Below are 72,089 nucleotides of genomic sequence, written 5' to 3'. Positions count from 1 at the left end.
GAAGTCGTCCTCTCAGGCACATCAATGACCCTGCTTCTATCAGTGCACTTCTGCCCTTCAGCAGTTCCAGGATCGTGACTTGAAATATGGAGCTGGCATACGACGCTTTGCTTTCTTTTGAAGTGCAAATGCTTGTTTAATTTGTTCACTCGCTATTGAGTCCGTAGTGCCCGGGGGCCTGGTCCTGTAGCACTCCTGCTGACACCCGCCTGCCCCAGTCACTGCTACAGAGAGAAAGTCACACGCTGCCCCAGAATGCAGCAGAGCTTCCCCGTGGGCTATTGGGATCTCACAGGCTCGGATTCACGATTTGGGCCACGGCGGAGTGGCGGTCCGAGGTAGAGTGCGCTGCCCTCTGTGTCTCCTGTGAATGAGGCGGCCTTGCACGGATCCGTGGCACAGACGTTGGAGCTCCCGTGATGCACTGTTCTCCATCTGCACCCGGGAGCGATTGCGGCTTAACGAAATTGGACACTTGACTGGTGCGGGTGACGAGTAAGGGCTGGGAGCAGGGCTTTCAACAGCGAGCCGACGTACCTGCAGCCCCCTTCTCCCCGGGTCTCAATGTGTACTATCCCCCACTTCCTTCCACCCCATGCCCAGCCCTTCCAAGAGAACTAGGAAGCGCGGAGGTAGCGGAGCCAGGTGCGCCCCACCAGTGCCTTGAAGCCTCTCCCCTCTCAGGGCTCTAGGAACCGTGGGGACAGAGCAGCGCTGCAGCAGCACCCCCCCCCCCCCTGCAAGGGACCTAAGAAGCGAGAGATAAGCGGAGCCACCCCTCATCCCCACCCCGCAAAGGACACCAGGAACACAGGGACATATTCAGCTGTTGGGGGCACCAGGAGGCAGGGGTATATATATTCCACCTCTCAGGGCACCCCGAGGCTCGGACCTATGTTTCTGAGGCGCCCGGAGCCAAAGGTGGTCTATGGTATCGGGGAGTGGAGCGCCGTCCCTTTGCAGATACAGGTGCTTGCTGCTTAGTTTTTGAAGTACTGACATATAGTTGTGCTTGTTGCTAATGAATGAGCACATGGGAATAATCTTCTAGTGTAGCTCCCACCACAGCACCACTGCGCCATCCTTCCACAGCACCACTGCGCCATCCTTCCACAGCACCACTGCGCCATCCTTCCACAGCACACTGCGCCATCCTTCCACAGCACAACTGCGCTATCCTTCCACAGCACGACTGCGCCATCCTTCCACAGCACCACTGTGCCATCCTTCCACAGCACCACTGCGCCATCCTTCCACAGCACCGCTGCGCCATCCTTCCACAGCACTGCTGCACCATCCTTCCACTGCACCGCTGCGCCATCCTTCCACAGCGATATCCTTCCACAGCACCACTGCGCCGTCCTTCCACAGCAACACTGCGCCGTCCTTCCACAGCACCACTGCGCCGTCCTTCCACAGTATCACTGCGCCATCCTTCCACAGCACCACTGCACCATCCTTCCACAGCACCATTGCGCCGTCCTTCCACAGCACCACTGCGATATCCTTCCACAGCACCACTGCGCCATCCTTCCACAGCACCACTGCGCCATCCTTCCACTGCGCCATCCTTCCACAGCACCACTGCGCCATCCTTCCACAGCACCACTGCGCCATCCTTACACAGCACCCCTGCGCCATCCTTCCATAGCACCACTGTGCCATCCTTCCACAGCACCACGGCACCACCCTTCCACAGCACCACTGCGCCATCCTTCCACAGCACCACTGCGCCATCCTTCCACAGCACCACTGCGCCATCCTTCCACAGCACCACTGCGCCATCCTTTCACAGCACCACTGCGCCATCCTTTCACAGCACCACTGCACCATCCTTCCACAGCGCCATCCTTCCACAGCACCACTGCGCCATCCTTACACAGCACCACTGCGCCATCCTTCCACAGCACCACTGCGCCATCCTTCCACTGCGCCATCCTTCGACAGCACCATTGCGCCACCCTTCCACAGCACCACTGCGCCATCCTTCCACTGCGCCATCATTCTACAGCACCACCGCGCCATCCTTCTACAGCACCACTGCGCCATCCTTCCACAGCACCACTGCGCCATCCTTCCACAGCACCACTGCGCCATCCTTCCACAGCACCACTGCGCCATCCTTCCACAGCACCACTGCGCCATCCTTCCACAGCACCACTGCGCCATCCTTCCACTGCGCCATCCTTCTACAGCACCACCGCGCCATCCTTCTACAGCACCACCGTGCCATCCTTCTACAGCACCACCGCGCCCTCCTTCCACAGCACCACTGCGCCCTCCTTCCACAGCACCACTGCGCCCTCCTTCCACAGCACCACTGCTACCTCCTTCCACAGCACCACTGCGCCATCCTTCCACAGCACCACTGCGCCATCCTTCCACAGCACCACTCCACAGCACCACTGCGCCATCCTTCCACCCTACCAAAAGTCTGTGTGTGTGCGTGGCTCTGTCTGTGTGCGTGGCTCTATCTGTGTGCGTGGCTCTGTCTGTGTGTGTGGCTCTGTCTGTGTGCGTGGCTCTGTGTGTGTGTGTGTGCGTGGCTCTCTGTGTGTGTGTGCGTGGCACTCTGTGTGTGTTTGCGTGGCTCTGTGTGTGTGTGTGTGTGGCTCTCTGTGTGTGTGGCTCTCTGTGTGTGTGTGGCTCTGTCTGGGTGTGTGCGTGGCTCTGTCTGGGTGTGTGCGTGGCTCTATCTGGGTGTGTGCGTGGCTCTGTCTGGGTGTGTGTGTGGCTCTGCCTGTGTGTGTGGCTCTGTCTGTGTGCACGGCTCTGTCTGTGTGCGCGGCTCTGTCTGTGTGCGCGGCTCTGTCTGTGTGCGCGGCTCTGTCTGTGGCTCTGTGTGGGTGGCTCTGTATGTGTGTGGGTGACTTTGTTGGGTGGCTCTGTGTGGGTGTAAATGCAATAGGTCATGAATTTGCGAGCGATTAAGCTATTGGCATTGTAAATGACAATGCCATTTATTTAACTATTAAGCTATTGGCAATGTAAATGACAATGCCATTTATTTAACTATTAAGCTATTGGCAATGTAAATGACAATGCCATTTATTTATGATTTAAAAAAAAAAAATCATGAGCAATGCCAATAGCTCTACCTTTAATAATGCCGAGACCATTGCATTGTAAATGCTTGTTGTTAAAGCTCTAATTGTCTTCCAGGCCTCTATCGTGTCTTCTATGTTTTTATTTACAGACTCGCAAGGCCAAGCATTGATCGCGTTTATGGCAGAGTCTACCTTTGGATATATAGAGGGATAGTAATTGTGTCCTTATTTTCTATGCTTCCCTTAGACTTTATCATCCTCTTGTGGCGCTTATCACATGCACTGAGCCGGTCAGTTGTCTGACCCGGTCTGACCTTGGGAGCAATCCGGGATACAGATTTCGTCTGTTTTCCAAACTCTATTTTAAAGTTACCTGGGGCTCCGCATATATTTTGTTAGCTGGAAACATTATTTAATTTGATTCGTTGGTGGTAGCAAAAATTTCATTATCCACACATCCAAGAGAGTCTTTAATCCTCCAGCCCTTACCCCAGCATTTTAAAATGACATTCCCATCACTGGTAGAAAACCCACTATTTTGTCTCTGCTTTTCCTTGGGGTCTCACTCCTTTGACCTAGTAGTGTCTGATCCATATTATGCTTAGCAATGGATATACACTTCATTAGGTCTGGCTTCAGAGTGCGTTGCGTGACATTATGTGACTACTAGAAAAAGAGCTTTACGAAGTAGCAGTAATCAATCAATGCACTTGTAGAGTGTGCCACTTACCCGTGGGGGTCCCTAGGCGCTGAGGGGAGTGGGGGGGGTGCTGCTACCGCTCGAAGAGCCAGGTCTTGAGGAGTCTTCTGAAGGTGAGTAGATCTTGAATCTGCCGTATGCGGGTGGGTAGGGTGTTCCAGGTCTTGGCGGCGAGATAGGAGAAGGATCTGCCGCCGGAGATCGTTCGTTGGATGCTGGGGACAGCGGCGAGGGCGAGGCTGGTGGGTGGGGGTGTGGAAGCTGAGTCTGCTGTTCTGGTAGGCTGGTCCGGCATTGTGCAGTGCTTTGTGTGCGTGGGTGAGGAGCTTGAAGGTGAACCTCTTGTTGATGGGGAGCCAGTGCAGGTTTCTTAGGTGGGCGGTGATGTGGCTGCGATGAGGGATGTTGAGGATCAGGTGGGCGGAGGCATTTTGGATGCGTTGTAATCGTCGTAGGTGTTTGGCTGGGATCCCTGCGTAGAGTGTGCTTCCGTAGCCCAATCTGCTGCTGACGAGGGCCTGTGTCACCGTTCTTATTTCGGTCGGGATCCACTTGCAGATCCTGCGGAGCATGCGGAGGGTGTTGTAGCAGGAGGAGGAGACGGCGCTGACCTGCTTAGACATGGAGAGGGAGCAGTCGAGGATGAATCCTAGATTGCGTGCATGGTCGGTAGGTGTGGGTGCTGTTCCCAGTGTGGTCGGCCACCAGGAGTTGTCCCAGGCTGAGGGGGTGGATCCGATGATGAGGACCTCCGTCTTGTCTGAGTTCAGCTTCAGATGGCTGCTCCTCATCCAGTCTGCGACGGCCTTCATTCCCTCGTGGAGGATGGTTTTGGCGGTGTGTGGGTCCTTGGTGAGGGAGAGGATGAGCTGGGTGTCGTCTGCGTATGAAATGATTTTGAGGTCGTGATGGAGGGCCACTAGTGCGAGGGGAGCCATGTAGACGTTGAACAACGTTGGGCTGTGGGATGAGCCCTGGGGGACACCGCAGATGATTTTGGTGGCTTCGGAACGGAAGGGTGGGAGGCGGATGCTCTGGGTTCTGCCGGTGAGGAAGGACGTGGTCCAGTCGAGGGCCATCTCTTGGATTCCGGCTTCTAGGAGGCATGTCTTTAGAGTGCGATGGCAGACCATGTCGAAGGCGGCTGACAGGTCCAGGAGGATGAGGGCTGATATTTCGCCGTTGTCTAGTTGGCGCCTGATGTCGTCTGTGGCGGCGATGAGGGCTGTCTCGGTGCTGTGGTTTCGTCTGAATCCGGAATGGGACGGATCCAAGATGTTGTTGTCTTCCAGGTGGCGGGTCAGTTGCATGTTGACGATTTTCTCGATGACCTTTGCCAGGAACGGGAGCAGGGAGATGGGCCGGAAGTTCTTGAGTTCCTTGGGGTCTGCTTTGGGCTTCTTGAGGAGGGCGTTAATTTCGGCATGCTTCCAGCTTTCCGGGAATGTTGCTGTTTCAAAGGAGATATTGATGACCTTCCATAGTTGGGGTGCGATGGATGGGTCTGCTTTGTTGAATATGTGGTGTGGGCACGGGTCAGACGGAGATCCTGAGTGGATGGAGTTCATGAGCTTGCGTATCTCGTCGTCGTTGACGTTGGACCAGGAGGTCAGGCGGTTGGCGCTGGTGGTGTTCACAGGGGGAGGTGGAATCAGGCGTAGTCGGGGCAGTCGTGGTGTTGAAGCTGTTGTGGATGTGAGCGATCTTGCGGTGGAAGATGGATAGTGAGTCGCACAGTTCTTGTGAGGGCGGGATGTCGTTGGCGTTGGCACGGGGGTTGGAGAGTACCTTTACGATGCTAAAGAGCTCTTTGCTGTTGTGCGCGTTGTTGTCCAAACGGTCTTTGAAGGAGGATCTCTTGGCTAGTCTGATGAGGTGGTGGTGTCTGCGGGTGTTGTCCTTGTGGGCTGTGTGGTTGTACGGTGTGCGTTCATGTAGCCATGTCTTCTAGTTTTCAGCATGCATGTTTGGAGACCTGGAGCTTGTTGGTGAACCATGTGGCTCTCTTGTTGGTGTGGCTGTTGGAGGATTTCTTGAGCGGGGCGAGGGTGTTGGTGCAGTCGTCGATCCACTGTCTGAGGTTGTGGGCTGCGCCGTCAGAGTTGGTGAGGTCGGTGGGTGGGTTTTTGGCGGGGGAGGTGAGCAGCTGGTCTACGGTGACTTTGTTCCAGCAGCGGCGAGGCAGCTGTTGGGTGCGATGGTGCGTGGTTGGTTTTGGCTCTGTCCACATGTTGATCACCTTGAATACATTTCACTGGGCAGAAGCTGTGCACTTTCACTGCAAACGAGTGCTTGTATTGCACTTTTTTACTGGTGGGAAAGCATATGCTAAATAAAGTAGGCCTTTTTTGATTATGGTGACATACTAATGATCCAGGCTGTAAAGCTGAACTAATATAAGGGAAAGTTATGTTAAATGCCGCAGGTCTAACACACATATTGTGAAAATCATATGTTAAAGCCAATAGACTTCGAAGGTTGGATTGAAAATGCACTAGGTTAAGGCCTGGAGATAGTTTTTTTTGTTTCATGAAACTTCACAGATTACCATAGTAGGCAGGTATTTTTATGTTGGTTAACCCCTTTTACAAACTCTCTGGTGAAAGATGTAGACCCTGTTTGGAGGTGTTGCATATTGCACTGCCAACTGTAAATGTGGATATATTTGCAGTTTTATGACTGCACGCAGTGCTTAATTTCAGTTAGTGGTTGCAGATGGCACTTATTTTGGGGCCCAGCACTTATTTTTCCTAAACAGGATCTGATCCAGTTCATGTGAGAGAATAACACAAAACAGGGAAAGAAGGAGGTAAAGAAAGATGGAAGAAAGGTGACAAAGGGCAAAAGCAGGGATGAAAAAGAACCCATAAGAATGAGCTAAAGAAGCAGAGGGTGTCTGGAGGTGGAGTAAAGAAGTATGAGGAGGAATAAGGGCTATGCAGCCAAGATCTTCAGCAAGCTGAACATCGATTGCACCAGCCACGGGCCTCTGTGCAAAAGCTTGGGCCTCAGCACTTATTCCTTTCATATTAAGCAGTCACTATATGCCATGTGGTTAAGCTTGTTTTCCACAGTAGGCGTGTGCTGGAGATGATAAGCCAATCCTAAAGTCTGGAGGATTGATTGGTTCACTGTGAAATGTTATGTGATATGTCATAGGTCTGATCTATTCATATGAGAAGTTACAACAACAGCAACATGCCTGACATTTATTGTGAAAAGCATATGTTACTTCCAATGGGTCTTTAATGATGAATTGGTATTACACTGTTTTAAAACCAGTAGAAAGGCATTTTTCTACATAAAATCTAACAGATTACCATAGTAGTTAAAGGTTTTGGTGTTGGTTACCCCAGTGACAGCTCTAGGGGTAGGTGGTTTTACCTTTGAAAATCCTTGTTAGACTCACTCAGTATGGGTTGTATGTCGTTTTGCGGACTATAAATTTGTACATATTTGAAATTTTATGACGTATAGATGATTATGATTGCCTTTCGCTTTTTAGAAAGATTATGCTCAATACAGTAGGTCTTCGGGGGTAGATTATTACCAAACTGTGTTTAAGCATGTAGAAGGTACTGTGTTACATGTGATCTCATAGATCACTGTATGAGGCAAGGGTTTTGGTGTCTGTGACCCTCCCGAAAAACTGCAGGGATAGCTCTCTTCTAAAAAAAACAAGAGGGTAGAAGACTTTCATTTTGATAATCCTTGTTAACTGTCTTATGAGAGATTGTATGTTGGTTTGCTAGCTGCAGATGTTACGAATTTTTATTTCTTGACTATATCTCTGATGGTTGCCTTGTGAGAAAGCATATTAGCAATAAATTGGGCTTGAGATGGTTGTGGTGACAAGTCAATGATCAAGGCTATTGGTCTGATTAATTGAGAAAAATTATGTCAGACGCTATAGGTTTGATCTGTTTATTATGAAGGTCTCACTTACGTATTGTGAAAAGCCAAGGGTTTTGCTGCTGTTTAGTCCCCCTGACAAACCATAGGGGTAGAAGATTTTCACTCAGGTAATCCTTGTTTGCCTTTTTTAGGAGGGGTTGTATATTGTTTTGCCAACTGTAAATTTGAGTATATCTTTAATTTTAACATTGGATGCTTGGTGATTATCTTGTGGGAAAGCTTAATACAGAAAGCCTGAGATCGTTATAATGACAAGCCAACATTGGTACCTTCTAGAGACCTGGATACATTATTAGGAAATGCTATGTCAGGGTTCATAAGTCTGATCTCTTTATTCAGAAAAGTTACAACAAAGCAGTAGGCCTGACATATTTATTATGGAAGCCTATGTTGAAGCCAATAGGCTTTGAAAGGTAGATTGTTATTACTCTGTGTAACACCTCTACACAGCTATTGTTTACATGTATAACCATAGATTTCATTAGTACAATCATGTATTGTGGTATAATTCATATTGATGAGACCAGTCTACTGTTTGCTCTCACCACCTCAAACATAGGTTGGCATATGAGGGTACAAATAGTATACCTGGTGTTGCACCCTGAATCTGGAGATAATGGGAGTAACACTACATAATGTTGTTTCAAGTTAACACAAACGTAAACATTACATACAGCATCCCAGTGGATTCAAACCATACAAAATATTCAGAAATACATGTTTTAAAACTGCAATCTTGCTCAGTGACTACTTCTGAAGAGAATCCCACTCATGAAATATCTCCACTATGACACAAACTGTGCAGTACGTCGTAATGGCATTTCATGACAATGCTTCTGAGTAATGTGTAGTTTGATCAATAGAAACTAATATGTACTGCTTCACCTCCTCCAAGAAATCTGTTATACTGCTGCTCAGCCTGAGTGTCTGTGTGAGAGAATGCTGGTGAATGGAATGTTCGTGAGTGTGCGTGTCAGTTGGAGATGGGCTGAGCAGCAGTGAGGCTGCTCCTGGCGGGGCTCTCTGTGTACCATCTTGCCTGAATAAAGAAACATGAAGATACCACCTGGAATGTACATTACTTTTATTTACAACATATTTTGGCGACGATCTGGAAAAGAACCTGCGTGTTCCACCTGATGGACTACTAAAATTTACATCATGAATAAACTCCAAGCTAAAGAACTCTTAAACTTCAAGCTACTGATTTAAAGCACACTGGCGCCCCTGAGTGAGCACTACCAGTGACCCCTACACTGGTCCCTCCAACTATTTCGTGCCAGTCCCTGCTTTACTTTCTTGCTCACTCTCCTGCTCCATAGGGTCAGTTGCCCCCCCCCCCCCGCCAGTGTCTCCATAAGGGCAGTTGACCAGAAGAGCATCCAGTTGTTTTCACTGCCTCCTTCTTCAGCTACCTGCCTGCTCTTCTGTGCTGGATCAGCTGTTCCCTGTACTGCTACTTTAGGAGAGTGCCTCCCTTTGCCTACCTGTTGTCATTCTACTTGTCTGCCATGCTGCCTTGGAACAGGAAGAACCTGCCCCGTTGCCCTGAGAAAGTGCTACTGCTAGAGAACAAGAATGTCTTTTTACCTACCTTCCCTGCTGCCTGCCAGTTCCTATACTTTTACTGCTGTCTGCTCACATGGTGTATCTTCTATTCAAATGTCCCAGTTACTAGTGTGTTCCTGTCTCTACATTGGAGAGTGTTCTTCACTACAAGAGTAACGAATTACACACTGCGTGTATTTTCTTGGAATTCTTTTGGCAGTGTGTTGTTCTAGACCTGTGCCCATTTTATCGCTTTTGTGCTTTTCTAATGCCCCGTTTCACATTGGCAGTTTAACGACTTCTCTGTGGTTTAAAACTACTGCGCATGCCAAGACTAGCGTGCACACACACTTCGCACGCAGCCTTACCTTCATTCCTTTACCTTCCGAAGTCACCATGGATTCTCTTCCATTTCCGAGCCTCTCGATGCTCTTTCCTCCTTCAGGACACCCTGCTGCACAGTCGTGCATTAAGCCATCTGGATCATCGTCACCGCGCGTGCCGCCATTTTGGGATTGTCCCAATATCTCTGCCAACCACGTTTCTTCTGCCAACCATGTCTTTTTGTTCCTTCAATGAAGTTATCGTGAGACTGAATAAGCCTCCCATAAGGTCTCTCTCCTATGCCTCCATTTGCATCAACGTTATTCTCCCGACGTGTTTTTAGGTCTTGACTGACGTACACTGCGCAGCAGTGTCGCACAGCTCGAGAAATTTTGTTTTCAAGAGTATGGGGTTTGACCCGCCTCTCTCTTCCATTGGCTAGCTCCATAAATGGAGGCTAGCCATTGGAAGAGAGATGTGGCAATCATTCTCGGAGCAGATTCCTGGGCGTTCCTGTGTTTTTTTTAAAGCTCCGCCCCTTTTTTGACGTCATGCAGCGGTGGGCCATTGTGGGTGTTGTCTATTTTTTTTTCTCACTATGTTTGCAGCCGCCATTTTTTTCATGGAGCTGGGGCGGGTTGGTTATTTCCGTGCTGCTCCCTTCCCTTTGCGCTATCTTCCTCTCATCCTTTCTCTTCCCTTCCTCCATCCTCGTCCCTTCTCTCCTTCTCCTGGTCTCGTTCCTTCCCTCTATTGCCTTCCCCTCGGTCCCTCTCCCCCACCCCTCCTCCCCTGCTTGCGCCCAGCCTCCTCACTTCTCTCCCTGCCTCACGCGGTGAAGATGTCTCGGCTCGCGCTCTGCTCCTGCCTCCACCTCCTCCTGTTCCCTGCCCTGCTAGGCTCCGGCGACAGTGAGTACCTGGGGGCGACTTATCAGATCCTCGCCTAGCTGCTGGCGTGTTCTGGTTGTACGGTATGCTGTACATTTTCATCTGTATTTGCAGCACTCATGTGTGTTATCTTTGCTTGGGTATTTGCTGCATGTGGGAATCTCTCGGCATATACGTTCAACTTGCAGTGGCTGTATTTGCATCCAGGCGTGTTCTGGTTGCACGGTGTTTACTCGCAGAGATGGCGTGTTTTACCAGGCTGTATATTCTGAGCCGTGAAGGGCCGTTGTATTGGTGTTTGTGAGGACTCCATTTTACGATGGAGGAACGCTGTGCACGATGCTGTTGGTGGTTGCCTCTGTTATCAGCATTCACTGCACTCTGGTGTGTTTGTGATGCCTGCCATTCGGGCTGTGGGTGGATTCCTGAGGAGAGATGGAAATGGCTTGTGTCTGTTTCCAGTGATTGTTTGGGTTCCGTTGTTCGTATAATCACAGCGTCTTGGCTTAAGAGTCTCTCAAGACGCAACCAATGAACGAGGTAGCCCAGTCATAGGCAGCAGAGCCATCCCTCGGTTTACACACCATCACTGGCTGATGGTTTACACGCAGGAGTATCATTCTTTCTTTTCTCTCGGTGCCTGGGGTTGATAGTTCGTGCAGTCAGCTAGGAGACAGCTGACTGACAATCAATAACCCACGAGGACCACAAGGGAAGTTCATGGAGGTAAATACAGCTTTAATGGATTCACGTTTCTTACAAACAGTCATCCTTCGCACCGGGTGTGCCAGGAAAGTTAAACCCCCAACTTCCTGTCCACCATTCAGCTAGCACTGAGGCAGTTCGAGCACCTGCATGCGAGGACAGACACTTGATGGATTTTAGCATAGAGTGAGAGCAGTCGCATGTCGAGTTTGTTGGCCGAGGTGGTGTCAGTATAATAAAGCATAGTTTCGGATTGTTAGGTCGGAGAAACATGTAAACATCACAGCAGTCATAAATGACCTAAGTCGTTATTGATTGATTGAAACAAGCTTTATTGCGATATATAACACATATCTTAAAAAGCATTACAAAAGCACATGTATATTTAAAACACAATACAATGTTAAAAAACTTTTCATTTCATTGTTTACATGGAGACGATGTGGTACATAGGTACGGGAAAGACGGCTAGCTATTGGGGTACTGAAGGTAGCTTCAATGTTCGGATCCGCCATGCCCAAGCCAAGAATATAGCAAGGCAGGTAGCAAACAGAAGGCGTGGGTCAGATCTTAAAATTCGTAGAGCTTCGAGAAGGGATCTAGTTCTGAGACTCCTACACAAAGGCTTTAACCAGATGCAGCGAGGGGCAAAATAGGCTGGGCACTCGAAGAGTAGGTGGGGCACAGACTCTATCCTACTACTACAAAAAGGACAAAGAGAAGATGGATGCAACGGTGTCCTCCAGCTGGCAATCAATTTTCCCACTGGCAATAACCCCAACCTAAATTTGATGTATAATCATCTGTCCCAAGGTTTAGTAATCAGATCTAAATATGGTTCACAGTAGGGGACGTCTTTGATCAAGAGAAATTCGACAGAAGTTCTACAGAGTTTAGAATTGCAGTTTCTGTTGGCCATCACCCATGACCAGTAAAGCGACTTTAGTGTCTGTTTGGGCGGGGCAGATCTGTTTGCCCACGCATCCTCAAGGACACATTTAATTTATGTGGAGATTAAGGGCCAGATGTAGGTAGCCCCATACCGGTCTATAACGGCCGAAATTACAGAATTTCGTCCGTTACCGACCGGTATTTAGGGTTTAAGATGTAGGAGGCAGGTTTAAGGATTCGGTAATTTACCGAACGTTAATTTAAGGAATCGGTAAATTACCGAATTCCTAAAACACCGATTTGGTAAATACCGAATCGGTAATACAGAATTTTACCGATTCGGTAAAATTTACCGAATAATTTCCTACATACTATTTACCTATTTACCTATTCTTAAATACCGAATCGGTAAAATTCGGTATTTAAGAATCGGTAAATAGTATTTACCTACATCTGTCCCTAAGTGATTTGCCCAGAATCACAGGATGTTCACAGGATGTTCTCCAGCTCCGAAGATGGCAGCTCTGGCCATTATGCCACTCCCTCTCTTCACTATCATGGGTAGTAGTTGGTTCTATTTTAGTTTGCGCTAACAGGAGAAATGGGCTGGTGCAAGATGCCTCCTGACAAGAGCCCCAGCACTTTTTATATTTTACAAATTAACCACTGCTAGGGCTTGATTTAGAGTTTGGCTGACAGGATACTCTCCTGCAAACATGAATGCCCACATGCATCAAACTGAATTGCATTCGCAAACGGTGCGAATCGCAAAATTCGGCCGTTTGCGAATGCAATTCATTGATTTGGGATGCATTAAGCTTTTTTGCTTTTTTCGCAACTTAAGAAATCACAATTTATTTGCGATTTCTTAAATTGCGATTGCATTTAAGAAATCGTAATTTTGCGATTTCTAAAATGCAATGCAGATTATTTTTAAATTGCTAAATCGCAAATAGGAAGTGGTAAATTAACATGAAGTTAAACTTCATGGTAATTTGCGATAACTTTCAAAAATGCACAAAAGTGCATTTTTGAAAGTTTCATTTTACACACACACATGCCCTTGGGGCATGTGTGTGTGTAAAAAGTACTTAAAGGTACATTTCAGGCGTGCAGGGGGGGGTCTTTGGACCCCCCACTGCACCCTTGAAATTGCATTCTCATTTTGCGATTCCTTAATTGCGAATCGCAAAATGAGAATGCCTTCACATTCATTCCTATGGGCCTAGGCCCATAGGAATCAATGAAAAGGTATTCCTTAATTGCGATTTGCAAATTGTGAATCGCAATTAAGGAAAATTAAGAAATCGCAAAACAAATGTGATTTCTTAATGTATAGCCGTTTGCTAATTCTTAATTGCGATTCCTTAATTTTCGCAATTAAGAATTCGCAAACGGGAACATTGATGCATGTGGCCGGAAGTGCCTAGTCAGTCAAACTCTTGGACTTCCTGCCTCATTTAGAGACAGGTGAACAGAAAACTTTCCATCCACAGTGCCCCAGTTGGCTCCATCAACACAAGTTTTTTACAACAGTCTGACAGAGTAGGTGCATTCAGGTGAAGGGCCTTACTCCACCCACCCTATTTAGGTATAACCTGGCTGTGAGGAACACAAAAACTAATAATGGCCCCCACACCATGGGAGAAAATTCCATAGAGTGGGAGGAATACGTTAATTAAACATTTGGTGACCAGCCGTCATAACTGACGGCAGCTTTTCACCAAACGTTTTTGTACCTTGAAAGGAACTGCCACCATGGTGGTTCCTTTCAAGGTACAAAGATGGCAGCTGGGCTGATGGTCCTCTCCAAATTTGCTAGGCAGTAGTCTTCCGGGGTGATAATGTCCTCCGCTAACCTGATGTGGATGTTGCACTGACCATCAAAGACTAAACCGAGTCATTTACCTGGAATTTTCGCTCTGAGACCTTTCTGCCGCTACAGCCTGTGAGATGTGCAAGTAAACTAGCATACGTAATTAAAGACGTTTTCTACAGGTTTTCCTCTATTTGTACTGTCATCATAACCTTTGGTAATAAGTAAACACTACAGGGGTTAATATTATTTTTCTTATGGCTGTAAAAAAAGGAGCTCCAAAATGCTGAAATCATCCACTGTGGACACACACCTGCACCCTTTTGCCTTCACCTCCTCATGCCATTGATTTAAGAATGAAAAAGCGCTGGCACGTGGATTTAAAACGATTCCAGTTCTTACAGCCCCGTTTTTGTTAAAGCTCTAATTGTCTTCCAGGTCTCTATCGTGTCTTCTATGTTTTTTTTCACAGACTCGCAAGGCCAAGCATTGATGGCAGAGTCTACCTTTGGATATACAGAGAGATAGTAATTGTGTCCTTCTTTTCTATGCTTCCCTTAGACTTTATCATCCTCTTGTGGCGCTTATCACATGCACTGAGCCGGTCAGTTGTCTGACCCGGTCTGACCTTGGGAGCAAACCGGGATACAGATTTCGTCTGTTTTCCAAACTCTATTTTAAAGTTACCTGGGGCTCCGCATATATTTTGTTAGCTGGAAACATTATTTAATTTGATTCGTTGGTGGTAGCAAAATTTCATCATCCACACATCCAAGATAGCCTTTAACCCTCCAGCCCTTACCCCAGTATTTTAAAATGACATTTCCATCACTGGTAGAAAACCCACTGTTTTGTCTCTGCTTTTCCTTAGGGTCTCACTCTTTTGACCTAGTAGTGTCTGATCCATATTATGCGTAGCAATGGATATACACTTCATTAGGTCTGGCTTCAGAGTGCGTTGCGTGACATTATGCGACTACTAGAAAAAGAGCTTTACGAAGTAGCAGTAATCAATCAATCAATCAATCAATGTACTTGTAGAGCACGCTACTTACCCGTGAGGGTCCCAAGGCGCTGAGGGGAGGGGGGGTGCTGCTCCTGCTCGAAGAGCTAGGTCTTGAGGAGTCTTCTGCTGGTGACTAGATCTTGGGTCTGCCGTATGTGGGTAGGGAGGGTGTTCCAGGTCTTGGCAGCGAGGTAGGAGAAGGATATGCCGCCGGAGGTTGTTCGTTGGATGCAGGGGACAGCGGCGAGGGCGAGGCTGGTGGGTGGGGGTGTGGAAGATGAGTCTGCTGTTCAGGTAGGCTGGTCCGGCGTTGTGGAGTGCTTTGTGTGCGTGGGTGAGGAGCTTGAAGGTGATCCTCTTGTTGATGGGGAGCCAGTGCAGGTTTCTTAGGTGGGCGGTGATGTGACTGCGATGAGGGATGTTGAGGATCAGGCGGGCGGAGGCATTTTGGATGCATTGTAGTCGTTGTAGGTGTTTGGCTGGGATTCCTGTGTAGAGTGCCTTGCCGTAGTCTAGTCTGCTGCTGACGAGGGCCTGTGTCACCGTTCTTCTTGTTTCGGTCGGGATCCACTTACAGATCCTGCGGAGCATGCGGAGGGTGTTGTGGCAGGAGGAGGAGACGGCGTTGACCTGCTTAGACATGGAGCGGGAGGAGTCGAGAATGAATCCTAGATTGCGTGCATGGTCGGTGGGTGCTGTTCCCAGTGTGTCCCAGGCTGAGGGGGTGGATCCGAGGAGGAGGACCTCCGTCTTGTCCGAGTTCAGCTTCAGACGGCTGCTCCTCATCCAGTCTGCGACGGCCTTCAGTCCCTCGTGGATGTTGGTGTTGGCGGTGTGTGGGTCCTTGGTGAGGGAGAGGATGAGCTGGGTGTCGTCAGCGTATGAAATGATGTTGAGGTTGTGATGGGGGGCCACTAGTGTGAGGGGGGCCATGTAGACGTTGAACAGTGTCAGACTGAGGGATGAGCCCTAGGGGACACTGCAGATGATGTCGGTGGCTTCGGATCGGAAGGGTGGGAGGCGGACGCTCTGGGTTCTGCTGGTGAGGAAGGACGTGGTCCAGTCGAGGGCCTTCTCTTGGATTCCGGCTTCTAGGAGGCATGTCTTTAGAGTGCGATGGCAGACCGTGTCAAAGGTGGCTGACAGGTCCAGGAGGATGAGGGCTGATGTTTCGCCATTGTCTAGTTGGCACCTGATGTCGTCTGTGGCGGCGATGAGGGCTGTCTCGGTGCTGTGGTTTCATCTGAATCTGGACTGGGACGGGCCCAAGACGTTGTTGTCTTCCAGGGGGCGGGTCAGTTGCATGTTGACGATTTTCTCGATGACCTTTGCCGGGAACGGGAGCAGGGAGATGGGCCGGAACTTCTTGAGTTCCTTGGGGTCTGCTTTGGGCTTCTTGAGGAGGGCGTTGATTTCGGCGTGCTTCCAGCTTTCCGGGAATATCGCTGTTTCAAAGGAGATGTTGATGACCTTGCGTAGTTGGGGTGCGATAGATGCGTCTGCTTTGTTGAATACGTGGTGTGGGCACGGGTCAGACGGAGATCTTGAGTGGATGGAGTTCATGAGCTTGCGTGTCTCGTCGTCGTTGACGTTGGACCAGGAGGTCAGGCGGTTGGCGCTGGTGGTGTTCACAAGGGGGGTGGAATCAGGCGTAGTCGGGGCAGTCGTGGTGTTGAAGCTGTCGTGGATGTCAGCGATCTTGCGGTGAAAGATGGCTAGTGAGTCGCACAGTTCTTGTGAGGCGGGATGTCGTTGGCGTTGGCGCTTGGGTTGGAGAGTTCCTTTACGATGCTGAAGAGCTCTTTGCTGTTGTGCGCGTTGTTGTCCAAGCGGTCTTTGAAGGAGGATCTCTTGGCTGGTCTGATAAGGTGGTGATGTCTGTGGGTGGCGTCCTTGTGGGCTGCGTGGTTGTTCGGTGTGCGTTCGTGTAGCCATGTCTTCTCCAGTTTTCAGCATGCACGTTTGGAGGCCTGGAGCTCGTTGGTGAACCATGTGGCTCTCTTGTTGGTGTATGTGGGACTTGGGCCTTTACCCAGAAATTGTTCGTTTTTTACTCCCTTAATTTAGGATGTCCCCCATTGTAATAAAAGGGTATAGGCCTTATGTAGTGGAGAAAGCCCTGTGTAATGTCAAACTAATGTTAAGGAGCAGGTGCTTTCTTCCCCTAACATGGCTGCCACTGACCCCTGCCACTGCAGCGCGGTCTTTGTGGGCGCATTCTAGTAGCCAGGAGCTGGCTAGAAACCTCAAACAATGTATCCATACTAGCCTGCCCATCGCTAGAATGACCTCCTAGAAGCTCCTGGAACCTTCTGGAACCGGGAAGGTGACACCAACTGCCACTACCAACTGTCAACTGGCACTATAAAAGGAAAGGGAGGGAAACTTTCCTGTCAGATTGAGGGAGCACTGACCTGGGGTAGAACCTATGCAGGAGTTTTAGGCAGTGGGGCCTAGTCGGGGACTTATTATACTGGGAGTGACAGGGCTTAGGTGCTGCCTTCCAAGTGTTGAGGAATCCTGAACTTACCCCCTGATCTAGCCCGGCGGAAGGGGAACCCAGGGACCACTTAAAGGGAATGGCTGAGGAGATTTGATACCAGCCATCAGCTAGTCCCCCCCTTTCATGGAACCAAGAGACTGATATTTACAAGGGCGCAAGAAACATAAAGCGCCAAGAAGAAACCAAACCACCACAGGACTATTGAGGGATCAACCAGGTATTGGCGCTGAGACACCTCCCTGCGCTCCCTGATGCCACCTGGGTCCCTGCGCTAATCAGCCACTGTCGTGTGGCTTGTCCTGTCTGATCTGCTGACAGGCTTCCTTCTAAACTAAACTGCCTGTACTGCTAAGCGCTCCTCCTTCCTAGCGCTAGCATCCTGAATTGCCCATCTGCTTGTCCTGCCTCATCTCCAGTGACAAGTGGCCTGACTTGAGGAAGGTGCCCCCACTGAAGTGACTGCTAAGCGCTATCACTGCCCAGCGCTAGCCTCCAGACGGCCTAAATTACCCCCGCTGTTTGGACTGCCTCATGTGACTAAACTGCCTTTCTAGCGCTTTCCTATTGCGGCCCCTGAGGAGCGCTACATCCCTCAGGTGCCAAGAACTGCTGTGGTGCCTTCAGTGCTGTGCGCGCGACCCCTGTACCTGGAGGGTCTATGATTATTCAACGCCCCCCTGCCTGCTGATGCGCTGTGTGAGGGCCCTGAAGCGCTGGATCCCAGAAGCGCTATATGTGCCGAGCGCTGTGCCACCAAAAGCGCCGCTCGACCTACCTCTGGGCCGGCCTGATCCCTGTTGCAGCCCCGCACCCTGGGAGGCGCCAACATCTGTCCCGGCGGCCCCCGGTACCAGAGGAGGGCCGCCGTTGTCCTGTGTGGGCCGCGCCCGGCCCGACGCTGTGAGGAGGCGCTGTGATCATCACACTAGGCCTGAAGTCTCTCTGCTCGGCTCACGTGACGGGGGGCCGGAAGAGATTCCGCCCCCGCCTCGTTGTGACTGGCCCCGGGCCCTGCCTACAAAGTGCCTTCCTTGCCTGCAAATGGAGGGGAGGCTGTGACGTCCCCGCGGGCCGTGCTGCCATTGGCGGCCACGGGCGCGCTTTCCCTCAGCCTCCCGTGATTGGTTTTGGGACTGTGAAGGGCTGAGAGAGAGGCTGGGCCCGTTCTGCTTTCGTTGCTGCCGCGCTTTGTCCCCGACCTGTCCCGAGGTCGGAGGAGCCAGGACCGGTACCACTGCAGCGCGGGGCGTATCGGAGGGGCTCACAGAGGAGTGAGAGCCCCCTCCACAGCTAACTGAACCTACACAAGGGCTCAAGCGGCCGAAGAGAAAGGTAAATCCCCGGGGATGCCCGGAGATCGCCCTCCCCGAGGGAGACTGCTGTTGGACCCAATTGTCCCTGATTGGCCCTAATTACCCGGCGGGAACTCGAGACTGGGGGTGGAGAAACCTAGAACCCCCGGACTGAGCATTAGCCCTCCTTGGTGAAGGACCCTGGTGACTGGGCCCTGTTGGCCCCCATTCAAGGTAATACGAGCAGACATCCACGCGGGACGTTCGAGACCTTAACACAAGAGGGCCAACACGGAGGAAATCGCCTCGTGTCGGGTCGTGGGTATTCTACTGGAACCTTGAACCCCTGTAATGTCGCAAACCGCTCCATTGAAAGGTGGAAGTCGATATTGACAATAGAATTACCGCGTGCATTGGACGCAGCGATTTTAACGTTTTTCTCCCAGCCATTATGCTGGATGTGTCACCAATACTGAAACTTTGATAAAGGTTTTCGCCACTATTTTTAATCAGAATTCTGTGTATTTAAAGAAGATAATTCGCTGGACGAATATCTCTACCAAACGATTAGGAGGCAGCATACCCCTTATGATACACTGCTAGACCCTTTGCTTGCTCGAGAAGTATTGGGAAACATTTATACACACTGTCCTGATGAAGGCGGGTTTAAATTGAATATACCGCCGAAACGCGTCGATGCCCAAGGAGTAAATCCGGGATGATAAATTAAGGAAAATTCAAAATAACTGCTGTGTGTTTGAGTTTAGTCCTTTCTCCCTGTAGCTCCTTTTTATTGGAATGTTGATTTTATTGATTATTGTTCCGTCCTGTATGTGTTTCCCAATTTTTAGTTTTTAATTTATGTAATGTATGCTAATAAATTGTTTTAAATACTTTATTCTTCCAGAGTGTTTTCACGTGTATTGAAGTTTTCACCTATTTTCATTGCTTCCTTGTTATATGTTGGGTATTGGTCAGTTCACTGCATGTTTGTAAGTACCTATGTATTAATGTTAATTCGCCCAAAGGGAATTATTCTTTGACTTGCGTCAACTGTGGAACCCTATCCCTTTGGTTTTGGGGTCCCTCTCTCTTTTACTAGAGAGGGCCCCCATTCAAGGCCAAGAACGGGGCCAATGCCCCAAAAGACACGCTTGGGGGCCTGGAGCTAGTCAAGTTAACACCTGCCTGGGGTAAAGTCAAATGTTCATTTTTAGCCTCAGGCCTGGTTTGCTCTGGATTAATGAAATGTTAATTACTGCTTAAAGCCATGTTTATTCCAGCCTAATGAAATGTTGGCTTATCGGGTAGGATTTTAGTTATCCTGCATAATAAAATGATTTGCCTTTTTAAGGGTACTTACCTGATGGAAAGCCTGTTTTTCAACTGAAATGGAAATGTTTATTCAAGTTGCTGACCTGGTTAGCCCTGATTTAGGAAATGTTCGTTACCGGTGAATGAGGTTAATGAAATGTTCATTTTCAGCCTGATGTAGGGCTTATTGGGGCCTATTGAACTACTTGGTTCTGGCTAATTAAATGTTTAATCTTACCTAGTGTAATGCCTTTAGGAATGCCCTCAGTTACCTAAGGAAATGTCTAAAATTGCCTTACTGCCAGAGAGCTGTAATTAAGCCTGATGCCAGGTTGAGGAGGTTGAGGTAATATAAATTTTATGGTCATGTTGTGTTCCCTAGCGAGTACCCCACCGACTCCATGTACGAGTTAAAAGTGCATGTAACTTCCCTCCTGTACCAGCTATGAAGACGCAAATACATTTGCGTCCAACGTTAACTTGTCCTCTTTCAGACCCACCATGAATGGGTTTGATGGTCCGTTCCTAAGTATGCTATGCCAACGTCTTTTTGAAGTGTACTCCTACGTTTTTCAGCCTGGCTGAAAGTAGGCCCTGAATCTCTGCCACCGAGCCTCTTTTCTGGCTTCTGACTGCGAGGGCCTCTGCCCAAGCAGCCCCCGTACCCGTGAACTCTGACTTACTTCTAGCGCGGCCCTCCGTGCTCAGCTCAGCCTGCTGCCTGCCAAGATTGACTATAACCTTCGAGTTATCTGTTTTCCTCCCCGAAGATACATTCCGGCCTGCTAGCTTCAGTAAACATCCTTCCTCAGCTACAGGGCTAAAGGGCCGACCTGTCTTTATGCAAGTAATTCATAGCCTCTGTTGCCATGCTTCCATGGAAGGCCCCATGCCCCCACGCTTCTCATACAGACACTCAGGCAAATGCTTATTCCTACCCAATGCCATGTTTCAGGAAAGCCTATAGTTCTATAAGGAATTGCTTGCCCTAGCCTTACGCATGGTTCACCCTGGCTAGATGAAAAGGTTTGTTCTTGCCTGAGGAATGATTTGACCTGTTATCTAAGGCCTAATGAAATGTTCTTCCTGTTTAAGGGAAATGTGAACTCTTGCTTCCTTAGATGCTCCCCTTCGCTGGGTGCCGGGTTATTGAATACCTAATGAAATGTTTTCTCCCATTTAGTACCACATTTACTGGAAGCCTACAGTTATTTATTTACATGCTTATTGCTGTGAAACGCTCACCCTTGCTTGGTGAGAAGTGGGTAAGATGCCTGCAGAACCAATGAGATGCAATGTCATGTGGTTGTCTCCTTAATGTATTTCTTACAAGTGCTGACAAGGAGCAAGGCTGAGGTCAGGCCTGTGGTTATCTATTACTTAATATTTAATATTTATCCAATATTTAATATTTATTCCTCTAAGTATTTATTACAGAGTGTTGGAACATATGTATTCTGAAGGAAAACTAATAAGTTAATGATATTGCAATTCTTGATTACCCTGATCCTGCTCTATATAAAAGTTACTTACTTTTTATACAAGCCCAATGGAGTGGCGTCAGTCATTGCGTGCCCAATTTTACTGTCTCAGTGGATGTGTGTGCTGTATGGTCGCTTTACACGTAAGCTTTCGGATGCCTACCCGCTTGTGCCATGCTACCCTCGGGGAACTGGTGACCCCAGTTCCAACAGTGTGGCTGTTGGAGGGTTTCTTGAGCGGGGGGAGGGTGTTGGCGCAGTCGTCGATCCACTGTCTGAGGTTGTGGGCTGCGCCGTCAGAGTTGGTGGGGTCGGTGGGTGGGTTTTTGGCGAGGGAGTTGAGCAGCTGGTCTTCGGTGACTTTGCTCCAGCAGCGGCGAGGCAGCTGTTGGGTGCGATGGTGCGTGGTTGGTTTTGGCTCTGTCCACATGTTGATCACCTTGAATACATTTCACTGGGCAGAAGCTGTGTGCTTTCACTGCAAACGGGTGCTTGTATTGCACTTTTTGCCTTGTGGGAAAGCATATGCTAAATAAAGTAGGCCTGTGTTGATTATGGTGACATACTAATTATCTAGGCTGTAAAACTGAACTAATATAAGGGAAAGTTATGTTAAATGCCGTAGGTCTGAAACACATATTGTGAAAATCATATGTTAAAGCCAATAGACTTTGAAGGTTGGATTGAAAATGCACTAGGTTAAGGCCTGAAGATAGTTTTTTTTGTTTCATGAAACTTCAAAGATTACCATAGTAGGCAGGTATTTTTATATTGGTTAACCCCTTTTACAAAATCTCTGGTGAAAGATTTAGACCCTGTTTGGAGGTGTTGCATATTGTGCTGCCAACTGTAAATGTGGATATATTTGCAGTTTTATGACTGCATGCAGTGCTTAATTTCAGTTAGTGGTTCCAGATGGCACTTATTTTGGGGCCCAGCACTTATTTTTCCTAAACAAGATCTGATCCAGTTCATGTGAGAGAAAAACACAAAACAGGGAAAGAAGGAGATAAAGAAAGATGGACGAAGGGTGACAAAGGGCGAAAGCAGGGATGAAAAAGAACCCATAAGAGTGAGATAAAGAAGCAGAGTGTGTCTGGAGGTGGAGTAAAGAAGTATGAGGAGGAATCAGGGCTATGCAGCCAAGATCTTCAGCAAGCTGAACATCAATTGCACCAGCTACGGGCCGCTGTGCAAAAGCTTGGGCCTCAGCAATTAATCTATTCATATTAAGCAGTCACTGTATGCCATGTGGTTAAGCTTGTTTTCCACAGTAGGCATGTGCTGGAGATGATAAGCCAATCCTAAAGGCTGGAGGATTGATTGGTTCACTGTGAAATGGTATGTGATATGTCATAGGTCTGATCTATTAATAGGAGAAGTTACAACAACAGCAATATGCCTGACATTTATTGTGAAAAGCATATGTTACCTCCAATGGGTCTTTAATGGTGAATTGGTATTACACTGTTTTAAACCAGTAGAAAGGCATTTTTCGACATAAAATCCAACAGATTACCAAAGTAGTTAAAGGTTTTGGTGTTGGTTACCCCAGTGACAGCTCTACGGGTAGGTGGTTTTCCCTTTGAAAATCCTTGTTAGACTCACTCAGTATGGGTTGTATGTCGTTTTGCGGACTATAAATTTGTACATATTTGAAATTTTATGACGTATAGATGATGATGAGGATTGCCTTCCGCTTTTTAGAAAGATTATGCTCAATACAGTAGGTCTTGGGGGTAGATTATTACCAAACTGTCTTTAAGCATGTAGAAAGTTATTGTGTTACATGTGATCTCATAGATCACTGAATGAGGCAAGGGTTTTGGTGTCTGTGACCCTCCTGAAAAACTGCAGGGATAGCCCTCTTCTAAAAAAACAAGAGGGTAGAAGACTTTCATTTTGATAATCCTTGTTAACTGTCTTACGAGAGGTTGTTTGTTGGTTTGCACATTTTACGAATTTTTATTTCTTGACCATGGGCCACATGCATCATTGTTTGATTTTGCAATTCCTAATTTGCGATTTTTAGGGAATCACAAATTAGGAATTGCAAAATGGGATGCATGATTTTTTTCCCATAATATTTGAGAATCGCAAATATTATGGGAATACTAAATTGCGAATTCGCAATTCCCGTTGATTCCTATGGCCAAAAGGCCCATAGGAATCAATGGGAAGGCATTTTCACATTGCGATTTTCTTTTTTAGAATCGCAATTTGTTCATGCATTACATGGGTGCAGGGGGGGTCCAAAGAACCCTCCCCTGCACCCCTGTAATGTATTTTTAAGTGCATGTTTCACACACACATGTCCTAAGGACATGTGTGTCTGTAACATTACACTTAAAAAAAAGCATTTTTGTGCATATTTAAACATTTTCGCAAATTACCACGAGGTTCAACCTCGTGGTAATTTGCACCCCCTATTTTGAAATTTGCAAATTTCAAAACAATGATACATTGCTTTTAAGGAATCGCAAAATTGCGATTCCTTAAAAGCAATCGCATTTTTGGAAATCGCTAAAAATAGCAATTTTCACAAAAATGCATGATGCATCCCAAAAACATATTTAGGAAGTGCAATAGTTTAATGCATGTGCCCCTATATCTCTGATGGTTGCCTTGTGAGAAAGCATATTAGCAATACATTGGGCTTGAGAAGGTTGTGGTGACAAGTCAATGATCAAGGCTATTGGTCTGATTCATTGAGAAACATTATGTCAGACGCTGTAGGTTTGATCTGTTTATTATGAAGGTCTCAGTTATGTATTGTGTACTGTGTAAACTGCGCATGCGCGAGCAAGCACGCATGCTTAATTTTCACTGAGAACGCAAGAAGAGGAAGAAGGCAGCCTGGGGACGCAGCAGCTAAGGTAAGGTGTTTTTATTTAATTTAAAGCCGTTTTTTAAATGTTTTAAGTAATTGTTAATAGTGCGGGTGGCGTAGCGGAGCTCCACAGAGTTTGTTATCAACTCCGTGGCCCTGTGCCTAGCCCGCTACGCCCACTATGCCCGGGGTTACTTAAAGGGTGGATTCTTATTACACTATGTTGAATCCCACAGGCAGGGGCGTAGTTTAGTCAGTGAGATTTGGAGGGTGCATCTCAAATTGTGCACTAAAAAAGCAATGTGCTGCAAGGTGAAATAGTTGCAGGATAGATTGTTCCCAGGAGCAACAGGGTTAGTACCTATTTATAATAGGTGGTATTCTGGAGCTGAATTAGAATTTGACCGACAGGTAGTCATTGCAACAGCAACAGAGTACCCTGTATGCCACACTCAAAGTCCACCTGTCCAATTTAGAGTTGGGTGGACTGCAATTTTTACATCGACACAGTAAAGGTTACTCCATCATTGTAAAACTCCCACTGATGGCCCAATGGAGTAGGGGCTATTGGAGGTAAGCCACCGAGTGCCCACCCTGGATGGTGGAGGCATTTTTTACTGTCCATCACCGCCATCTATATCCTGGTGGTGATGGATGGTAAAAAATAAAAACGACCCCCACACTGTTGGAGAAAACTCACATGGTGTGGGGGTCATTTGTTTTTATTTTTCAAAAACAAACTCCTGCATTGGGAGTTTACTTTTGGAAAATAAAAAACTTTGGAAAAGTTTGACAGATGACTGTCAAGTTTGACAGACACATCTGTCAAAATTTCCTACATTGACAGAAACAGCTATGACTGCGGTTCCAGTCGATGTAAAGGTAACTTTATGAGGCTTGCTGGCATCTCTAAATTTAGTGGGCGTAGTAAAGGAAGGCTGATGGATGTAAAGTCCTTCACCACACTGTCAACCTATACTCCATCTGACGAACAGTATATTAGGCCTTCTTCTAGGGTAGAACAGTGGGCGAAAAACAATGGTTTGGAATGTTGCCCCAAGTGATTGCCAGTTGTTAGCCTATTTTCAAACATTTGTCTCATCGTCTTTAGGGTGTTTGAACGCCCCCATTCCCCACCCCACCAGTGACACACAAAAAACAAAGCTTTTAAGTCTGCCACTGATGTCCTGGGTAGGTTTCACAACTCATAATGGACATCGGCTGAGCAGAACCTCCAAGCAATTAGCTGGAAATCTGTCCTCTGCAGTGGGGTTTCCAGGTAATTGTGTGCTACCTGGGTGATATTTGCTGCTCACTGGGGGACAGAGTGATGGGATTATGTGACACACGGTGACACACGGTCGCACCCTGTGAGTTGGAAGATCTGTTATCAGCAAAACATTTTAGATAGTAGAAAAATTGTTTCAGTATCAGCTATTGGTGGAAGCAGAGGTAAAAGGACCAGTGTAGCAAAATTGTTTAATATTGAGGAGACAGCAGATTGGACATGGCTTATTCCCAGGGTACCTGGAATTATGCATCAATAGAGGGCCACATTATGTGTCAGGGTAAACAGACTTATGTGTCAAGAAAAGGCAAATTATGTGGCATAGTGTGGGACAACCTGTAAAAGTATTATTTTTTTATATTGTCTTATTAAAACCTAATAATACAGTCTGGGCAACTCATTAATACCAGTTTAAGACCTGAATACAGCAATCAGCAACTAAAAGGTAATCAATTAACTTTTGAAAGGGGTCTGCTATTGTGCAGATTCACTTTTTGTCTCTTGTTTTGGTAATTTTCGATCAGTCTGAGCTAGAAACAATTTTTTCATGTTAATCTACAAGCTGTGGTAGATTCAGCAAACCCGTAATAATGGGGGGGGAGAGGGGGGGAGCTGCAACTGCCAACATTTATAATTCTGTTGACCCTGCTTATAGACTTCACATTGGAGCTATCAGCTGACGTATGTTTTGCAAAGACTTAACCCTCTGTCTTTTCGACTTTGGTTACACGCCAGGCATGACCGTGGTCGCCAGGCAGCCACATGCACCCCTCCTGGACTCACTGACTTTGCCTGCAGCCTCTGCACGCAGGTCCCCTTAACCACGACTGCTCCGGTAAGGAAAAACCTGACGCCTAATGTAGGAAGGTACATCCTGACTATGGTTGCCCCCAACTTTTTGCCCTGTGTTTTAGCTGGTTTTTGACATAGTCGACCTGGGGCCCTGCCAATCAGGACCCCAGGCATACTGCTCTCTCTGTAAAATGGATTCCATGTACCCTAGGTGCATTTCCAATTGGTACTGGGCCACCTTATCAGACCTCGTAACGCAGGGCATAGGTGTACCCAGGGCCGCCAGGGGCTGCAGCATGTATTATGCCACCCCTGGCTGGCCTCCTAAATTTGACACAACTGGCTGCATGACAGCTGGGGCGAAGTCGTGTAATCACACTTTGCTTTAGATATAGTAGCCCTATATCTAACCATACAATGGACACCCGAGTTCCTATCAGTCACTCCTATGGCAGGCCTTGACAATCCTGAAGGCAGAGTGCATGGGCTCGTGTGAACTGTGTTCTGGCCCGAGCCGAGCCCGGTTGCAGCTTGCGGAATCAAGACCCAATGGCTGTTCCATGATAACGCGTACCATATCGGTAACTCCGGTGTCGCGTTATCAAGGCATGTCGAGTAAGGTGTCATACGAATCGGGATGCTGCCCTCTCACCAACTCTGGCGACGAGGTTAGCATTCCGCCCTTCTAGAGGGACACGACATGTACGTAACTGTGAACCCCGGTTAAAGTTAACTAAAGCCTCAGCTCCACAAAATGGATGCTGCCACCACAGACACGAGTCTGACCTCCTGCTGCTGGGAGTCCTTCCAGCGAGGAGCGCTTGGACAAAGGGTTTCCTGTCGTGGGCGGTGTTCGCACCGTCCCAGACAGGGTTTGTGTATTCTGGGTAGGTAGGGCTTTTTGCGAGAAGGTGACTGCGGAGTGGCACCCCGGTGCTCACTACGCATCTGCCGGTTAGAACCAGTTCCAGGGGCACCAGCCCTGGCCTGAGGAAAGTCCGGCAGGGGAGAGGGGTGTAACTACCCCCCTTCCTGGTCCCACCCTTAGGGCAGGACCTAGTCATGTACCCACCCCTTTCTTTAGAATAAAGGCCGGAGCGGGGACCCTTCCAATTTAGATCATCTTTGAATCAAGAACTACTTTCTACGAAAGGACCTTCAAGACTCTTCTCAAGATTTCTCCCTTGTGACTAAGGAGTAGTCACCCTGCATCAGCGGGCACCATCTAAGAACTCTGCGGTTTGCTGTAAGTCCTTCCTCAAGGAATCCGACGACCCAGCTTGACGAGAACCGGCTTCCCTGGCACCTCTGACCTCTACCCACGTCATCAGCTCAGCTGTGATCTGTGGGTGCGACGAGACCTCGAGGGACCGGCCATCATCAGAACCTGCACGCTCTTAACCAGCACGACCATCGAAGCAATTCCCTGGTGAGTGCTCTGGGGTCCGAGAAGCCCCGACCCTGAGCCGCTCCAGCACCGAAGTGCAGTCTCCCAGCATCTCCACGATCTGCGTGGGGCCCTTCTGCTCGCTGCTCAGCACGTTGTCTGGTCACTAGCCGCTGGCTTGTGCCCTTCTGTGACGACATCCGACAATCAACACTGCTGGTCTGGTTGCTCCAGACTGGCCCTTGCTTCCATCTTTTCGAGAAGCACCCCGGACCCTCCTGGTCCACTCAAGACGCCATCTTAGGCCCACCACGTGGTCCTGAGATCTGCCAAGGCTTGTTGCCCCATCCTGGGCCCAGCGACGCCGACAGCATCATCCTCCGTGGGACAGCTCGCACCTCCACCGTGGTCGCCGACAACGCCTCCTGGTCCGTGAGACTGCAGAGCCTAGCGTCGCCCACTCACCTGGTCGAGGTGACGGCCAACCGGTGCCCTCCTGGTACCCTCTGACTACTGGCTAGTAGTACGAACTTGGTCCCCTCTGCTTTCAGGTATCATCAATCTCTGATCCAGGCTTGGATCTCTACGAACTATTCATCACTGGTCGCCGGCCAGCAACTCCTTTTCTTCCGGCTCCTGGCTCGTCAGCGAAGACCCCGACGCCTGTAAGACTTGTGCAGCCGCAGCCCTCGTGGCTAGGTAACTCGGCATTTCGGTGCCTGCATAGCCTCTTTACTCTAGGGTCCCGAGTCCCTCGCTTCCGACTTGCCTTATCGGGTCCGCCCGAGACCTTAAACTTTCCGTGTCCTCGGACACTTGTTTTAATTGTGCACTTGAAGTATTTTCCTAAGAGATTTGGTTTGTGCTTAGTACCCTGTCCTCATAAAGAGTACAGGGCTGTTGTGATTCTTAATAAATATCCTGTTTATTTTCATAACACTTGTGTGGTGTCCTTTCACTTGGTGTTCAAGGGGTACATGTGTGGTAAACAGCTGGCTTAACACGCCCTCTCGAGTCTTTAGCCTTAGACTGCTCGTATCCACGCTACTAGGATAGCTGGTCTATAGGTTGACTTACAACCAAACACCATAAGGGTCGTTGGAACGATACATAGCGGTCGCTAGAATAGCGAACGTTGCATATCGGGCCAACTTCTCACATTGGTGGCAGCGGTGGGATTTGAGCTTGCTGTTGTTTTACCACACGTATCCTAAGAATATCTTGTTGAAAGATCACATAAGTACTGTCAGTACATATAACTAAAGCTTAGAATACTCTGAGTTCTACTGAACCAGCTGTTGTAGCTCCTCAAGGCTTAGCACACCTTGGCTGCAACTCTTAGCAAGGGATCAGTAGGTAAACACATAGTGTAGGTAGGTGCATCACTTACACCACACTAGAAACAGTATGTCGGACAAAGGAGGAAACTCTGAGTCTCCCCTTGTGTCAGTTGACCCTCCACAGGTCATCCCTTCAAGGTATACTGTGCTGAGCTTCAAGGAGTTAAGACAAGTGTGTCACTCCAGGAAGATCAAGCAGGGGTCTAACCCCACAACGTCCTTTCTGATTGGTCTCTTGGAGACTTATGATGCCAGAAAAGCTGAGACCCTTCCCAGCTCTTCTAATCCAGAAGGAGACATGCCTCCCCTCGAGGGAACCAGAGACGATCCTGACCTCATCCACCTCGCAACTGAGAACGAAGATGTGGAGGATGATGAGGATGAGGATCCCTCTGGGGATGAGGCAGATAAGGGACAGGTAGAAGTCGTTAGACTAAGCAGGTCCAACTTAAGCAAACATGATAGTGGTACTGGGGGACCCCCAGCGCTACTGTCAGGTCCGCTTAACATTGGGAATGGACGAGCCCGATCTCTGTCGAGAGACTCTGGCAGATCCCTTCAAACCAATGGCTCTCACAACTCTTCTCAAAGAGGGATGACGTCCCCTCAGAGGAGAGTGTACGAAGCTAAGGAAAGGGCAGCTAATCTGAGGATTGAAAGGGAAGAACTTGCCCTGGCCAAAGAAAGGCTTGCCTTTGCTAGAGAGCAACAGTTAAGTGGGGTAGTCCCCACTGGTGGCAGCAATGTACCTAGCAATAGGGAAAAGAGTTTCGATACGAAACACCTTGGTAAGATAGTGCCCCCCTTTAAACAAGGGGACGACATCCACAAATGGATTACTGCTTTGGAGAGGGCCTGCACTGTGCAAGGTGTTCCCCAGAGTCAGTGGGCAGCTATCTTGTGGCTCTCCTTTGAAGGTAAAGGTAGAGACAAGCTCCTCACCACAAGGGTAGAGGAGGCTAACAATTACCAAGTCTTGAAGAATACACTGGTTGAAGGGTTTGGCCTAACCACTGAGCAGTTCAGGGTGCTGTTCAGGGATACCCAGAAAACGCAGTCTCAAGATTGGTCTGACTTTGTTGATTGTGCCACTAAGGCTTTTGAAGGCTGGCTACTGGGTAGTAAGGTTACTGATTTTAAAGGATTGTATAATCTAATTATAAGGGAGCAAATCTTAAATAATTGTCAGAACCAGTTATTACACCAGCACCTGGTAGACTCTGATCTGACCTCTCCAGAGGAATTGGGTAAGAGGGCAGACAAATGGGTCAGAACCAGGGTTAGGCCTAAAAACCAGGGTGGTGACCAGAAAAAGGAATCAACCAAGCCTCAAGAGAAGGGTGGGGATAAATCCACAGAGAAGACTTCCCAAGGGCCCCAAAACTCCAACAAGGGTGGTGGGTCCCAGAACACTCCTTCAGAACAGAAGAAACCTTATTGCCATACCTGTAAACAGGTGGGCCATTACAAAAGTGATGCCAAGTGCCCTAAAAATAGCAATAAGGAAAACATACCCCCAAGTAACACTCCCAGACCTCCTGTTACCACTAGTGGTAATCCCCCAGGTGGTGGGAGTGCCCCCAAGAATGTGGTGGGTATTACTTTGGGCCATCAGGAGGACTATGGCCTAGCCAGGTCCCCTGACCACACTCTTGTCTGTGAGACTGGCATGGGGTTTGCCAACTTCACTACTGGACCCCACATTTTGGGAAAGTATAGACAAGAGGTCATAGTGAATGGTCAGAAAGTTGAGGCATTCAGAGACACAGGGGCCAGCATCACCATGGTGATTGACCATCTGGTCCCCTCTGCTCAACTGACCCCTGGTTTTACTTATCAGGTGACAGACATTCATGGAGTGAAGAGAAGGCATCCCATGGCAGTAGTCAAGCTCAGTTGGGGTAATGTCACAGGGCCCATGAGAGTGGCAGTGACAGATAACCTACCTGTAGATTGCTTACTGGGGAATGACCTGGAACTCTCAGCATGGGCTGAGGTGGAGCAGGAAACTCACTCCAGAATGATAGGCCTATCCAGACAGGTTAGTGGGGCAGTAATAGCTACAGCCCCAGTCCAAGCACCATTCCTCCCTGAAAAGGTTGGAAGGGCAGTGGTAGCCACTGCCCAGGCTCAGACAGACTTTCCAGAACAGGATAGGAGGGCTGTGACAGTCACAGCCCAAACACAAACTGAGTGCCCTCCCGAAAAGGTTGGCAAGGTTGAAATGGTCTCAGCCTCTACTCAAACAGGTAGTGAGGTTGTGAAACCTGAAACAATGGATCACTCCACTCAAACAGAGAGCATTGAGGAGGAAGAAGAGTCTTCCCCCTCCCAGACACTAGGTGAGAGCCAGCCTCCTCAGGGAACTGACTCTACCCCTGTTGAAGGAACTGCCCCAGAGGTAGTCAGGCCTAGCCTGGCAGAGCCCCTGATGGCAGTGGACCCTTCCCAGGTGGGACCCAGTCTGGAGCAGGTAACCTGCACCTCTCTACCCTGCCTCAGTCAGCCCAGGGCTGAAGAGACCAGGGAGGCCAGTGGTGGACCCCAAAGGGCCCCCTGTCCAAAAGAACCACTTAATCAACAGATTAGGATCACTGAAGCTGGTAAACGTAGCCAAGTGAAAATAGAACAGACTCCTGAGGGGTCCCCCTTAAAAGTAGTTAGGGAACTCCCACAGCTGGACACTGTTGGGCACAGCCAAACATGGGGCCTAAAAACCCCAGACCTGACCTGTCCCTCCAGTAAGCCAAACAGAGGGACTCAGCCTCCAGCTTTAGGTAACCAGAGGCTGACCCTGAGAGCTCAGTGCATCTCAGCTAAAGAAAGGAAGGCACACATGATGAATGGTGATTGGAGGAAGTTGAGCCCAAAGGTAGAGGAGTCTCACTTCAGTACTCCATCCCAGCATCAGCCTTCTTCTTTCCCAAGACACACCAGAGACAGAGATTCCCTATGGTGGAGACCCTCAGATACCCTTAGGGTGAGGGGTTGCCTAGTGGACCATGACACAGGGGGAAACCAAGCCAGAGCTGGTCCTTCCTTATATGGCCACTTAGGTAATAGAGGCTTACCTGGACAAGGATAGCCTTATCTCCCTTCGTTTGGGGGGGGGGGGGTTGTGTAGGAAGGTACATCCTGACTATGGTTGCCCCCAACTTTTTGCCCTGTGGTTTAGCTGGTTTTTGACATAGTCGACCTGGGGCCCTGCCAATCAGGACCCCAGGCCTACTGCTCTCTCTGTAAAATGGATTCCATGTACCCTAGGTGCATTTCCAATTGGTACTGGGCCACCTTATCAGACCTCGTAACGCAGGGCATAGGTGTACCCAGGGCCGCCAGGGGCTGCAGCATGTATTATGCCACCCCTGGCTGGCCTCCTAAATTTGACACAACTGGCTGCATGACAGCTGGGGCGAAGTCGTGTAATCACACTTTGCTTTAGATATAGTAGCCCTATATCTAACCATACAATGGACACCCGAGTTCCTATCAGTCACTCCTATGGCAGGCCTTGACAATCCTGAAGGCAGAGTGCATGGGCTCGTGTGAACTGTGTTCTGGCCCGAGCCGAGCCCGGTTGCAGCTTGCGGAATCAAGACCCAATGGCTGTTCCATGATAACGCGTACCATATCGGTAACTCCGGTGTCGCGTTATCAAGGCATGTCGAGTAAGGTGTCATACGAATCGGGATGCTGCCCTCTCACCAACTCTGGCGACGAGGTTAGCATTCCGCCCTTCTAGAGGGACACGACATGTACGTAACTGTGAACCCCGGTTAAAGTTAACTAAAGCCTCAGCTCCACAAAATGGATGCTGCCACCACAGACACGAGTCTGACCTCCTGCTGCTGGGAGTCCTTCCAGCGAGGAGCGCTTGGACAAAGGGTTTCCTGTCGTGGGCGGTGTTCGCACCGTCCCAGACAGGGTTTGTGTATTCTGGGTAGGTAGGGCTTTTTGCGAGAAGGTGACTGCGGAGTGGCACCCCGGTGCTCACTACGCATCTGCCGGTTAGAACCAGTTCCAGGGGCACCAGCCCTGGCCTGGGGAAAGTCCGGCAGGGGAGAGGGGTGTAACTACCCCCCTTCCTGGTCCCACCCTTAGGGCAGGACCTAGTCATGTACCCACCCCTTTCTTTAGAATAAAAGCCGGAGCGGGGACCCTTCCAATTTAGATCATCTTTGAATCAAGAACTACTTTCTACGAAAGGACCTTCAAGACTCTTCTCAAGATTTCTCCCTTGTGACTAAGGAGTAGTCACCCTGCATCAGCGGGCACCATCTAAGAACTCTGCGGTTTGCTGTAAGTCCTTCCTCAAGGAATCCGACGACCTAGCTCGACGAGAACCGTCTTCCCTGGCACCTCTGACCTCTACCCACGTCATCAGCTCAGCTGTGATCTGTGGGTGCGACGAGACCTCGAGGGACCGGCCATCATCAGAACCTGCACGCTCTTAACCAGCACGACCATCGAAGCAATTCCCTGGTGAATGCTCTGGGGTCCGAGAAGCCCCGACCCTGAGCCGCTCCAGCACCGAAGTGCAGTCTCCCAGCATCTCCACGATCTGCGTGGGGCCCTTCTGCTCGCTGCTCAGCACGTTGTCTGGTCACTAGCCGCTGGCTTGTGCCCTTCTGTGACGACATCCGACAATCAACACTGCTGGTCTGGTTGCTCCAGACTGGCCCTTGCTTCCATCTTTTCGAGAAGCACCCCGGACCCTCCTGGTCCACTCAAGACGCCATCTTAGGCCCACCACGTGGTCCTGAGATCTGCCAAGGCTTGTTGCCCCATCCTGGGCCCAGCGACGCCGACAGCATCATCCTCCGTGGGACAGCTCGCACCTCCACCGTGGTCGCCGACAACGCCTCCTGGTCCGTGAGACTGCAGAGCCTAGCGTCGCCCACTCACCTGGTCGAGGTGACGGCCAACCGGTGCCCTCCTGGTACTCTCTGACTACTGGCTAGTAGTACGAACTTGGTCCCCTCTGCTTTCAGGTATCATCAATCTCTGATCCAGGCTTGGATCTCTACGAACTATTCATCACTGGTCGCCGGCCAGCAACTCCTTTTCTTCCGGCTCCTGGCTCGTCAGCGAAGACCCCGACGCCTGTAAGACTTGGGCAGCCGCAGCCCTCGTGGCTAGGTAACTCGGCATTTCGGTGCCTGCATAGCCTCTTTACTCTAGGGTCCCGAGTCCCTCGCTTCCGACTTGCCTTATCGGGTCCGCCCGAGACCTTAAACTTTCCGTGTCCTCGGACACTTGTTTTAATTGTGCACTTGAAGTATTTTCCTAAGAGATTTGGTTTGTGCTTAGTACCCTGTCCTCATAAAGAGTACAGGGCTGTTGTGATTCTTAATAAATATCCTGTTTATTTTCATAACACTTGTGTGGTGTCCTTTCACTTGGTGTTCAAGGGGTACATGTGTGGTAAACAGCTGGCTTAACACGCCCTCTCGAGTCTTTAGCCTTAGACTGCTCGTATCCACGCTACTAGGATAGCTGGTCTATAGGTTGACTTACAACCAAACACCATAAGGGTCGTTGGAACGATACATAGCGGTCGCTAGAATAGCGAACGTTGCATATCGGGCCAACTTCTCACACCTAAGGACACCCTTGCACCCGTCGCCCATGGGCCTTGAAGAAGAGGACCAAAGGGGTCCCCCCGTCCCTGAGTATTGCAAGCCTTGAACCCGCTTGCTGATTCAGCTAGACTGGCCTCCTGGCCGGAGCCTGCACCCTCTTTCCGCAGTGAACCATCTCTGTTGAATTACACTAGACTCCTGAAGCTGTTTTGCACCCTGCACCTGGCCACCCCCATGCCAGTGATGGTGTACTACTGGTGCTGCCTTGGACCTTGCCCACCACTCAACTTAACTCCTGGAGATTGGTCTTGTAAGTTGCTGTACTACACCTGTTTTCAGAACTTGTTCTTCCTTCCGTAAGATTACATTGCAGAGCTCAGAAATTGCACTGTGTCCACTTACCTGGACGATTTTTCACTGATGCCTAAACATATATAAAGATACTTGGTATTTTTATAAATTGGTGTGGATCTCCTTCTTGAGTTGCGTTGTCATTTATTAATCATTGTGTGAACATGCAAATGTCCTGCACTTCTCAATGTTACACCTAAAGCTGCTCGACCACAGTAACCCCAAACAGAGCACTTTGGGATTGCATAGCAAGCCCCTGTCCACTCTCATAAGGTAACCCTGGGACTCTTCACACAGTATATCAGATTCTCGATATATGACATAAAGAGCCAGCTTCCTACATCTTGCTTTCCTAGACTATGTGACACACTTTTTCTAAATACTGCTTAACAATAAAATATTCTTCTACAGTTTAATCAGTATAGCAAGTCCATACTGTCTTAGCTCCAATAAGTTCACCCATTAGCATATGAAGGATGCATGGTTGTTTTGTTCAGTAGTGTATTATAACTGTCATTCAATGTAGCTTTGCCACACTGCAATTATTCTCTACCCATAAATTATATCCACAAAACTTATTTCAGTTTTTCTGATTCGGGCAGTGAAATTTACATAAAGTATATTTGTGTTCAGTACAGTGATGCCATTATTTAGTATATTTATTTCTACATGACAGATAATTACTAGGTCATCAATAAACGTTACCATACAATCATGTATTGTGGTATAATTCATATTGATGAGACCAGTCTACTGTTTGCTCTCACCACCTCAAACATAGGTTGGCATATGAGGGTACAAATAGTGTACCTGGTGTTGCACCCTGAATCTGGAGATAATGGGAGTAACACTACATAATGTTGTTTCAAGTTAACACAAATGTAAACATTACATACAGCATCCTAGTGGATTCAAACCAAACAAATTATTCAGAAATAAATGTTTTAAAACTGCAATCTTGCTCAGTGACTACTTCTGCGGAGAATCCCACTCATGAAATATCTCCACTATGACACAAACTGTGCAGTACGTCGTAATGGCATTTCATGACAATGTTTCTGAGTAATGTGTAGTTTGATCAATAGAAACTAATATGTATTGCTTCACCTCCTCCAAGAAATCTGTTATACTGCTGCTCAGCCTGAGTGTCTGTGTGAGAGAATGCTGGTGAATGGAATGTTCATGTGTGTGAGTGTCAGTTGGAGATGGGCTGAGCAGCAGTGAGGCTGCTCCTGGTGGGGCTCTTTGTGTACCATCTTGCTTGAATAAAGAAACATGAAGATACGACCTGGAATGTAAATTACTTTTATTTACAACATATTTTGGCGACGATCTGGAAAAGAACCTGCGTGTTCCACCTGATGGACTACTGAAATTTACATCATGAATAAACTCCAAGGTAAAGAATTCTTAAACTTCAAGCTACTGATTTAATCCTTTCCTTGCAGCCGTCGGCCATTGGCCGATGGCAGCACTACCTCCCCAGTGCTGCCTGTCGGCCAATGGCCGACGAAGCCCCGCCCGCGCACAGAAACGCCCGCACCGCGGCGGAATTACCGCCGCGGTTAACGGGTTAAAGCACACTGACACCCCTGAGTGAGCCCCACCAGTGACCCCTACATCGGTCCCTCCAACTATTTTGTGCCAGTCCCTGCTTTACTTTCTTGCTCACTCTCCTGCTCCTTAGGGTCAGTTGCCCCTCCCTGCCACTCTGGGACAGTGTCTCCATAAGTGCAGTTTCCCAGGAAAGCGTCCAGTTGTTTTCACCGCCTCCTTCTTCAGCTACCTGCCTGCTCTTCTGTGCTGGATCAGCTGTTCCCTGTACTGCTACTTTAGGAGAGTGCCTCCCTTTGCCTGCATGTTGTCATTCTACTTGTCTGCCATGCTGCCTTGGAACAGGAAGAACCTGCCCCGTTGCCCTGAGAAAGTGCTACTTCTAGAGAACAAGAATGTCTTCTTACCTGCCTTCCCTGCTGCCTGCCAGTTCCTATAGTGTTACTGCTGTCTGCTCACATGGTGTATCTTCTATTCAAATGTCCCAGTTACTAGTGTGTTCCTGTCTCTACATTGGAGAGTGTTCTTCACTAGTGGAATTCCCTACAAGAGCAACGAATTACACACTGCGTGTATATTCTGGGAATTCTTTTGACAATGAGTTGTTCTAGACCTGTGCCCATTTTATCGTTTTGTGCTTTTCTATTGCCCCGTTTCACATTGGCAGTTTCCCAACTTCTCTGTGGTTTAAAACTGCTGCGCATGCCGAGACTATGGCGCACACACACTTCGCACGCTGCCTTACCTTCATTCCTTTACCTTCCGAAGTCACCATGGATTCGCTTCCATTTCCGAGCCTCTCGATGCTCTTTCCTCCTTCAGGACAACCCTGCTGCACAGTCGTGCCTTGAGCCATCTGGCTCATCGTCACCGTGCGTGCCGCCATTTTGGGATTGTCCCAATATCTTTGCCAACCACGTTTCCTCTGCCGCGTTCCTTCAATAAAGTTATCGTGAGACTGAATAAGCCTCCCATAAGGTCTCTCTCCTATGACTCCATTTGCATCAGCGTTTTTCTCCCGACATGTTTTTTTATTTCAAGGGCATCGGATAAGTTCAGTGGATACTCGTGCTTTGATGCAGGTACTGTTTTCCTTTTACTAAACCTTCTGCCGCCTCTGCAATGTTATTTTTTATTCAAGTTTTCTATGCTAAACTTTAACGACTTTTACATGATGAGGGGACATTTTCAACTTAAAGGTACTGCTGTTTTTTGTTTTTTTTTTCTCTTTCATGCCACCTGTTTTTTTCAAGCTACATGCCTTGTTGTTAGAATCATATTATGAAGGTGCATTTCTTCAAGACTTAATGCTACTGTGCTCTCATACCAAAAACGTATATGTGCACTGGACTCACCTGCAGACTGACTCAATTCTTTTTTTATTAAAGCAGAGCTACATGTTGAACTTATTTGTTAATGAACCTTGGGGCGGGTCCAATGCTTTGCTGTTTTTCTATTTTGTTATTTCCCACAGTTGCTGAGGTTTTATTTGCTGTGCTTATCTTCCTTTTTAGGTCGAGCCTAGAGCAGCGCGCATGCGCTGCTTGCTCGACTTTTAGTAAGGGGCTTCAGAAATCGCCCCAAGCTAACCACATGCTTGTGCGTGTGTGTTTTTCTTCCTCACAGGCTAATGGGCTTTGCGTGCATCTTTCAAATAAAGGCAGCAAGCAATTGGGCAAAGGCGGGAGCATGCCCCGCCTTTGCACCGCCCACGGCCTATTGGTGTCGGTTACCCGCATAGGCCACATCTGTTTTCAATTATCGTGCCCAGACACGGGTGCGATACTTGAAAAAAGATCGCTCGATGTGGCGCGCGCGCACACCTCGCTGGCTTGTTTCCGTCTGGTTACTTCAATCTTCCATGCAGCCAGTGAGGAACATGACCACGTTCGCCAAAAAGGCATGTTTGTACATAATGTATATAATCTAAACAAGGGGGCAACCACATTAAGAAAGTTATAAAAAACAAATAGATTACGGAAATTAATACCAGCCTGTTCTACAGCAGCGGTGTGCGTCAGTGGTTTTATTTTATTGCCATGATTTTAAGAAATGTTTCTGGTAGTACCATTTTGAATAATTATTTCCATGCAAGAACCTTAATTTTATCAACACGCATGGGCACGATTGGACATTTCCAGGTACTGACAGATCTGCACGTGAGGACAGCACTACTTTTAAGCAGCCTCTAATTGTGCCTTTTCAACAAAACGTATGAGTACAATGTTTTCCGTTTGAAAAGTCGAGTGTTTTATGACTGGCGATGGGAGGGACGGTGAGAGGAAACGGGTAGGGACTGTGAGCAGCGGCATAAGGAAACTTGAGCCCCCTTCCCCGCAACGTATATAGTTCCCGCCCCCACCCTTCCACCCTCACGCTCCAGGCCCTGTCAGGAGCTCTCAACCGCCGCCCGTGCACAGTGGTGGAGGGGGGCCCTGGAGCTCGGGGACACCTACACCGTGGGGGATAATTGTGATGGGGCAACTGGACAACAGACAGCAGTGTGGGCTGAAAAAACAGCCAGCGTTGGGCAAGTCAGATCACTTATGTTTTTTTGCGGGGTGCAGTAGTCACTGTGGATAATTGGCAGGTGTGCCAGTGTGAGGCAAAAACAAAACGCGATTTGGCTGCCAGCGATGTCCAGGTCATAACACTTTTTTGTTGTTGTGTGGGAATAACAGGTAGCAGAAAGAGGACAGGTGAGGGGGCATTGTGGATAACGGGAGGAGAGCGGGATGGCGGCTTTGGGGGCATCACGGACACAAAGGAGGACAGGATGGTGTGTGGGGGCACCACAAGCAACTTAAGGAGCTTGAGTCCATCGAGGACAACAATAGGAGGGCGGATGGCGGGGCATCACAGGCAACAGCAGATGGGAGACCGTGTAGGGGCAAGCACCTCAGGGTGTGGGAGTGGGGCATCATTGACTTGCAAGTGTGAGCAATCCTCTCTGATAAGGGAAGAATGAGCAGAAGAACACAAGGGAGGCAGTTTGGAGCTAACACACACACACACACACCCACACACACACCTACACACACACACATAGTTCTTAAACACAAAGAACAAAAGTAGTACTAAATAATAAGCAGTGGACGACAAGTTATGCACCCATGGTCCAGGGGAGAGACAAACACAAAGAGGAAGAAGGAAGCCTAATAGTGGTTGGCCAACACGAAGGAAGCAAATGAGCCCACTGTGCGAAAACAAAAAGGTCTTAGCATTTGCAATGCAATAGGTCTCGCATTTACGCAAGTTTGAGCTATTGACATTGCAAATACCAATGCCTTTTATTTTTGTTTTTAAAACATACATAAAAGGCATTGTCATTTACAATGCCAATAGCTTAAACTCGCGTAAATGCGAGACCTATTGCATTGCAAATGCTTGTTCCTTCTTCTTAGTTCTCTGGTCACATTCTATGCTTGCTGCCTATCAATAGGTTATTGTATGCCATGTATGCTGCGTTTTTGCTTTCATGAACTTTTTTACATTTTGCTAATTTTGCTACCAAGCAAGTTATTGGTTACAGGGTTTATTGTTGTTTTGTGTCATGCATTCTTGTATGCTTCTGCTCCTGGTATTGCTTTCTCCCATGTTATGTGGTTATGGTTTAGTTTGGTGTAAGCACCCACTGTTGTACAAATATGTTGCTTCTATGTGGAGTTCCCTGCCACACATCACAGCCCAGCGTTTCTTTGGGTGGAGTTTATTATTGCTGATTGCTTTATATGTTCTGGGTAGAGCTTTACCTTTGTAAGTCAATTGATGTGTGCTTTATTTGTTACGTGTAGACTGTTCCCTACACTTCACACCCCAACTTGTTGTTGGGGGAAGAGTTTTGCCTGCTTACTTTAGGTGCATATACTAACGTGATTACCAGGTTACTGCTTGCTTGCATATGTATCACTCCCTTGCATTTCAAGGTTTCCTTGCTTTATTTGGTTTGGTCCTTCGCACGTCAGGGTTGCGTTGGGTGTTCCCTTGGTTCTGTGTGAAGCCCCCTCCACACATCACACCACAACTTTAGCTGTTGGGGGAAGTTCTCCTGTTATCCTGCTTTCTACTGTGTTCGGTATGGTTATTTCTCTTAAGATACTTTCATTTCACACTTTCGTTGTTGGTTCTCTTGTGCTTCTCATGTTTGCCTGGCCAGCTTTCACGATCTAGGTACTTGGGTTGGTCTGTAGTCTGTGGTGTGGGAATGTTTGGGTTGTTGTGCGATAGAAAGGAGGATGGTGTGCATGCATCTTTGTACTTGTGTTATGTTTTCCCCTCCTTTATTCATTTCTTTGCATGAATGTTCCGTCTTGAATTTTTCATGCTAAGCTTTAGTAAGTTATCATCTTATGTATTCTTGCAATGTTTCTTATGCCTTTTGATCCTCTTCGTTTCATTGCAAAGAAGGGGGGTGTGTTATACTGCTGCTGCTCAGCCTGAGAGTCTCTGTGAGGGATTGCTGGTGAATGGAATGTGTGTGTGTGTGTGTGAGTGTCAGTTGGAGATGGGCTGAGCAGCAGTAAGGCAGCTCCTGGTGGGGCTCTCTGTGTACTATCTTGCCTGAATAAAGAAACCTGAAGATACCACCTGGAATGGACATTACTTTTATTTACAACAAAATCCTAAATGTTAGTGGAACACTTATTGCAATTGTGGCATTTCAAAACATGTTAGACCTGGGTGAAGGTCGCAGAGTTCTGGCAAAAAAACTCTGCTGTGCTACTTGGAGTCCCCCAAGAGGTCGAGTGCGTTAGGTCACTCTGATTTTTAGCGCCGGGTATTGGTCCCATGCTGGAAAATGATGGCAAACTGCATCATACGCAGCACAAAAGGGCTGTTTCAGAATATTTTCTACTCGAGAGGCACCTTTTTCAAGGCGATGGTTACTCAACGTGAGCGGTTGTGACCACATGAGACCGCCTGCATTGAGAAATCTCGCTGGGGGGTGGTCTAGCATTCAATTGTACTTGTTATTGCTCACCAACTTAACGTTGGCGAGTGCCAGCGAGGAAAAAACTCAACTCTGTTTCATGGAGTGAAGTTTTTCGGAACGCCGCATGCTCCGTGGAACGCGGAAAACTCTGCAAACTCCGCAAACGGAGCAGGGTTCACCTCCCAAGTATAAAAGATATCCCTTGCATTGAGATATCACTATATGTTGTCTGGCTTTGCATTAAGCTTCTTCTTCAGGATTAAGGTAGGGATCTAGTAAGAAGAAACGTACATTCTGAATTAGTTCCTGATTTAGAAGAGGATATGCAATTAAAAGGGGCCAGAAAATATAGGAAAAAATGGGTGATCGTGTGCTACATGAAACAGAGGGAGTTCATAGAATAGATGGACTGCATCTCTCCGAATGGGATATTAAACTAAGAATTTGCTCAGAATTAAACCAGATGCCTTATAAACCACCTGCACCTCGTCCAGACGTGGATATTCAACATATACCTGAAGCCCAACCCCACTAACAGATAAATTCTGTTACTTGCCAACAACAACATGTTAGAAATAATACAAACCTGGTTTAATGACAGGAACTTGGACAGCTTCAAACCAACTTCAACTCTCACCTACTGATGAGTCCCTTAGGAGCCCACAACCAGGGCCGCACTGGCCATAGCGGGCACCAGCTGTTTTCCAAGTGGGCCGGAATGGTGGGGGCAGTTTTGAACCCGTGGGGGCCTTTTCTGTTACTGGGGGCCAGTTATGCAGCAGTGCTGCAATATCGGCACCCTGTAACAAAAGCAGGCCCCGGCCGGTCCGACTTCATTGCTAGGGCTGGTTTACGTTCTCAGTCCGGCCCTGCCCACAACCTAGAAAACCAACACAGCATGGTACCAGCTCTCTCTTCTGAAATGAACCATTCCCCCAAGAAAGCAGCTGCAGAACTGCTGCTCAGCCCACATACTCTTGCATATGGATGGTGGCAATGCCTTGCCTCATGGCCAGTTGGACTCCTCACTGGCCACCTGTTCACATCACGCTTTTCCTGAAGGAATGCCATTAGGTACGCTGGCTGGCCCACACCACATTCAAAACCAGCGGCATCACTTACAGAGCTATCACAATGTACAGCTCCTCCGATCTAGCTGACATGCCTACCATCTCTGGTGGCTCTCAGCACACCACCAGCCAGAACCCCACCAGACTGGAGGCAAGTGTAAAAAATGAAAAAAGAAGACAACAGACCTTTTCTATCTCAGGACCCAAGATCTTGAACAACATCCCCATATCTGTTAGGAATGCCCCAACCCTGCCCCTTTTTTAGAAAAAAGTTGAAAACATGTCTCTTTAAGGAACACTACTTCATGATGCAGTAACAGTCCACAAATGAGTTGCCTCTAAAATCATTTGATGACTGTGTCCTTACCTTTGGCCCGGTACAGAAGCTCCGCTGCCTCTGGTTATATTTGTACTGAACAATGCAACACATGTATATACATACAACATAAAGTGTACAATATGTGTATGAACTAGAAAGGGCATGAGAAGCCATAGAAGAGAGACTATGAGATAGTAAAGAATACAGAGGGTGTAAGCAACAGCAGGTTCAATGAGGGGTCTGTGTGATGATAGATAACAGAATTCCAAAAGTGGAGGAACTTGAAACAGAAGTAATGAAATTGTAAAGGATAAAGGAGTGAGATAGGGCATGAACCAATAAGATGTGAAAAGTAAAGAAAATGTAAAGTGCGCGCGAGAGAGAGAGAGAGAGAGAGAGAGAGGTGGCAAGGCAAGAATAAAGGTATGAGAATGTAAACAACAGAGAAGGGAAATGGTTGGATAGGAGAAGTAGAGCAGCATGAGCGGCGAGTTGCAAAAAAATAGGAGAGAGATAAAAAGACAAGAAGAAACAGAATAAATGAGATTGTGGGAATTAAGACGAAACCGGAAGCAAGAGGAGAAAAGACAGGTAAAGGGCTATTTACAAGGCAGCTGGCCAAATAGTACATAACGTCTGCTATTTACCCAGCAGTTCAAAACATAGTACATAATCTCTGCTGTTAGGCAGCAGGCCCAAATAATAGAGATGTACAATTTGACCGGCGGCACGAATAATAGTGGGAAGGAAGTCTTTATTTAGCCGGCCATGAAAAAAAAGGCACGCCAAGCAATGATAGGGAGGTGGTCATTTTATTTTTGTGCCCATCTTTTAATAGTTCAGAAAAGTGGGTGGTGATGAACAGAGTGTCTGAATTAAGCAGACCACTCTTACCCAGTCCAAAGATCAGGGCTTGATCCATCACCGTTTTTTAGCTCACTGCACCATCCCAGCTCAGAACCTGGCTACATGCAAATTAGTCTGTCCCTGGCCCAGTGCATCATGGGAACAGGGCAGACCAAACTACCAAGCCAATTCTTATACTGGGAAGGAAAAGAGCTTCCGGGGACCGGTTTCTGGCATTTCAGCCGTCTTTGGCCCGGCTTGCTTGAATCCTGATGGTGCAGTGAGCAAGGGACTCATGTCTGAGTATACCCTTCCACGCTTATGGTGGACAAAATGATTCAGAAAAGTGGGTGGTGATGAACAGAGTGTCTGAATTAAGCAGACCACTCTTACCCAGTCCAAAGATCAGGGCTTGATCCATCACCGTTTTTTAGCTCACTGCACCATCCCAGCTCAGAACCTGGCTACATGCAAATCAGTCTGTCCCTGGCCCAGTGCATCATGGGAACAGGGCAGACCAAACTACCAAGCCAATTCTTTTACTAGGAAGGAAACAAGCTTCCGGGGACCAGTTTCTGGCATTTCAGCCGTCTTCGGCCCGGCTTGCTTGAATCCTGATGGTGCAGTGAGCAAGGGACTCATGTCTGAGTATACCCTTCCACGCTTATGGTGGACAAAATGATTCAGAAAAGTGGGTGGTGATGAACAGAGTGTCTGAATTAAGCAGACCACTCTTACCCAGTCCAAAGATCAGGGCTTGATCCATCACCGTTTTTTAGCTCACTGCACCATCCCAGCTCAGAACCTGGCTACATGCAAATTAGTCTGTCCCTGGTTCTAGGTTCTGAGCTGGGATTCTGCAGTGAGCTAAAAAACGGTGATGGATCAAGCCCTGATCTTTGGACTGGGTAAGAGTGGTCTGCTTAATTCAGACACTCTGTTCATCACCACCCCCTTTTCTGAATCATCTTTTAATAGGGCTGCTACATGTATGAAGAATTTGAAAGTAAGTACATATACAAATATATACTAGTTTGTACAATGAGAAGTACATGGATGGAGCTAAGCTATTTATAGATGAAAAAACGGTAGAAATCAAATTTGAATAACAGTATTTATGTTAGCTTGAGATTCACGTAAGAAATGCAGGAATCAAACGCCTCTTATAGCAGTTTCAGGTGGTGGCATACAGATATTTTGCACTACTGTATAGAAGCATTTGGCTAACTGCAAAGAATTATAAGTATGGTTTTAAAGCATCTTACATAATGTTTTATTCATTCATGCAAATACATTGTTTTTTTAATGTTCATGATCCTCCTTTTGAGGATTTTTGATGACTGGGTTCTTTTTGGACGTCTTATGGAAGGTCTTGTGCTAGCTTTAAGCTTCTTTTTGAGGGGGATTTTACTTGCTTTGTACTTCAAACCTAGAAACACAACAGCAGTGGACAAGCAGCAACAAAGATGAAAAGTAGACAGATAAGTTGTATCTGGGCGACACTGGGAGGGAGAGTTACTATAGACAATCGGCGCATGGGGGCACAGTGCTTTGGTATACTTGTTGAAGGTAAATTGAGTAAGACACACTAATGGGACTTCTATGGATTGGAGATATTAAAGCAGGAGATGGGTAAGTAATACATCTGGGTAGTTCACTCATCCCCTTCTGAATAAACATGATCTTTAATATTAATCACCCAGCAGAGAGGGTTTCATGCATAGACGCTTATTGGTCTCATAGCATGGGTGGCCATTCAATTACACTAACATTTTAGTCACCTGCACAATGCATCTTGAGAATGGAAACTTTAATTTTTAACATGCTACATATAGAAGGTGGGCCACCAGGAGGGCTAGTACGACAGATCCACTAGGACCCGGATAAGAGTAGCCAGCTCAGGGAGACCTAAAACATGAGGACCCAAGTTACTGATGCCAAAAGGGACCACAAACACATAGATGAGAAGGAACATGATAAAGAAGCAGGAACCAGTGTGAGAAGGATCAGGAGGGCCAGGAGGATGTGGAAAGGCCCAAAGGAACAGGGCTAGGTGGAACAGAAGGGCATGGACATGGTTCTGGACTATGAAAACAAGGAGGGCCAGGAGGGCCTGAGTGCACGGACAAGAACCAGTGGGATGAAGACAACCAGGGTCAGGAGTAGGAAACACAGGGAGACAGACCTTGGAGGACCAGTACCGGGAGACCATTGGAAAGAAGGAACCAACATAGGCTAAAATCACAGAGTTACAGAGATCAGATCAAGGAGGTACAAAAGGCTAGAAGCAAACAAACCAGGGTCAAGAAGGCAACGACCGGAAAGGATGAGGGCTAGCAGGACCTGGACACCCTAGATCAGAATGACCAGGAGGAATATAAAAGACCAGGAACTCAATAGCCAGTGGAACTCGGAACAGAAAGTCTATGAGGGTCAGACTCACAGAGAACCTAAACCAGGGTGACAAGGACGTCAGGAAACAGGGACACACACAACATGGTAACTAGGAGGACCAGTGCTATAGGAATGAGGAAGACCATACTCAGGAGGACCAACTGTACTCAGGATGACCATTACTAGGAGGACCATGATAGACGGGACCATGGTCAGATAGAAAAGAACAAGGTAGAACAGGCCAACCAGGTGGACTAGTAGGACTAGAAGGGGGCAGGGGAACCAGGTGACTAGGAGGACGAGGGAAAGCAATGCCAATGGAACTAGCACCAGAAGAACAGGTACATGACATGAAGACCAGACAAAAGAGTACCAGAACTAAGACCAAGACTACATGTACCAGGAGGACCAGGATCAGAAGGATTAGGAACAGACAAACAAGGGGACTAGATAAACCAGGGGAGAAGGTCCAGGAGGACTAATGGAAGAGAATTAGGGTGAAAGGGATGAAAAGGCCCCGCACTGGGAACATAGACCCAGGATTCTAAGGACTAGGGACAAGAGTACATAGGAAAGACGTCAAGACAGACCAGGAAGTGTAGAGCCAGGACGTTCTAGACTAGCATTAACCAGAGGTCTAGGGACATCCTAACTAGGAAAAGCTAGGATGCTCTGTGACAGGAAAAGTTATTGCGAAAACATGCGGGCAAAGAGCAGGAGGACGAGGGCCAGGAGGATCAGGAGCAGATTGAAGGGGACTACGGAGATCAGAACCTGGAAGGCAATGGCTAGTATGCCCAGGATACTAGGATAAGCAGGACAGGGACTATGAAGACTGGGGGGGGGGGGGCAGTGCCAAGGACACCCAGATGACAAGAGCAAGAAGACTATGTAAAATAAAAGGATAATGACCAGGAGGACTGGAAACAGCATTAAGAGGGCCATGAAGATCCCTAGAGGACCAAGGCTCAGATTACCAAGTGGGGCAAAGCAATCATTACAAGTAGCAGGACCAGGGTGAGGAGGTTCAGATATAAGGAGGTCAACCAGAATACGGAAGAGCAAGTGGACTGCGCAGTGGTGACAAGGAGGACAAGACTGAAAATGACCAAGACAAGGAGGCCAAGACTAGGGTGGCAGGTGTGTCACGTCCAGGAGAACAAGGCCCAGGATGTTGTATATGTATTCCTTAATAGAATCCATTAAGGTATTAGAATGTAGTGTAAGTTACCAAAGTGATGGAATGTATTGTAGTGTTGCCGGGTGATGTGAGTATTCCAGTCAGTACTGTTATTGCTGCTGGAAGAGACACACTTGTTTCCTGTATGCTGGAATAAACAAGTTATATTTGCTTTCATCCTTGTCTGGAATTATACTACAAAGATATAACAATTTGTGGCAACGAGTTGGAGGAAGGAACCTTATCTACAGATATTAATTCCAGGAAGAAGGAATTACAAGAAAATCTTTAAACTAACGGATTTTCGAGTATGAAGTATCTTCAACGTTGGAAAACAAGAATCGGAATTCAGGTAAAATCTTCCTGAAGGAAGCTTATTTTTCCTTGTACAGCGTGGGATTGTCGATCCGCTATGTTTCAGGGTACCGTTGGGAGTTGGCGTGATCTTGAATCTTTCAATGCGGTGCAGGATTCGAGCGGCTCGCACATTTTGCATTCGAATGCTGGCATGCAATGACGTGAGTCACCCTGATCGTGCGCTGAACACTGGAGTGTTCTAGCTACGTGCGCACGCAACGTAAAAGACGCAAAGGTCGCGCAACGTGACCTGAAAGAAGCCATTTTGTATTCCAGTCAGTTTCAAAGGAGTGTAATTTGAGATGCAGATAAAGTACACCGGTGTCTGACTCACGGAAACAATACGAATTTAGCTGAAAATCAATTTTAAGCACAGGAAACAGGTGGGAATTTAATATATAGTATACAGACTAATTGGTTTTGACATTTTTTTTAAGAGCAATAACAAATTAAAAGTGGAGCTATAATTTTATGTGGAAAAAAAAAAGTTAATAACTTACAACGGCTCAACAGAATTTTTCCATTAATCGTCCACACAGTTTTTTGGAAAATTGGTTGTGAACCTACAATGAAATGGCCTGAATGTAAAGAATATTTGAAAATTACATTGCTGCAATAGATGAAAATAAAAAAATGTCTGCTGAACAAAAGAAAAGAATACTTTTACTGTCTTTAGGCCCAATAGGATTAAAGATTTTCAACAGAATGCCTAAAAGTACTGTAAGTGGTGATGCAAATGCATTTTTTGTTGCATTACAAGATCTTGACAAATATTTCACACCTAAAGTTTGCATTGGTATCACTAGATACAAATGTTTTCAACGTAAACAACTCAAAGAAGAGGCAGTAGACGATTATGTAGCTGAACTTAAAAAGCTTGCCATAGATTGTAAATTTGGAACAAACCACGATGACTTTATAAGCGATCAACTAGTGATGCATAGTAATAATACTGCCATTGAAGATCGCTTGTGGATTAATGGAGATTCTCCTCTAGAAGAGATTGTTAATATTGTATGGAAAGCAGAAATGTCAGGAAGATGTGCTAATTAATTGCAACACCCAGATAAGGAAGACTCATGTGTATGCAAATGCAATGATCGAAATTTGACCATAAAAAGAGATTTGAGCAGAAAGGGAAAACAGGTTTGTAAAGTAGAGGTGGAGGCAGGTTTCTTCTTAGAGATTTATTCAAGATAAAAGGATTTAACAGGTGGTGCCAGGAAGCACAGCTGCACAGTAGTTCAGTCAGGCTTCAACTGCTGTACACAGAATGCGAACATACAAGAAGCAAAGGCATTCTAAAGAGTGGCTCGCTCTAACACGAGCCTTAAAGCAATATACAGAATAATAATGAAATAGCACAACATAACAAGGTTACACAGATTGGAAAACAAATAAATCAGATTGGAAATGCTAACGCTGTGGTAGTAAAGAACATTTAGCATACAGTAAGTCATGTCCTACTATCAGACAAAAATGCATGAATTTGTGATGTGGTCGGACATTATTCAAATGTTTGTCGTAAAAAGAATTATAAAGTGAAATGTGTTCATGATATTCAAAGTTCTAGCAGTAGTGAAGAAGAAGAGAATAATGACAAACCTGGAAGTGCTTTAAACCTCTCTGAAAAGAAAAAGATTGGTGCTCAATATTGATGACAAAAATACTGAAGGGAAACCGGAATGCAATATGTCTATTGGTGGCGTTAGAATAAAAATGTATGCAGATTCAGGCTCACCATTTACTATCTGGAATAAAGAAGTATGGAGAGAAAAATTCAAAGAGAAAATCGGAGAATACTTATCGCCTTCTGATATCAATCCGGAAAGCTTTACTGGCGAGAGAATAGACACCATTGGTTACAGATCGTTATCCTTTGCATTTAAAGGCAGACACGCAAGAGGAAAATTGTACATTGCTAAGAATGGACCATCAGTTTTAGGTTGGTATGACCAAGGGAATCCACATATTATTTTAGACCCCAATAGTGTGGAAAAAGTATTACTAATGGATGAAGGCATTTCAATGGGGAAAGAATGGGAAAATAAATTTCCTAATGTTTTTAAAGAGCAATTATGCACTTTAGAAGGTTTTGAACATGATATTGTTCTTAAACAAGATGCAAACCCTAAAATACATAAGATGAGGATGATACCTATTATTATTCAAGATGAAGTCTCCAAGGAACTTGAAAGACTAAAAAACATGGGTGTAATTGAACCTGTAGAGAATTCGGAATGGATTTCTCCAGTTGTAGTAGCCCAACGGAGCAATGGGAAAATTTGTTTATGTGTTAACTTACGATATGTTAACAATAATATATTGATTGATCGTTTTCCTGTGCCAAAAATTACAGAAATGGTTTCTTCTTTTGAAGAAGCTTCATGGTTTTCAGCCATTGATCTATCAAATGCATATCACCAAATGTTACTATCTCGATTAGTAGCCGAGGAGAAGCCGAGAGAGACGCCGAGTATACACTGAGCCGCAGTAAACCGGATACGGATCCCGATTAACACGGACTTTTTCCTTTCCTGCACTGGGGACCAGACACACCTTACTAACTAATCGAGTGGTCCCCCCCAGTCCAGCACCCGGATCGCTTCGCCATACCCCTTTGGGATATTGGACTTTACTTTTCAAGACTGAACATTCCACAGTCTCTGAAATGAGCACTTATCAACACTGATACAATCAGGTTGTCCGCCCCCTACCCTTATCTCGTCCTGATGAAGACCCATTTGCAAGGACTTTACTAATTCCTGCTCTACCTGGGTCGAAACGTCGACTTCCTCACCTCGACACACAGCCCCCGGCTACCCATCATTCTTCCATTGTATGGACAATGGGGCATGTGTATTTTGAACTTTGAGTTGATTTATGTTCTTCCTACTGTCCTTTTTTTGACATTTGAATTCATATATATGTTTGAATAATACGTGTTTTTATTGTCACTATCCCTTCCTACACCACCCTCACGACTGCACGTCCCCCTTACCCCCAGGGGCACTGTTACAACTGTAATTTGTGTTATTGATTACTTTCCCCTATAATGTGAATTAAACATTATAGTTGCATTTTTCGTTTCATTGAGTATATTTAAATTGTTCCTACTAAAACGCCTTCCCCACTGGTACACAGAATGCGAACATACAAGAAGCAAAGGCATTCTAAAGAGTGGCTCGCTCTAACACGAGCCTTAAAGCAATATACAGAATAATAATGAAATAGCACAACATAACACATCCCCCTCCCTCACAAGAAAAAAACCAAAAAGGAACCCCAAGGGAAAGGGACAAGGAAAGCAAGGAAAGGAAGAAAAAAAAGCAAAGTGAAGATGGTGAACTACCTAACGTAATCCTTTAGCCAACTAGGCAAAACTCTCGTCCTTTTGGAAACCTCAACAGCAGGTAAAGAGGGTACGGAAACCGTGTCCCTACTAACAGAAGAAGAACTCACACTGGGAAAGGAACTCACATTACTACACTTGTAATTGGTGTCAACAAGGCAAGGTTCATGCTCAACATGGCAAGGTTTATGCAAGGACTCATTAATTTGACAGTCAGGAGAACCAATCACCACTTCCCCTTCCCTTAATTGAGGAAGAGAAACACCAGGCGCAAGTTGAGATTGTAACTCACTACCTTCAAAGTAATCTTCAACCCAATCAAAATCAGTTTGTTTGCTCCTCACAATTTTACTCTCATCATGATTCTGACAAATATCCAAAGCTACATCTTTCAGGTTCCAAACTTTACCATCACTTAACCTGACTGAGTTCCTAAGGACTTCAAGAACCTGTTTAGGCGAATCAAATTTATTCTCACCATTCAAGACTTTGTAAGGTTTTTTGATCCTAACCCAATCTCCTGCTCTTACAATGACATCCTTTACACCATGACGTTGATCATAGTAAGTCTTACTCCTGCCATGCACCAATTCTAAATTTTTCCTGACCTCCATGGGTGACCATTGCTGAACACTGTCTTTGAATAACCAACTAGGGTTAAACTTGCACCTGGGTAGTCTACCTCTCATCATCACGAAAGGGGAAACACCTGTACAATTATTCAAGGTCACTTTGTAAGACCAAACAGCTTTTTGTATTTCCAATTTCCAATCCAAACCTTTGTAAATAGCTGCCTGCAAAATACCTTTAATCACTCTATTGAAACGTTCTACAGTTCCATTCCCGCTAGGATTGTACAATGAGGTCGTTTTGTGTGTAATGCCGCATTTCCCAAAATATTCTTTAGCAGCCTTGGACAAAAATTGTACTCCATTGTCCGTTAAAACATTCACAGGTAACCCTTCAACTATAAAAATTTTATCTAAAAATTTTAACACAGCCTGAGTATCCACTTTATCCACAAATTTAACTACAGGCCACTTGGTGGAAAGATCAATGGCAACCAATCCATATTCTTTTGGGTCCCCTACTGGACCAAATATGTCCACAGCGATGGTTTCCCAAGGCATGCTAGGAATGAGTCCATCACTCATCGCTGGTCTCAAAGTCCTCAAGGATTTGTCTGCGGAACTGCAAACAGAGCAACCTCTGACAAAAGTCTCTACTTCACTGTCAACTTTTGGCCACCAAAACAGATTTTTAACAGATAACTTAGTCCTTACTATACCAAAATGCCCCTCATGACACAACTGTAGGATCTTTTTCCTTAACCCAGAAGGCGGAACAATCCTGTCCCCTCTCAATAAAACCTCTTTCTCAAATGACAACTCAGATCGTACTTCCCAGAACGGCTTCACAGCGCCAGACAAAAATCTTTCTTTGGGCCAACCTTGACAAATAAATTTTGAGACTTCTACTAACTGCTTATCCGCATTATGTTCTCTTAACCAATCCTCCCTGCTGATGGCTGGGAACCCAGAATCATGTACAAATGCCACACTAAAATTCCCCCAAGGATCATCAACACATTCTTCCAGTGGTGAAGGGAGCCTTGACAGACAATCAGCTACAACATTGTCCTTCCCAGGTACATAAGTGATATTGTATATGTATTCTTTCATACGCATAGAGATTCTTGCCAACCTAGCAGAAGCAGTTGCAGTGCCATCAGTGGATAAAATGTGGACTAACGGTTTATGGTCAGTCCTGATGTTAACCATCTTTCCCCAAACAAATGCACAAAAATGCTCTAAAGCCCATGCACAAGCCAATGCTTCTCTCTCTATAATAGGGTATCTGCTTTCTGCTGGTGACAAAGCCCTAGATGCAAATAAGATGATTCTTTCTTTACCATTCTCTCCAACTTGCGACAAGACAGCGCCCAAGCCTTTGTCGCTTGCATCAGTTGTCAAAAGACAATCCAAATTGGGGTCAAAACTAGACAAAGCGCTCACTTTCTGCAATTCCCACTTAATCTCAGTAAACTCTTTTTCACATTCTTTAGTCCATTCAAATTTTACATTTTTCTTTAACAAGGACCTGATGTTATATACCTTTGAAGCAAAATCCTTGATGAACTTGGCACAATACTCTGCCATTCCCAAAAAGGATTTGATTTCCTCTTTAGATTCAGGTGCAGGCGAGGCAACGATGCTCTCTATTAGTGAAGCTTTTGGCCTGACACCCTCTTCACTAATAATATGACCAAGGTATGAGACACTTGTTTCACCAAATTTGCATTTAGATAACTCGACAGTTAAACCAGCAGAATTAAGTGTGTCAAAAACTTTCCAAAGCTTTGCGTCATGATCTTCTTTGTCAGTACCTGCAATTAGAACATCGTCCTGAAAAAAACAAATGCCATCCATATCCCCAAACAATTTGTGCATTAAACGTTGAAACACAGCCGCGGCTGATGCTAGGCCGAAGGGCATCCTTATAAATTGAAAACAACCAAACGGTGTGATGAAGGCTGTTAGATGCCTCGACTCAGGTTCTAAGACTACCTGGTGGTAGGCAGCAGAAAGGTCTATTGTGGAAAACCAAGTCGCTCCCCTTAAGGAAGAAACCATCTCATTAATCTTGGGCAAGGGAAACCGTTCAATTACAATGTTTTGGTTAAGATGGCGTAAATCAATACACAAACGGATTTTGCCGTTGGACTTCCTCGCTACGACCACTGGACTAATCCACTCCGAAGAGTCTACCTCTTCGATAACGCCCTTAGCTAATAGACCCTGAATTTCTTTTTTGACTTCGTCTCTTATCAACAGAGGAATAGGCCTAACCTTATGCACTTTGGGTTGTGCATTCCCCTTGAGCATGATTCTATGCTCAAAACCTTTTAGCTTGCCTAATTGTCCACTTACCACACTGGTGAACTTACTTTTTAATATATCTTCTAACTTGCTGCACTCATCTAAGACTAGCACTTTCTCCTTGCTATTAGGGTCTAAGATGATGTGAAGATTCTTCTGGTCATACCAACCCAGAACAGAAGGTCCCTTTTTGGCTATGTATAACTTGCCTCTGGTCATCCTACCTTTAAAGATGAAGGTGAGCCATCTGAAACCCAATAAGCCAATTCTTTCACCTGTGGAACTCACAGGATTAACATCTGAGGCATTTAATTTGTCCCCTATTTTCTGTGTAAAAATTTTTTTCCATACTTCTTCGTTGACAATTGTATATGGAGATCCAGAATCTGCATATACATTAACTTTAACGCCACCTAAAGATACTTCGCAGATAGGTTTGCCCTCCATAGCTTCATCAGTAATGTTCAACATGTAATTGCCTCTCACATTCTTCACACAACCATCCTCATCTTCACTACTTTCGTTAGCACACGCATCCTCATTCCAGATACACTTGACATTAGTACGCCTGCGGCACATTTTGCTGAAATGGCCTATAAGACCAGAAACACTACACTTTTTCCGTAGAGCAGGGCATGACTTGTAGTAAGCCATATGTTCTTTGCTACCACAACGGTAACACCTTCTATCTTCCATCTTGTTGTCCATTCCTTGATTCCTGACGGGTTGACTGAAGTTCTTGTTTGGAACTTGCTTATTCTGATATTTTGGTGTTCCCTGAATTTTGAAGACAGCAGACGATGCTTTGTCTGATTCTTTAACAGTATCTTTTACTACGGTGGCGCATCTCCCTGACATTTCCGATTTCCTCATTATAGCAAGTACGTCGTCAAGAGGTGCATCGCCATTTACCCAAAGGCGATCTTGAATCGGAGAATTATCATTGTGCATCACTAGTTGGTCCCGAATAAGATCATCATGCAAGTTCCCAAATTTACAGTCAATAGCAAGTTTTTTAAGGTCATCAACCCATTCATCAACCAGCTCTTCCTTCTTCTGTTTCCTTTGGAAGAATTTGTGCCTCACTACACCTATACACACTTTAGGTGCGAAATATCTGTCCATATCTGCAATGGCATTGTCAAATTCACTTAAATCAGCATCAGTTAACTTCTGCATCCGTGAATAAGTTTTTAACCCTTTGGGTCCCAGAGAATGTAGAAGTATCCTTTTCTTTTGCTCAGGTTTCATTTTAGCATTCTCATCAATGGCACAAATGTAATTATTAAAATATTCTTTCCATTCCACCCACTTCATGTCTGGCTGTGATCCAGTCGCCCAAAAAGGTTGTGGGGGACTAATAACAAAGCTTTGTTGAGCCATTTCTTCTTCTGAAACACTTTGGGATTGATCCCCAGAATCCATATATTGAGAATACATAAATAGAAGGTTTGTTTCAAAAGTACAGCATAGTAACAAAATAAAAATTGTATAAATAAGTGCCCCGACAGTCTCACCTGTTTATCCTAAATGTTCTTACTTGAATGAAGCGTCACTAAATGCTTATGATAAGCGACGTTGCCGACTTTGCGCTGCTTCATTTTGTTCGTTTTCTTTTTTTTTTTTTAAATGTTGCCTCGGTGACTGAGGAAACACCGAGAGACTTCACGACCAATCCAAAATGGCCGCTACGCAGGGTCACGCAACGCGACCTTGCGCAATTGCGTCATCACGCGATCAAGCAGGAATGCGTGACTGACGTGTGGCACTCAGTGGGTCGCGCGTCGGGAGATCGTGCATGGACTCCAGCCCACGATCAAAAGATGCCGGCATGCGCCACCAACCGAAGCCTTGAAGTAAGTCCTCGTATCAGGGACAAGAGAAAAAAAAAAATACGAACCAGGCAATTCCTTAATAGACGCTGAAATGTTGACGGTTTTGGAGAACAAAAAAAAAAATAATAGCCAATAAATGCGTCTCGTTTCTTCTTTCGTGAGCCGGTAGCAAAGAGAAAAGAGAGAAAAAAAAAATAGTCCTCACGAAATTGTAGATTGTAGGATCCTGATCCCGATCGTCGCCAATTGTAAAGTAGAGGTGGAGGCAGGTTTCTTCTTAGAGATTTATTCAAGATAAAAGGATTTAACAGGTGGTGCCAGGAAGCACAGCTGCACAGTAGTTCAGTCAGGCTTCAACTGCTGTACACAGAATGCGAACATACAAGAAGCAAAGGCATTCTAAAGAGTGGCTCGCTCTAACACGAGCCTTAAAGCAATATACAGAATAATAATGAAATAGCACAACATAACAAGGTTACACAGATTGGAAAACAAATAAATCAGATTGGAAATGCTAACGCTGTGGTAGTAAAGAACATTTAGCATACAGTAAGTCATGTCCTACTATCAGACAAAAATGCATGAATTTGTGATGTGGTCGGACATTATTCAAATGTTTGTCGTAAAAAGAATTATAAAGTGAAATGTGTTCATGATATTCAAAGTTCTAGCAGTAGTGAAGAAGAAGAGAATAATGACAAACCTGGAAGTGCTTTAAACCTCTCTGAAAAGAAAAAGATTGGTGCTCAATATTGATGACAAAAATACTGAAGGGAAACCGGAATGCAATATGTCTATTGGTGGCGTTAGAATAAAAATGTATGCAGATTCAGGCTCACCATTTACTATCTGGAATAAAGAAGTATGGAGAGAAAAATTCAAAGAGAAAATCGGAGAATACTTATCGCCTTCTGATATCAATCCGGAAAGCTTTACTGGCGAGAGAATAGACACCATTGGTTACAGATCGTTATCCTTTGCATTTAAAGGCAGACACGCAAGAGGAAAATTGTACATTGCTAAGAATGGACCATCAGTTTTAGGTTGGTATGACCAAGGGAATCCACATATTATTTTAGACCCCAATAGTGTGGAAAAAGTATTACTAATGGATGAAGGCATTTCAATGGGGAAAGAATGGGAAAATAAATTTCCTAATGTTTTTAAAGAGCAATTATGCACTTTAGAAGGTTTTGAACATGATATTGTTCTTAAACAAGATGCAAACCCTAAAATACATAAGATGAGGATGATACCTATTATTATTCAAGATGAAGTCTCCAAGGAACTTGAAAGACTAAAAAACATGGGTGTAATTGAACCTGTAGAGAATTCGGAATGGATTTCTCCAGTTGTAGTAGCCCAACGGAGCAATGGGAAAATTTGTTTATGTGTTAACTTACGATATGTTAACAATAATATATTGATTGATCGTTTTCCTGTGCCAAAAATTACAGAAATGGTTTCTTCTTTTGAAGAAGCTTCATGGTTTTCAGCCATTGATCTATCAAATGCATATCACCAAATGTTACTATCAGAAAAGTCAAGGAAGATCACAACTTTTATTACACCTTTTGGATGTTTTCAATGCAAACGCATGCCATTTTGTCTGGATTCGGCCGTGGCCGTATTTCAAAGGCTTATGCATAACTTATTAGGCAAAGAGAATGGTGTGTTATTCTTCCAGGATGACATTTTAGTTTTTGGTGATAACAAATGTCAGCATGCTGAGAAGTTACACAATGCTTTTGAGATTTTAAGTGAAAAAGGTCTGGCTGTTAAATTGAGCAAATGCATATTTGCAGAAAGAAATGTACAGTATTTCGGTCATATTATTAGTGAAGAAGGAGTTAAACCTAAACCAGCCTTAATTGATGCTATTGCATGTGTTCTGTCACCCACTAGTAAGGATGAGGTAAGATCCTTCCTAGGAATGGCAGAATAATGCGCAAAATGTATTCAACATAAGACAACTTCTTAAAAAACAACATGTCAAATTTTTGCTGGGATTCTCTATGTGAAGAAGAATTCCAATATATTAAAGAGTTTTTAGAGAAAGTACCACTTTTAACAAGTTTTGACCCTAACTTAGATAGTTACATCCCTGTAGATGCAAGCAATAAAGGTCTAGGAGCAGTTCTTTCTCAAATGGGTAGCCAAGGAAAAGAAAGTATCATTTTATTTGCATCTAGATCCATTTAACCTACTGAGGAAAAATATCCTATAATTGAGCGAGAAGCGTTAGCTTGTGCATGGGTACTTGATCATTTTAGAGCATTTATTTGGGGTAAACCTGTATTTATTCGCAGTGATCATGAACCACTGATTAAATTCCTCTCCACCGAAGGCATTTAATCTTCATCTGCTAGGTTAGCTAGGATGTCAAATAGAATGAAAGATTATAAATATATATGTAAAATGGTTTATGTTCCAGGCAAAGAGAATTTAATTGCAGACTTTTTATCAAGGTTACCTAATCCATTAGAATTGTGTGAAGATGATAAATGGAGTGATTATAAAGTTGCATTGATACACGATTCTGGCTCTTCAGCCTGAACGTAAGAATTGGATTGAGAAACATGACAAGGTGCTATTAGAAATGATCAAATACATGTTGGAGGGATGGCCTAGAAAAGAATTTCTAACAAAAGAATATAAAGCATTTTGGGAAGTTAGATCTGAACTTTCAATTAATGATGATATAGTTTATAGAGGTTGCAAAGTAATCCCACCTGAAGGCATGAGAAATTGGATTTTAAATGTATGCCATGAAGGACATTTAGGGATGGTAAGAACAAAGAATATAGTCAAAGATTCGTTTTGGTGGCCTTCTATAGATAGGGCAGTTGAAACATTTGTAGACAACTGTACTGTCTGTTCCTCTTCTGATAAAACCTTCCACACTTTGAGACCTCCCATGTCTACGGTAGAAATTCCTAATCAACCTTGGGAAAGTGTTGCAATTGACATTATGGGTCCTGTTGGTGAATCTCATGAGCACATTATTGTTTTAATGGATTTGTTTACCAAATGGCCTTTTATTGATATTGTAATTAAAGCAGACACAGACACTGTTTTAGAGTTTTTAGATTATATTTTCTTGTCTGAAGGTATTCCTATCACTGTATTAAGTGATAACGGAGTACAATTCACTTCTTGATCAGCAAAAACGTATTTTTCTAGGATTGGCTCAAAGCACCAACAGGTACATGCATCAAGGTAGGATTTTGCGAGTCCTTAATTGGGATAATTAAGGAATCGCAATTAAGGACTCACAAAAGCCTATGCATGTAGGAATCGCTGTAAAAATAGCGATTCCTACACATTCCTTATTTGCGACTCGCAAATTGAGAGTTGCAAATAAGGAATGGCTTCCCATTCATTCCTATGGGCCTACAGGCTCATAGGAATGAATGGGAAATTGCATGCACAATTTGTGAGTACCAATAGGTCCTCGCAAATTGCACATCCAATTTCAGGGTGCAAGGGTGTCAAAAGGATACCCTGTTTCACCCCTAAAATTGATTTGTGCAGATATGTTGCGCACACAGATGCCCTAAGGGCATCTGTGTGCGCAACATGAAACTTTGAAAATTCACAAAAGAGCATTTTTCAAAGTTTTTGCAAATTACCATGAAGTTCAACTTCATGGTAATTTGCGCCCCCTATTAGCGAAATCGCTAATTTTTTACTTTAATGCATTGCATTTAAGGAATCTCAATTTGCAATTCCTTAAATGCAATTGCAATTTAAGTAATTGCAATTTTGAGATTACTTAAATTGCTATTTTTGCATTTGTGTGATGCATCCCAAATGCAAAAATACCGGTCGCAAAGAGACAGATCCTGAGAATCTTCCCGTTTGCGACCGGTTTTTCTTTTAATGCATGTGCCTGCAAACCACTGCACTTTATAATCCAAGTGGAAACGGCACAGTTGAGCGAGTGTTGAAGGAAGCAATTCAGGGCGCTATCACAGAAGGAACTGATTGGAAATTAGATCAAAAGAAAGCTGTATGGGCATGCAGATTAACAAAAAATGACATAGTTGGTTTGTCTCTATTTATAATGAGGAGAGGTAGATCTCCTAGATGCACATTTAATCCAAAGTTGTTGAATGATAGTACTGTTTTTGAGTGGTCTCCAGAAGTGTTGAAGAAAAAACTTGTAGAAAATCAGAAAAGGAGTTAAGAATATTCTGATTCACGCAATAATGTAAAAATGGTAGGCCCAGGAGAACGCAAATTATGACCATAATGGGATGATAGGCACAGAATTTCAAGAATGACAAGGACTGTGAAAAACAAGAATAGAATGACCTTGGCCAGGTGTGCCAGGTAGCTGAGACCAGGGACAAAGGCAATCAGAGTCAGAAGTAAAAGTTATGAGAGGACCAGGAAACAAACAACTACGGGGGCCAGGAAGATTAGCACATAGAGGATCAGAATCTTGACTTGGAGGACCAAGGTGAAGTGGGAAAGAAAGAGCAGGACCAGGAATATCAGGACAATAATGATCACAGCTTGGAGATCCAGGCAACAGGGCTGGGAAAAAGATGGCCAGGAAGATGAGCAACAGGATGGCCAGCCCCAGGAGGTCCATGAGGAGTTTGTGTAGAAGCACGAGAGCAAGGAGCAGAAAGACCAGGTTCAGAAGGGTCAGGTCCAGCTCCAGGTAGACCAGATCTAGACCAATAGGACTGGAGGCCAGAAAAAAAGAAGGAAGATGTATGGATCAGTAGCATGAATAGCAGGAGGACCAGGGCCAGAGCAAGAAGGATTATAAAGATCAACATCATAAGCCCCACAAACAGGGCTACGAGTGCCAGAGGGTCCATGTCCATAGGGCCAGAGCTCAGGGTACCAAGTGGAGAAGAAAGACCAGGACCTAGGGGTGACAGAACCAGGGTGAGGAAGATCAGGAGAAGCAGAACAGCCAGATGCTGAAAGACTAAGGGGACTAGACATGAATGCCCAGGAGGACCAGGACCAAAATAACGAGGCTTAGAAGGACCCAAATAAAGAGAACCAGGACAAAGAGGGCGCTGTGCCAGAAGGACCATGAGGACACAGCACATGGCCAGGAGAACAAGGATGATCCAAACCAGGAGAACTAGAGCTAAGAGGGCAAGGCCTAAGAGCATCTGTGGCCCATGCAGGTAAGAGCGATGGGGCTGGGTGGGGGAGATTTAGACAGACGATGCAGAGAGAAAATTAAATAAATAATTAATCTTCCCTCGTCTTTGTCCATTGAAACCCGTCCACACCCGGCCCCACCATCCTTACCTGCAGGGACATCGGCTGCCTGAGAAGACCAGGACGCAAGAGACTAGTTAGGCCGAGAGGGCTAGCAGGACCAGAAATAATGCATTAGGAATCAGATGAGCAGGGTGAAAAGGATCCGAAGGACCAGGTCAAATGGACATGGGATGGGTCAAGAGGGTCAGTAAAGAAAAGGAAGAGCTAGGAGAAGTGGGGCCTGAAAGGACAAGGGTGGCCAGGAGACCCAGAAGCATGAGGGGTAGGCATAAAAAGACCCAAACAAGGAGGACCTGAAACAAAAGGATCATGTCTAGTGGGCACAAAGCCCGTAAGAAAACACGGACCGCAAGGACCAGGAATTGGAAGAGCATTGCTAGGCAAACCAGACTGAGAGTGACAAAGACTAGGAGAATAAGACCAGAAGAATAAAGAGGAGATGTCCAGGTAACCAGAGCTAACAGGACAAGAGCTAAGAAGACCAGGGCAATGAGGACCATTGGGACCACAACCAAGGGGAAAAGGACGATCAAGTCACACAAGCCCAGGATTATCAGGACCTGGCATACCAGTACAAGCAGGACCATGATGATGAGGAAAATGAGGGCCAGAAGAAGGAAGTCTAGGATGATAGGAGCCATAATGACCAGGAAGGAAGGCCAGTATGACCTGAACAAGGAGGATGAGGGCAAAGTGGATAAGTTATGTGACCAGACGACATTGCTATATTTCAAACACACTGCTTTAATTATGAAATAAAGGTTTTCTGGTTGAAACGTTGAACCAGATTTCAGAGAAAGCACACCAGCACACAAATATTTCACCACTTCTCGGCGTGCAGGACCAGTGCTGTCACAAGGCTGGGGAAATATAACTACAAAAGTTCAATATAATCGAATAAACGCTCAGGGTCACAAGGGTCGTAACCTGTGTCTCAGCTGGTCTGTGCATCCCAGCGAATGATGTATTAGCTTGCGGTCTCAGCAAGTGTCAGTTCAGGTGCAGTCAGGGCTATTACATTATTTGTCGGGGTGAACAGACCACCAGAGACCCAGGTTGTGTCCCTTGTGACCCAGGGGGCTACAGTAACCCCACAGGAGACTCAAAAATATCCCTTGTTATTTTGTCTGAGCGAATCAGGCAAAGGAGAAACAACACATTATGGCCTACCAGTACCAGACAGTCCTCACAGCAATAGATTAGTGTTTCAGAACAACTTGTCCACTGACTGAGGAGTCACCACAGGTAGAGTATCATCATCCACCACAGAGGTTTTTGGACTCCGAAACTACTGCACTCCTGTCAAACGATGAGCCAGTGTCTGATCCTGACCTTCGCAGCAACGCAAGTTCTGCCACAGCCTGGAGGGCAGCAGACCACTATTGTTCAGATTGGGAGGGGAGGGTTTCTTCCACGGTTGACCCCTCAAAGTCTGTCAAACGCATCTTCTGGGTTGTCGTCCAGGAGCAGTCGCAGTGGATCGAGTCTTCGGCAAAGAGGTCTCAGCTTTGTAAGTTTCCAGCCACTCCCAGGCTCCATGTGGGTCTCCAGAGAAATGTGTGGTTCCATCTAATATAATTCTGAGTTTGGCGGGGAACATCAAGAAATAATGCAGACCCTCTGCCCTGAGTGCATTTTTAACTGCCAGGAAAGAGGCCTGTTACACCTGCACTGCAGACATGAAGTCAGGGATACAAGATACATTGCTATTGTTCACTGAAAGGGACCCTCTGTTTGAGCCCTCTGTAATATTATGTCCTTGAAGTGAAGTAAGCGTGTCACAACTGGAAGGGGTGGATGGCCCGGTGCATGTGGGAGAGCTGGAACCCTGTGGGCTCATTCCAAGGCAAAGAAGGATGTAAGATGGTTCGGGGCAACCTCTGACTGGAGCCACCATTCAATGCAAGTCACCATGTCAGTCATCTTCGCGCCCTCCGGAAGACCAACCACTCGAATGTTGTTGCAACAATTGTGCCCTTCTGCATCCTCAGCTCGGTCTTCTAGGATGCGCACCCTTTCCGTGAACTCCGCCAGGTGGTTGGAAAAAAATGTGTGTTCGAGATGCAGTTCCTCTATGGTAGTTTCCACCTCTTTGACTCGGTCAGCTAACTTGTGGTGGTCCGCTCGTAGGAGCCCAGCCCCTCTGACTCCATACTGATATCTTGTGGGAGGGTGTCTTTTGTGTCTGATATGGCAGCCAAGATTTTGTCTAGGTGCAGATGAAGTGACGTCGAACCTAGATCTGCCACCTCCATGTCCACAGCTGGGGGTTGTGTCGGGTCCTCCGAGCCAAGTTGGGCGCCAGCGGTCCTGGTCTTTGGTTTACCCATGAGTGCCAGGAGTTCAGGTTGTTGGAAGCAAGGGATGAGCTTCCGATGTCTCTGGGGTGAAGTACAAAGCGAGAATCTTGAGTGGCCGGTTGTGTTCTACTGCGCCACAATAAAGAAAGATGTGGCTGGATAAAGTGGTCGGTGCTTGATAGTCTCAGACGATTACAGACAGGTGTGACAGGATTTTGGCATGTCCGCTAAATGAAACCAGACAACAAACGTCTCAGGTGATAGTCAATACAGGCCAGTAAAGCAGAGGGGGTCCATCAGACATTGGGTTACAGTCAATAAATGCAACAGGCTATGCAGGTAGTGCTGGCCACCCGGTAATGGGTTTATGTATTGCCTCCATCGTTCCTGCCAGTCATCACCAGGGTGACCCCTGCGTCACAAGACTCCCTTAAAGACTGCCACTCCGTGGAGTTCAACGAACCCTTCAGAAGGGGGGAGCACTCATCACTCGGTATATCCCCCATGGATCATCTAGGATTACTATTCCATTGATAGACTCATCACTATCATGGTATTAGTTATGGTGGGTTTCATCCCCAAGTGTCTGTGCTGTGACAAGGAAGAGGCTGTAGAAACACTACGATTGTATGGGATATGGAGAGACATCGCCTGGGGTGAGGTAGTGTTCCGTGTGCCTCCTGAGACCACACTCCTATGTGACAGGCAGGTACCTGTCTGCAATGCCGGGGTTCCTACAGACATAGTCTGAAGCAAGGCAAGTGGCATTGACGCTGGCTATCACTGAGCACATGCAAAACTGGGCTCTCACTTCAAGTTACTCCAGGAAGGAGGAGGCCGCTAGCAGGTCAAGATGAGATAGGGTTTGTGGGTGAGGCCTGGTGGTTCATTTCCTGGCTTGCCATTAATATTCCTCCCAGCCCGCAAGTCCCCCTTGCTCTTCATTGAAGCAGGGTTGGGGCTGCCCAGCAGCTTGACAATCATCTGGATTTTCAGGGCTATGTGAAGGGAAAGGGGGAGTCCATATGCCCAAGATCCTGCATGCCTTCGGGCAGCTCCGACACAGCCACATCCTTGCAAGCAGGTCCCAGGAAGAAGGTGGCTGTACCGGTCGCACCACCCCGAGGGCCAAGCACAGATGGGAGAGGCCCGTGGGTGCAGGGGTTGAAAGACTGCAAGGTCCACTACCTCACAAGCAAGAATGACCAGTCATCTGACTGATGTCAGTCGCCACTGAGCCCCTTGGAGCGCAGACCGCAGCATTGTCTCTGCGGTCCATTACTAGTCAGAGGTCGCAGCAATGGGGCTGGAGGAGCTCCACATCCTCACTCCACCCCTGTGACCCAGCAGGGCCGGCTCTAGGCATGTGCAAGCTGTGCACCTGCACAGGGCCACCAAACCCCAGGGGCCACCACGCCAATATATGCCCTTAATATATTAATCCTCTGAGGATGGATACATATTTGCTTGGTGGCCCCTGGCAGGTATTTGGTGGACTCCGGCTCTGTTCCACTTCTAAACTCCCTGACCCCCTCCCCTCTTTACTGGCCTGCGCGCTCCGCCCCGCCCGGACCCCCTCTTCCGGTCCCCCTACCTACGCTCCCTGCCCAGGGCCACCATGAGCCTAGAGCCGGCCCTGGACCCAGGCGGCGAGCAAAGGGCGACCGAGCAGCCCAGGTGGTAGAGGGGGGCCCCACGGGTGCTGGACAAAGGCGCCCACTTAGGGGTTTCACATATTGGGGTGCCTGGAGCAGAACTGCATTTAGCTGTAGGGCTCACCGGAACAGGAGTCATTCAGCATCAGTTCACAGTGGTACGTATGCCATCAAAGGCCCGCCACACCAGAAGGTGCCACCGTGTCGGAAGTCAGTGGCAGCAACGATTCCCCATGGCCCCAGGGCAAACAGCATAGCCCTCTCATTATTGGTGTCTGGATGCCCACCAGGAGGCAGGTTGGGTCCGAAAAGGAGGACTAGCACAGGATTTTAATGGACTTGTCACAGAGCTCATCTAAGCTGTGTGTTTCAGGAGATTAGTCTGATTTTTAATTGAACTGAACCAGAATTACTCATTCCAGAATGCACTGAATTGCTGCACAAAAAGAGGCGTTCTAATAACATGCAGCCTTTTGGTAATCCTATATCTGGCCGCAGTACAGTCCCATGACTTTGTGCAAGCGAGTAGGTAGGTATAGGAGAGTAAACAGCTTTAACTAATCTTGTAAAGGTTCAAATCATCTTTATCATTATCCACCTATGTAGGTAAATGTAAAGGAGCAGGAACATTTGCTATGTCTTGGCCTAGGATGGAATGGAGTGGCATTCTGTACCATGTCTGCCAACATAACTTGGAAACTTTCCAACATTTGGAACCTTTAGACCTATAAGTCTAAAGGTTAGACTTTTAGTTCTAAAGCTAGTATATGCTTTGAAGCCAATTTCTGCACTAAGGGCTTCATTTTGCAAAAATGAACTGCAACCCCCTGAGAGAATGACGATTACCACAACACGATACAAAAGGGGATGATGGACGGAGCGTTTGAGCAAATCAAACACTCACCCCCAGTCAACAGATCTGGGTTTAATCCATCACCATTCTTTAGCTCACTCAGCCACCCCAGTTCAGACATGGCATATGCAAATCAGTCTGACCCTGTGCCTCATGGGAACAGTCCAGCCCGAACTGCCAAGCCATGTCTTCCCTGGACCGGAAACTAGCATCATACCACAACACGGCACGCATCCCCCCCGACCCCCTTTCCAATCCCTTTCTCCCCCAGTTAAATTGTTCTTCGTTTACCCCCTGACACCTCAAGCAGTGGCTCATAAATATTGGGAACTCAAGTAGGGGTATTTACTACAGAAGTGTACGGAGATAGAGTGGGGGACTAAGTATCCTTCCGCATTCTTGAGAAAACCCACACACCGGCACTGGACAATGGTCAGTCCATTATCACACGTACTAGTCCACTGGGGATGTAGTATCCATGTAATTATGGTATCTTTTGCTAGAGCTACATGACATAAGGTAGGATGGATGTTTTGTAGTATGTTGCAATGGACTGTCAGCCTGTTTTCTCCTGTGTTCATGCATTAACGCAAAATGTACAACTACGTACCATGTAAAGTAAAACTCCCAATAAAAGAAATTTAAATAAAAAAAAAGGGCTTCATGTTGCAAAATCACAGGGTGTGTGACCACAAAAGTGCTTAACATTCTGTACAAATCCCTTGGAAAGTTCTTTCGACTAGTAAAAGGAATTTAGCAATACTTTCCAAATTGCAAATAGGAGGGTTCATAAAATAGATGTCCTCCCTTCCCCGAATTGCAAATAGCAGGGTTCATGAAAGAAGTTTCCTCCCTCCCCTTTTCACTTCAGAAAGGAATGTATTGATCGTCTGTGACTGCAATTGCCGTTGCAAACCGTTGATGAGCTGACAACCCACGAGTTTGGGTGGCAACTAATTTGCAAAGGCGGAAGGGGTCCCCTTAGAACCACTTTCCCTTTGGAAATCATGTTGGCAGCCTCTGGGGAAGAGGTTTGCAGAACCAAAAACGTTTTTCTTTTTTTTTTTAAACCAGCACTGGTTCTTTGAAGGAACATGGGTTGCTTTGAAAAAAACAATGTTTTCCCTTTTGGAATGCAGTTATAGAGATGGTTGAGTGATGGGGTGTGGTGTGTGGAAGTGTGTAGTAGATCACTCGTAGGCACTGGTAAGTTCAACAGGAATTTATAGTAGAGAAACTACGCAGCAGACATGAGAGCGAGGTAAAACACATCCAGCTCCAACAGCTCTCAGTACCATTTGAATGCACAGAACCCAGCAGCAGGGCGACCAGACAACCCACCAACATTCCATAAGGTGAAGCCTGAGCTGGATCATAGAATATTACACTAAAGCAATATAATGAAGAGAATACAACAAAACGTTTCTGCTATTTGTGCTGATGTATTTTATATGCACTTTTTATGGTCTTTTGACCGAAATAAAGTTATCAAGCAAGCTATTTGTACGACCACTGGCTGAACATGGCAAAATCTCTAAGATTTAGCCAGTGGCAGGGTAAATAGTGCAGTTTTTCTGCTATCTGCACAGCTGCCAGCCAAACAGTGCAGAATCTCTATTATTTGGCAGGCAGTAGGGTAAATAGTGAGGTTTTTTTCTGATATACATATGGCCGCCAGACAAACAGTGCAAAATCTCTGTTATTTAGCCAGCGACCAGGTAAATAGTGACGTCTATCTGATATTTTCAAGGCTGCCAGCCAGATAAATAAATAATTTCTACTATTTAGCGAGCAGCCAAGTAAATAGCAGAGAAAATTCACTATTTACCGGCTGCTGAGTAAATATCCACTACCAAAAACAGGGTAGTTAACAGAGAAGAGAGAATGTGAGATAGAACTTTTAAGAAAGAACATGGTGTGCCAGTGTAAAGAGTGGACTGTTTAACGAAGAGGCAGAGGGTGGAATGGGTAAAAGAAATAGGAAGAGACGTGACCAGCAGGTGAGGACAGAAGAGCATAGCCCTCAAGTGCCCCATCGATTGCGCAATACCGCCAGCCTGTCCTGACATTTGAGCAACAGCGCACAGTATTCTAGGACCTGCAGTCCCTGTTATAAGCATAGGCTTAAATCTCCAAGCATTCAAAATACCATTGACTAAACATGCAGGAATGGTATGTGTTGCAGGTGATGGCAGGGGCCACTTTCAGCTGTAAAAGAAACAGTGGGACACAACCACATAAGTAGGTGAAACATGGAAGAAAGACGTAAGAGGAAAGAGAAGAGGGGACATTTATAAACTCCAAGAGCACAGATGAGAGACACAACTACGTTTAGACCGCAGGGAACTGAGGAGAAACATAGCCAAAGTAATAAGGGTCTCACACAAACATACGCATAAAAACTGCCACACACACACATACAAACACACACACAGGTACATAGGCAAAAAAAGAGCAAATAAATGACCAACACGTCCAATACAATGAGAGGAGAAAGAGACAGAAAGACAAGGCCAAAAGGAAAGACTCGACTTCACAATTCGTTTCCGGTAGATTAGTCGCTGTCAAGCTTCTCCTGATAAGGCATAGCACAATGACACACAAAGTGAAGAAATATTTTTCCATCCACAGTCACACACACAAACCCTAGGCCAGCTCAGCTGTCTCTTAAGAACTCCTGCAGTTAGCCATATCGGCGGAAACACTTCATAACTGATTATGGTTAAGTGGACATTACCCCCGACAAGCGTACGACTAAAATGGCGACTGTCTTTGTGTCCACCCCTTCTCAGTAAGTGCAGGCCTGGGTTAACCAGGGGATGGGACAAACAACTCTGAGGATCCTTTCAGGTCAGTTCTCTAGGCCTGGACAACTTAAGGGCTGTTAGGCAACCCTTGTAAGAAGTATTGCAAGTGCCCTTGGATATGCAGAAACCAGACACCAATGCAAGGGCCCAGAAATATCAAGAGCCTCTTTTTCACCATTGACCTTGATTGGGTCAGAAGGATCAGTCAAAGATTGCTTTTGGAGGTTGGTGTTGGGCTAGAATAAATATTTAATGTAGATTTATAGAAGCACTTTGATATTGCACTGTGGTGGATGACTGTCTCACTGTTCATAATTTAAGGTCCGGACCTACTGTAGGTCAAAGTTCTCAGTTTTATTTTTCTGCCAGGCAAGGCAGTCGGAACTGTGGTGGCATACAGTTTTTTTTAGCGGTGGAAGGAGGGCTGGTGCATGGCTCTCTACAGTGATTGGTCCTCTCACAAGCTAACTCTTGCCAGAATGCATGTCAGACTTACGATGCAGAATGCAGCCGCTTCAGCTCTGATTGGCCACCTCACGAGGGAGCCGCGTGCAGGTTCACTGGTTGGCCTCTGGCCTGCAGTACTTCAAAAGATTGTAGGACTAATCCCTTAGGTTCTCGAGTGGTTTCTGTGGTCTCGGTCCAGCTAGCAGCGCTAAGCACCTCACATCAATGTGTGTTCTCTAGCAGAGTGGTAAGCAGGTTCTATGCATACAGGGCAGTCTGTCTTCTCCTCAGCAAAGCCTCGCAGCTTACATGTACACAGCTCTAGGGATTTGATCCTAAATACATAAAGGAAGACACCCATTGATTCTGTCTCAGGCTCAGTCTTTTTCTCAACAACAATATGCTGTCCTTCAGTGAACGGGGGGAGCCAATTTTTGTACTGTGCATTTCTCACTCATGCTGTCACATCACCATGGCAACCGTTTTGGGGTGAAACTGTCACCAAAAAAATTATTTATTTCACAAAGCACAACATGGGTGTGTGGGAGATTAGGTCATCTTTTTCCACGAGGTGTGTCATTTTGCCTAGGCCACCCAGCAAACGTCTTTGCATTGATGTTGCTCAATCCTAGGTTTTAGCAACAGTACAAAATGTCCTTTCTGGAAATGTGTATTGAAAGCCAGACTGTGTACTTGGCTGCACAGTATATTCCAAAGTTAGAAGGAGGAGAACAGGGAGCAGTGTGAGTGAATATGATGGAAAAGATGAGACAGTGACTTCTGCCGCCTACCATTAACCTTATAGAGATCCCTACAACCTCAGATATTCATATATAAAGGGCTTCCCCAGCCTCTCAAGTGCCCGCATACTTAAATGCACATGCAATATATACTCAAGGAGTGTAAAGAGAATCAGCTATGACCCACTACATGGATTTAACAGGGAGCGACAGTACTCAATTCTCATGTGGGGTGTGTGTTAAAAGACATGTAAAAAGACTTAACTCTTAAGATCCGCTGCCACCACCCATGAGTTGTTCCCAAAAACCCTAGCAGAGTCTAACACTCTGTCAGTGAGCAACATGCCATAATAACATAGAGCACTGTACAGGAAACTTGTGACATAGGTTTTTTTGCACCAGAAAACATACAGGGTATGGGACAGTGGTTAAACCGAGGAGCAGTGTGAAACTCACGTAATCTGTTGTAGAGCACTTAAGCAAAATTATCACAAAACTACACAAAATTATTTGTAAATATGTGAAATATACCTTGCACTCAAAAAATTACCTGGTCTGTTCGTGTAAAAATGTAATTGGAAAGTGTAATGTCAAGTTAAAATCCTTATGCTTGCATTCAAACACCACTGCTCGAGTTCGGATTTGTAGTTTTGTGTTAAAAAATGACCCAAATGATCCGCCATGAATTTTTTTTTACCTGGAATGTTTGTTGACTGCTCAAGTAAAAGGAACTGCCCCTTGCGCTCAAAATTCTGCTGCTTCTGTTTTAGAATCTGTCGTTTTGTGCAAAAAATTACCTAAAAGGTCTGCTTGGGTACAAAATGTACCTGAAATGCTGCTCAATTTCAATAATTACCCTCTTGCATTAAGATTCTCGCCAAAATTTTCTCAGTAATTTCACGTACAATGTACTACTGGCGTGCAAATGGTGAGAGCGCTCTCTAAATCCTTAAAGGAACACCTCTTAATAGGGCTTCGCAAACCTTGCATAGCCTTGCACACAAAGTGCAGTAAGCCACAATGACCTAATTGGTTAGTTGTGACATCACTGTCTGCAAACCTGACCTCTCAGGCTCAAAGAGTAACTGTTTCGTATGCTCAACTTAATAGGCAATTTCAAACCTACGTCACACACTCTCATCCAATCAGATCACATTCACTGCCATCCCACTAGTGCTTGCAATCCCCTGAAGTGATCTTTGCCAGCTGGGTGTTGTGTGCAGCACTTTGGGGCCGCCTCAGGCCTAGAGGGGCTCGCACTGTTGCGCAGGGGCAGGTCGCGCAGCGGCTACAGCAATCAGGCAGACACCAGTGTCACTGTCGGAAGTGACGTGCTCGAGCGCCCGTCCTCCTTTTATTGAACCCCGCAGGCCATGCCAGGCCTGCGGATGTGGGAGTGCGTGTGTGCATGTGGCAACTAGACCGTTGCCAGCATTACATCTCTATCCAACTATATAACATTTTCCGCAACAGATGAAAATCAATCCCATCCTGAAAACAGTTTAAATAATGATGCCTGGGTACTTGCGTGTCCCTTGATGACAGCTTCAGGGTCTCAGCAAACAGGTATAGTCTTTCAACTTCTGACTCGGTGGAGGGTTGGGCCGCAAGTTGTATCTCCGGGCGTTGGCCCTGCCACCATCCGCACCTTGATACGCATCTCTGATGGCTGTCGGTGATGTTTGAGACACCGACGTGGATTCAGGTCCCTCCGCCTGGCTCTCTGGGAGTATATCATCTTCTTCCCTGGGAGTCGCCGTCACGGGTGGCTGGTTGTCCGCTTCTGCTGGCTCCGAGTGTTGTCTGGATTCTGGTGGTAGGGCCTTGAACCACGAGGCGTTTCGTGATACTTCCTCTTCCCCCTTTTGGGCAGTGACCATGGTGCCTTTTGTAGACGTTACTGTCCAGGTACCTGGCTCATATCGAGTTTGGAACGTCCCCCCGGGGCGTCTGTTCCGTAGGATCACTCTGGTCCCCTGGCTCAAGTTTCTTGGAGTTGCTCTCCTGCACCGGCTGGCTCGCTGATTTCCTTGTCGTCTCCGTTCCTGTGCTTCTTCAGTGTCAGCCGGGGATGGTGTCCAGCCCGGGGCAGTAGGGAGGAGGTCCCTCCGTGGTCCTTGGAACATGAGGGTCCATGGGCTTCTTTGTGTGGTGCAGTGAGGGGTGCCCGATACTCCCGCAAGAATTCATGTAGTCGTTGTTCGGGGTCGGCCTGTTCCACCATTGCTATCCGGAATACCTTGTTGAGGGTCCGCATGAATCTCTCAACGTCCCCATTTGCCTGGGGCCACTGAGGTGTGATGCGACGGT

Source organism: Lissotriton vulgaris, chromosome 9 (assembly GCF_964263255.1).
Source record: "Lissotriton vulgaris chromosome 9, aLisVul1.2, whole genome shotgun sequence".
Lineage (NCBI taxonomy): Eukaryota > Metazoa > Chordata > Amphibia > Caudata > Salamandridae > Lissotriton > Lissotriton vulgaris.
Note: the sequence above shows the minus strand (reverse complement) of the source record.